This window comes from Salvia splendens, chromosome 20 (genome assembly GCF_004379255.2).
Source record: "Salvia splendens isolate huo1 chromosome 20, SspV2, whole genome shotgun sequence".
Classification (NCBI taxonomy): Eukaryota; Viridiplantae; Streptophyta; class Magnoliopsida; order Lamiales; family Lamiaceae; genus Salvia; species Salvia splendens.
The window spans coordinates 5,239,470-5,309,394 of NC_056051.1; the positions used below are offsets into that span (position 1 = coordinate 5,239,470).

General features: G+C 39.2%; 5 protein-coding genes across 7 annotated transcripts; 3 read left to right on the forward strand and 2 right to left on the reverse strand.

Annotated features, from left to right (window-relative positions):
• Positions 1-21,065: 21,065 nt before the first annotated feature.
• On the reverse strand, positions 21,066-25,666 carry LOC121782505 (nitrate reductase [NADH] 1-like). Its single transcript, XM_042180371.1, has 4 exons — positions 24,537-25,666; positions 24,136-24,276; positions 23,040-23,272; positions 21,066-22,711 (listed from the first exon to the last, which is right to left on the reverse strand). The coding sequence occupies exons 1-4, from the start codon at positions 25,546-25,548 to the stop codon at positions 21,314-21,316; spliced, it is 2,784 nt and encodes a 927-aa protein (XP_042036305.1). The 5' UTR covers positions 25,549-25,666; the 3' UTR covers positions 21,066-21,313.
• Positions 25,667-39,336: 13,670 nt separating this feature from the next.
• On the reverse strand, positions 39,337-47,036 carry LOC121781302. Of its 3 annotated transcripts, XR_006046174.1 has the most exons (4): positions 46,908-47,036; positions 46,111-46,263; positions 45,780-45,968; positions 39,337-40,080 (listed from the first exon to the last, which is right to left on the reverse strand). XR_006046174.1 is itself a non-coding variant. In XM_042179043.1 (3 exons), exons 1-3 carry the CDS (start codon positions 45,861-45,863, stop codon positions 39,465-39,467), a joined length of 426 nt encoding a protein of 141 aa, XP_042034977.1. In that variant the 5' UTR covers positions 45,864-46,056; the 3' UTR covers positions 39,337-39,464. The 3 variants fall into 3 exon arrangements, 1 of the variants encoding a protein (XP_042034977.1); XM_042179043.1 differs by lacking the exons at positions 46,111-46,263; positions 46,908-47,036 and having other exon boundaries at positions 39,337-39,652; positions 39,927-40,080; positions 45,780-46,056; XR_006046175.1 differs by lacking the exons at positions 45,780-45,968; positions 46,111-46,263; positions 46,908-47,036 and adding an exon at positions 40,707-41,139.
• Positions 47,037-51,035: 3,999 nt separating this feature from the next.
• Positions 51,036-53,450, forward strand: LOC121781334. Its single transcript, XM_042179081.1, has one exon. It carries the CDS (start codon positions 51,036-51,038, stop codon positions 53,448-53,450), a length of 2,415 nt encoding a protein of 804 aa, XP_042035015.1.
• A 3,297-nt stretch (positions 53,451-56,747) lies between these two features.
• LOC121781335 lies at positions 56,748-59,270 on the forward strand. Its single transcript, XM_042179082.1, has one exon. The coding sequence runs from the start codon at positions 56,748-56,750 to the stop codon at positions 59,268-59,270; it is 2,523 nt and encodes an 840-aa protein (XP_042035016.1).
• A 6,915-nt stretch (positions 59,271-66,185) lies between these two features.
• On the forward strand, positions 66,186-67,935 carry LOC121781922 (sugiol synthase-like). Its single transcript, XM_042179627.1, has 3 exons — positions 66,186-67,064; positions 67,153-67,431; positions 67,515-67,935. Exons 1-3 carry the CDS (start codon positions 66,186-66,188, stop codon positions 67,836-67,838), a joined length of 1,482 nt encoding a protein of 493 aa, XP_042035561.1. The 3' UTR covers positions 67,839-67,935.
• The last annotated feature ends 1,990 nt before the right edge of the window (positions 67,936-69,925 follow it).

Genomic DNA, 69,925 nt, shown 5'->3' on the forward strand with positions numbered 1-69,925 from the left:
AACATTAAAAAAAATCATATTTTCAGTAAAAAATTACCAAAAATCTCAAAATCAGTCTCGCTTTATATAATCATGGCCTCATCACTTTCACTAACTCAGTAGAAGATAATTGAGTTTATACGAAATTATATACTCCCAATGAAAGGTTTAATATATGCAATTCTGTAATCTCCATATTTTAAAAATCTGGATATTAAAAAATGAACTACAAAAATGATCTAATAATGTTGGTTCTTCTATAGTTTGTCATTAATATTAAGTTTTGCATATATTAGAACTCGTCAGTCAAATATGTAAGTAATTAATTAATCCCTCATACAACACCCCCCTAAATTTGTGTTTTTTTAAAAAAAATATGTTATGAAAAAACAAAAATCTGTTAAGAGTGATCATGAGCCATACATGGTCCTAATTCAATAACTCTTACTAATATTTATATCTATATTGGTTCATTAATATTCAACAATACAATACAATATCAGCCGAAAAAACATTATACAAATTATTCAATGTAGAAATATGAGAATGGATAAGATATACAAGAATCAAACCCCATGATTGCGAGCTGCAAATGCTGCATAGATCTTGTGCAGAGCTAGAGCTGATGCTGCTTCAATCATATTGATTCTTTCATCTGCTGAAACGGCTAAACATTTCATTGCCAATTCAAATGTTGACAACAAACACTGCACCTTTGCACAAAAATGTTGATCTTCAATTGGTTGGAACCTAAGTTGATGACTCTTAAGGATTTAACATCACCCAAACATTCAGGTATTGGAGCCACTTAGTTGATTTGTAGCCAAGCTTATAAATAGCAAACTGCTTAAGTTTCCTATTTCAGCCGGAATGGCACCATTGAGATTGTTGTTTTAGTGAGGAAGAAATATTCCCAAGTGAAGAGGGTAGGAAGCCATTAAGACAAGAGGTCAAGTTCCTTGACGTAAGACAAGAGCACGGATGTGGGTCCGGACTCAATTTTATTACTTTTTTACTCCATGCTCTTCCCCAAGAGCACAACACCCCACATCCATGCTTTTTCGCAAGGACATGCTCAATGGTCTCACCATTCTATTATTCAATTTAAATAAAACATTTCCACATATATTTGTAACATAATTGATACGGTAATTACATTTGTTGTCTTGACTAATCCTTATTGGGACATATATTTGTTGTTGGTCAAAATCGTGTGTTTGGACTTTGTTCCAAAGATGACACGTTCCACCCATTATATGCTCCATTTGCCTAGAAACATTTGTCACATTCTAGATGACAATGATTTTAATTAAATTATTATTTACGTAACTAAGTAAAATAAATATAAAATATGGTGCAAATAACTTTGGACTAGTACATGTATAATGCTTGAATACAAATTTTATACCTTGTAAGATACAGAATTGTTAAGGTCCATGGGCCCATAAGCCCAATGTGGCTCCGTTAATAGATGGAGAAAGATCCAACTCATTTATGACTGATGCTTCGCTTTAATTATGGGCTTGGCCCAATTTATATATGGACTATGCTATATGGTGAAAAAGTTTCCTACTCAAGGAATATATTGTTAAGCTAATTTGATTAAGATAAATTGCAGAGATACATTAATTGATGTATTTATCATAATTCTACAATTAAAAAAAAAACTAAAAATAATTGTGGGATGGTGACAGCATGGATCGTTAATTCACTTACAAACAAATTAGATGGTGATGGAACAAATCGATATTCTTAAATCTTACTCTTAATTTACGACAAAGATATAAAAGTCAATAAATATAAAATTATGGAGTATGATCAATTGCTAACTTTCTTAAGTTGTTAACTTGCTAAATCATCAACGCAGTGTATTAAAAATGTCAACACGATGATATTAAAATGCCAATACATAATTTTGTTGTACTTCAATATACTTTGTTGATCTTACGTGTTGACATTTTAATATGTTCGTATTGACGTTTTTAATACACTGCATTGATGAGTTAGCAGAGTTAACAACTTAAATAGTTAGCAGCAATATAACGCACCCCTTAAAATTATAAACCCAAAGTTTAGGAAGCTTATATCTTAACTGGTATGGAATTTGTTAAAATCAGGTCACTTTTAATATTTCAATTAAAAATATAATTTGATTCCAACCTGACGTCTGCATAAGTTCTAAAAAATAAACTGAACCGTACGGTATCCATAGCATTTTTACACAAAGTCTAATGTAGTCATATATAATTAATTATTGCTATGTAGTTATTAATAATTAGGTTGGTTTTTTCTTGTAGTAACTTAATTATAATTGACGATGACTATTGTTTATAAGTCAAATGACTATCTCTTAGATATTTGTAGCTTGCAAGAAAATAATTTCTTAGATATGCTCCAACCAGTTTCACTTTTAATTCTTAACTTATAGAAAAAATGACTTATGCTCCAACGCAACATAAAACGTATATTTATATCCTTCATAACTGTGCAATTTAAAGCTTTTGTTATTGTCGACTGTCACAACAGAAAATGCATTTCATTGATTTTTTTTAAAGACATAATAAAACGGCGCATGAAATTTTTATGAAAAAAAACAAATTGAAATCGACAAAAGAAGTCTTTGTCGTTTAGCGTATTAAACAATTTATTTAGCAAACAAAATAAAAATATCACCACCAAATTCCGGTGGCATACATAATTATATCAAAATTAATAAATATTTGAACTGACACTATAAATATTTAAAAGAAAACAATAAATATATAAATAGGGGTCAAGGCCGTTGCGCTGCGGAGAAATGTCTTATGACCTTTGAATTCACCAAAATACAAAAATCTTAAAAGATTAAAATTGTGACAAATTTATTTAATTTGGACTTTTGCTAAAAAAAATATAATAACAATCTAGTGACTTTTTGAAGCCCAGCAGCCAATGGTTACGAACACATATGATTATTGGGTCCCACTTTAAAACATCTTTTTACTTTTTAATAATTAATAGATTCAAGATTTGTAAGTATTTAATCACTTTACTAGATCTGGGCTTGTAATGTAAAGTTAGAAAATGATTTTTGACTGGACCTTGTAAAATTATCATGGTCATTAGTATAGGTGGATTCTAGTTCGATCTATTAAATTAGTGTGGATTAATTTTACTTTAGTTGACTAATTTAAATTATTTGTTCTAGTAACTAATAAATTGCATGTAACTATCACCAATTACATATTTGTAATATCTCAAAAAATTTAAAATACATATGATTGTAAATGTGAATAATTCCACAACATCTCTTTAAATTTATTCTATAAAACGATGTGAAATTGGGGCTATAAACCTAAGTTAAATTATCCAAGATTTGAGGATAACCAATTATTGGTGCTAGTTCACAATAATTACCTTTAATAAAATTATAAGTTGAATAGTTGGAACTCTTTATCATATTCAAGTCGTCTTATCATAACTTCAAATTTTGCTATCCAAGATATCCAACCTAACCACGAGTTGTCGATTTTTAGTGTTTCTCCTATTTGTCAAGACACTCTGTGTCATTTCAATCACACAATGCTATAGTATTTTCACTGTTCTAGAAACAGTGAAATTAAATTAAGACGCAACATCGATGAAATTAAGGTTTGCATTAGCTAGTATTAACACTACTTAATTAATCAATCTTTAATTGGCGTTTTTCGCTTGTCTCCCACTTTTAATACTTTTTGAGTTTTGTTTATTTATTCCTTTACTTTGATTTCTTGTGATTTAGTTTAATTTCTTTGGAATATTATAAATGATGGTTACAATAATTATTCTCTGATTAGGATATAGTAGTATAATTTATAACTTCCACTAGACTTGGCCATATAATAATGGAGCTCGGATCCGGTACAACAAAACTTGTTCCACATTTTAATGAATGAGAGACTTATAGATTAAATTAAATTTATTTTTTTAATATTCTAATTTTTTTGGAATGAGATCTCTTGCTAAATCATACTCCCTCCGTTCCATAGTAATGAAGGCGTTTCTTTTCGATACGAAGATTAAGAAAAAATGTGTTAGGTGAATTAAGTAAACGGAGAATAAAACGGAAAATGAAAAAGATAGAGAGATGAAGAGAGAAAAAAGTAAGAAATAGTAAAGTAGGTGTGGAAAAATGTGTTGCATTTTACTAAAAAATGAAATGACTCTTACTATGGAACGTACAAAAATGGTAAAATAACTCTATTACTATGGAACGGAGGGAGTAGCAAATACACATATTTGAATAAGTTAATTGCAATAGTAAAACCTCATAGTCGGGGACTTTTCTTCTTGACAGTGATATACTATATCATATGTCAAAATCAACAAAATCTGGATGGAAGTTTAATCTTAAAATATCTTTATTATTATAAGTGTAGGCTATGTATTTAGCTGTCATATAAAATAAAAATCACTAAGAGCATCTCCAATGCACGGATGTCACACTCGGACATCCACTAGGACTTCCCAACAACACGTCCTGTCATGTCACTAGGACTTCCCATCCCACTGCCACGTCACTAGGACTTCCCCTGCACAATCCGCTCTTCCCATCGCTCTTCCCACTAGGACTTCCCGCAATAAAAAAATCACAATTATTTAATTACGTAACGGAATTGTAATTTTGACACGGAATACGAAAAAATTACATAATAAAAAAGAAAAAAATACATAGTCATACAAAAAAGAAAAAATACACAGTCATACAAAAAAGAAAAAAATACATAGTCGTACATTCAACGAGCCGTATATATAGAGTTTTAAAAAAAAAATTAATACCCGACGTCCGACCCGTGCCACAATGGCGGATGTCCGTCCGCCCGTCGCCCGGACGTCCGAGGACATCCGACGTCCTTACGGGACTTCCGTATCCGAGTTGCTTCGTTACAATGGCGGACGTCCCGGTCGCCCGTCGCGGATGTCCGATCGGACGTCCGCCATTGGAGATTGATAAGGCTAATTTCATGCATGGGTCTAGGGATTTAATTCGTGATTTTACTAGGACTAACGCACGTTTTAAGCCAGGTGTGTGAAGGAATTCGCCAGGTCCAGGAAAGAAGACCAAAAAATCACAAGGTCGAGGAACTGGCGATTTAGTGAACAATTATGAAGAGAATTGCTCGACGGAGGAAGCTCCAGAGTTGAAGGGTAGAATAAGGATTTCTACGAAGACTCAAGGGCTATGTCCGCATCTATAAAAGGCAGAAGCATGCAAGCTGGAGGGATCTTCTCGGGGGAGACCTCACCACAGCCTGTTGCTTAGTTCACTTTCCCACACACACACTTGATACTAGTTTTGAGGAGATCTCAGTTCGCACGTTCGGGTTTCATCTTAGCTTCCGATATGGTGTAACACCGCTCTTGTTAGGAGCGAAGAAACAATTTATTTTCCGCTTTCCGCATTTTACTTACTCTGCCGAGCTTCGTTGTTCGAAGCTCGGTTCGCTGTTTTCACCGAATAGTTTCTGGTTTAAATGCAAGTTTGATTTTCCGTTATGGCGATTGTGTTGATTTCTGGTTTGATCGTTTCGCTTATTGAGATTTTGGAGTTTTAAATTGTCTGAGTTGGATGCGTTTCGCAGCTGTTTACTGAGTTATTGTAGGTTAATGGTCAGATCCGGGAGATTGGAGTTGGATTGTGGAAGAATTTTGGTTGGATTTGCTGGATTTGTTGGTTGTTGGGTTCGGATGTCTTGGATCCGGAGTGGATCAAGTATTCTGACGTGAATCTGAGTAGTTTCGATCTGATTTTCATGCTTAGTTTACGTGTTTTACTTTCATTCCGTCTAGTGTACGCAGATCTGATGTTTTTCCGAGTTGCAGCAAGATAACGACGACCAAATCTCTATATTCTGTCGAATCTCGCTTTTTGCTCTGTTTTGTTCATCTGCAAGTTTAATTCGGTTGAGAGGATGCATTTTGCTGCGAGCTAGCGTCAGAGTTTGTTAATCTGCAGTTCTTTCCGTACTTGCCATTTTTGGAATTATGGTCCCCACTTTCAGTCATATTCTGTTTAGCTAGATTAGGTAGTTGTTTACACTGTCTAGGAAGTGGTTATGTTTCTTGTTGTCGAAGTCTGAATTTACAAGTTTAACATGTCCTAGGTCTAGCATTTACATTTTCTGCCTAGGTCTAGAGTTAGTTTAAAATTCTCAACCCTTTTGTTGCGTGGCAGCAGCCATTTGTCTGTCCAAAGTCTCTGAGCACTACTTTGCGAGTCCATCTCTGTGGGATCGACCCCACTTCCCTATACTAATTCATAGTATTCGGGTTGAGGGATTTATATTTTTTTGAAGGGGAGTCGATGTGTGTCCAACGACCAAGCACTTTATGTTCTCTTAAGTTCCTAGACCTTGTGCTCTAGTGGATTTAAGGAGCGTGGTGTCTTGACCAAGCACTTGCAGTGATCTATTTCTGTGCACACGTGTTAAAAAAAAACCTCGTTTCAAATGGCGCCGTTGCCGGGGATGGATGGCGTACTTTGTGTTAGTGCCTAGAGTTTTTGGTGTGAATAATTTTAATTTACTTTTTCTTTCCGTTTTCTTTGTAGTACATGAGTAGGAGCTTCCACCGGAGTAACTCGTCTGGTTGGAAATACGGTCAGTTCGTTTGGAAGATCAAGGATACAGCCTCCACCGTGACTACCAGATCAGGGTTCACGACGGGAGATCCGTTCCCGACTGAGTTTTTGAGTGACGAATCCTGGGAATCTTCACGACGAACAGATCCGGAGTCCCCACCAGAATCGGAAACAGAGTCAGAAACAGGGGAGGAAGAGGAAGTTGAGATGGCACACGTAGCGGACCCAGATCCAGAAATATGGTACACTAACGGCTCATCTCGATGGAGAGCCAGTACACGCAATAGTGATGAACCCACGTCAGAGATCTATTGAGATCAAAACGAATGTGTAAGGTGTCTTGCCAACATTTTCTGGGCGAAGGAGTGAATGCCCGTACGAGTTTTTGAACGAGTTTAGCAAGTTATGTGGCATTCAAAAGAGGCCTAATGATGCGACAGAGGAGGACTATCGCTTGCGCGCGATTCCTTTCACTCTAAAGGGGGAGGCAAATACATGGTTGTTGAGATTACCCCCGGATTCTATCCGCACCTGGAGGGACTTTAAATTGGAGTTCCTAGATTACTTCTTTCCATCCAACAAGACGAACGCTCTGAAGAAGGAGATAGTGGAATGCAAGCAGGATTACGATGAGTCATTGAGCCAATACTGGTCAAGGTTCAAGGGATTGCTGGACGCATGCCCGAATCATCGGATGATAGAGGCAGAGACCTACTCTCTGTTTTATGAAGGGGCAACTCCCGAGTCTAAGGATTTGATGAACTCCTCGAGCGGGGGGAATTTTACAAGAAAGAGAGGAAGTGAGGCAAGAGAGATTTTGGGAAGATTAATCGACGCCAAGAAGGCGTATGACAGTACGAGGAATGCTGTGAGAAGAGGCTCTGTGAATGCATTGAGGGAGCAGGAGGATGACAAAGTTGAAGCAAGGATTGATAGGCTGGAGAAAGCCTTGCTGAATGCTATCGAAAAAACTAATACAGCCGCACCAAAGGAAACGGCTAAGTTGTTAGGTCCAGTAGATAATCAACTCCAGCAATATTACGGACCTCAGGAAGGTGATTACCAGGCCCAGGCGAACGCGATGGGAAGTTGGAATCCTGATGGAAGTTGGAACCAAGGAAGACAAAGAGATGCACCCTGGAGGAATCACCCGAACTTTAGATGGTCTGAAAACGAGCAAAGCCAGCCAGCACCCCAACTGAGTATACAGTCCGCACCGCAGCCCGAGAGGCAGGGTAACTGGAGAAGTCATGAGGGGCAAGGAAATTGGAACAACCGTAATCAAGGAGATCACTCGACCTGGGGAAACAAGAATCAAAATTATCAAGGGAATTCTTATGTACCACCACATCAAAGGAATTTCCAAGCACCTTACCCAGGTCAAGGAAGTAATTTCAACAACAATCCAGGAGGTCAAGGGCACATTCGCCCAGGCCAAGGAAGTGGAACAAACCAAAATATAGGGCCAGGCCCTAGTCAGCCAAGCTCTAGACCAAGGAACCTTGATGAGATGGTTCACGACCTCGTTAGTTCCCAGCAGCACATTCAGAACAATTTACAGTCGAACAATGATGTGGTCCACAAGCTTCAGGATGCGCAGCAAGAACAGAAGGCGGCAATGGATATGTTGGCCAAACAGTTGTCTCAAATAGCTACTTCCTTGAGTGATATGCGGGGAAACGAGGGCAAGATTCCTGCATCGGTAAGACCACCTGACAAAGCCAATATTAGCCAGATCACGCTGAGATCTGGGAAGGAGTACGAAGTGCCGGTCATGAGGTACAGAGAGGTCACGACCCCCATTAAGGATAAGGAAACAGAGGAAAAAACCACTGAATCAAGAAACTCGGTTGAAAGCAACCCTGCAGTTAGAGATGAACTTCAGGCAGGAGATTTAGAGAAACGGCTGCCCAGGACAATCGAACCATTTTTCCTAGATCCAGAACCGGAATTGGTAGAGAAAAAAGGAGTCGATGAATCTTCAGCAGGTGAATGTTCCGGAACCGGGAAACGACCAAAACCTTTCCCAAACCGAGGAGAGGCAAAGAAAAAGAAGGATGAGCCAGTGGATCTTATGGATATTTTCGGGAAACTGGAGATAAATCTACCCTTCTTACAGGCTTTGAAAATGCCAGTTTTCAGCAAGTTCATCAAAGAGTTTATAGCTGGGAAGGCTAGACCTAGTGGAAAAATCTTGATAGGCGAGAATGTGTCCGCGGTAATTCAGAAGCGGAGGATGCCTTCGAAATGCAATGACCCAGGTATGTTCACCTTGCCTATTTCCATCGGCGATGTAAAAATTGAGCATGCTATGTGTGACTTGGGAGCATCCATAAATGTGTTACCCCTGTCCATATACAAGAGGTTAGTGGGAGTAGGTATGGTGGATACGAAGGTTGTGATCCAATTGGCGGACAGGTCATGCATCTGCCCTGAAGGAGTGCTCGAGAACGTAATAGTCAAGGTACACGACTTCCTGTACCCGGCTGACTTCCATGTGATTAAGATGAGCGATAATGAGTCTGTAGAGTCTGGCGGAGTATTATTGGGGAGACCTTTCCTGCGAACTGCTAAGACTATCATTGATGTCTTTGATGGTACTATCTGTCTCGATTACAATGGGGATAAATATACATTCAGCATAGATGAGGCAATGAAGAAGCCACTTGATGTTTAAAATTTGCATTCTGTAGATATCATTAACCCCTTGGTCCAGGAATACCTCGAGACTGAATTAATGCAGGGACAGATTGAGAACTCAGAGATGAGTCATGCTGTTGATAGGGAGGTGGCCAGTTGGTGCCAAGCAATGAATACGAGCAAGTTGTCAGATGAAGAGCTAGCAGAAGCAATTCTGGAATTTTGCACCAAGCCCGAGCTAGCCAAATCGAGGGAGACACTTTATGGGGCAAGCAAGGAAGATCTTCCTGGATCGATTAAGGGGATGACGACTGGAGCAGCAGAAAAGAACCCCCTGCCCCAGGAAAAAGATGTTCCCAAGAAGGAGTGGAAAACACTTCCGCCAGGCCTAAAGTATGCTTACCTTGAGGCGAATGAGACTTTTCCGGTGATTATCAACAGCAACTTGATCAAGGAACAGGAAGAGGAGCTGCTGAAAGTCATCCGAAGGAACAAGAACGCTATTGGTTGGACACTTTCTGACTTGGTAGGGATTAGCCCTGATCTGTGCATGCATCACATTCGATTAAATGAAGGAGCGAAACCCTGCAGAGACCCTCAACGCAAATTGAATCCCAATATGAGGGAAGAGGTATTGAAGGAGGTATTGAAGTTGTTATCCCTAGGAATCATTTATTCCATACCAGACAGTGAATGGGTTAGCCCAGTACACATGGTACCCAAAAAGTCGGGAATCCAGGTTGTCAAGAACGACAAGAATGAGTTGGTACCGACCAGGCTAGTCACCGGTTGGAGGATGTGCATTGACTACAGAAAATTGAATGAGGCAACCAAGAAAGACCATTTTCCCCTTCCGTTCATTGACCAGATGCTGGAGAGATTAGCAGGCAAGCAATATTTCTGTTTCTTGGACGGATATAGTGGGTATTTCCAAATTTACGTGGACCCCGAGGACCAGGAGAAGACAACTTTCACGTGTCCGTTCGGAACGTATGCATATCGGAGAATGCCGTTTGGCCTTTGCAATGCACCAGGCACTTTTCAACGATGTATGATGAGTATTTTCTCAGACCTGCTGGAAGATTGCATCGAGATCTTTATGGACGACTTCACTGTATACGGGGATTCATTTGATTCATGTCTGGCGAGCTTGGATGTAGTGCTGAGAAGATGTCAAGAGAAGCACTTGGTTTTGAATTTCGAGAAATGCCACTTCATGGTCCCTGAAGGAATTGTCCTGGGGCATGTAGTATCGGAAAGGGGCATACAGGTGGACCAAGCAAAAGTGGACGTGATATCAAAACTGCCCCACCCGACAAATCAAAAGGAAGTGAGGGGATTCCTAGGTCACGCAGGATTCTACAGGAGATTTATAAAGGATTTTGCCAAAATTGCTCAGCCACTCACTCATCTGTTGCATAACGATGTTGAGTTTGTTTTTAATGAGGGGTGCATTAAGGCTTTTCAGCTGCTGAAGGACAGATTAGTATCTGCCCCCATCATCAGAGCACCTGATTGGGGTTTGCCGTTTGAAATCATGTGCGATGCGAGTGACTATGCAGTAGGGGCGGTGCTAGGTCAAAGAGTTGACGGAAAAAGTTACGTGATTTTCTATGCGTCAAAAACGCTAAATCAAGCCCAGAAAAATACGACACCACGGAGAAGGAAATGTTGGCAGTCGTGTACTCTTTTGAAAAATTCCGACCATATCTGCTCGGGTCGAGGGTGATAGTCTTCACAGATCACGCTGCGATAAAGTACTTACTGGCAAAGAAGGAGTCTAAGCCAAGGTTGATCCGATGGGTGTTACTGTTACAGGAGTTTAACTGGGAAGTCAGAGACAAGAAGGGGACGGAGAACAAGGTGGCTGATCACCTGAGTCGCATTTACCAAGGTGAGACGGATGAAGCAATACCTGATGCGTTCCCGGAAGAACATCTTTATTATTTTAACGATTCTCCTAGACCTATCAATTGGGAAGAAGTAATGGCAGCAACAGGTCCAGGAGATGCTGAAAAAAGGAAATGCCAGGCGAATGCACAGCCATGGTTCGCTGATCTAGCAAATTACTTGGTCACTAGAGAAGTGCCCAGTTCCGACGAAATTTCCCGGGCCCAGAAGATGAAATTAAAAAGTGAAGCCAAATACTACTTTTGGGACGATCCGTATTTGTGGAAAATGGGAGCTGACCAGGTAATTAGGAGATGCATTCCGGAGTGGGAGCAAAGGGATGTGCTGAATCATTGCCATGCTTTAGCTTGTGGGGGTCACTTTGGACCTAGGAAGACTGCAAGGAAGGTTCTAGACAGTGGTTTCTACTGGCCTACATTACATAAGGATGCATTCGAATTCTGCCAGAATTGCGAAAGGTGTCAGCAGATTGGAGGAATTTCTAGAAGGGACGAAATGCCACAAGTTCCGGTGATTGTTTGTGAGATTTTCGATGTTTGGGGTATGGACTTTATGGGTCCATTTCCATCTTCATATGGGAATACATACATACTTGTGGCGGTGGACTACGTTTCGAAATGGATAGAGGCAAAAGCTACGACCTCCTGCGAAGCTGTGGAAGTAGCCAAATTTCTGCGGTCTAACATTTTCAACAGGTACGGGATCCCTAGGGCTGTCATCTCAGACCAAGGAACCCATTTTAAGAACCGTACAATAGAGGCTCTCATGAAGAAATACGGAGTCCACCATAGGTTGTCTACACCTTATCATCCTCAGTCCAACGGCCAGGCAGAAATATCAAATAGGGAGATAAAGGCCATTCTCGAAAAAACGGTGAACCCGTCTAGGAAGGATTGGAGTAAGAGACTGGATGATGCATTATGGGCTTATAGGACAGCTTATAAGACACCTATTGGTATGTCACCATATAGGTTGGTATTCGGAAAAATGTGCCACTTACCCGTGGGAATCGAACACAGAGCATACTGGGCGGTCAAAGAGATCAACATGAATCCGCAGGCTTGTGAAGAAGAGAGGAAGATGCAGCTCCAGGAACTGGAAGAGTTACGGCTTGAGTCTTATGAATCTGCCATGTGGTATAAGGAAAAAACTAAGCTTTGGCATGATAAAAATCTCCGGGTCAAGGAACTCAGGGTAGGACAGAAAGTCCTTTTGTTTCAATCCAAGCTCAAGTTGATGCCTGGAAAGTTAAAGTCTAAATGGATTGGGCCTTACATCATCATGGGACTTCGAGCAAACGGAGCAGTTGAAATCCAGGGAAGTGCACCAAATTCCATACCTTTTCTTGTCAATGGACATAGGATAAAGGTCTTTAGGGATAGCTCAGAGTTGTGTGTAGTGGACGAAGTGCCACTACGCGCACTCTTTGATATCACCTAACCAGTCTAGGAAGGAAGTGTTTTTAAAATATCTCCTGGGTCTAGTAATTAAAAGTTTGACCATACCCTGATCCAAGAAATTTTGAGAACACTTGACAACAATTTTGTAAATATTTAATTGCTTTCTTTAAATCAAGAAAAATCCAAACAAATAAAAAATTTTATTCTTCCAAAAATATTTTCGAAACACCAGACCCATCGGGAATGTTTTTGATGCTGTCATATCCTAGACCCGGGGAGTTTGGCGTTTCATATTTGTTTTTTTAGTTTGATGTTTTCTTTTAGTGTGTTTTGGCAGAAGGAATTTACTTGAGCAAGGAATTGTGGGGTAAAAGAGTTTTGGAGGGAGTTGGCACCGGTCCGGATTTCAAAGAGCACTTTATGGGGAGGCGTACGGTCGCTAGCGTCACCACCTGCACCCGCCTGCAAAAGGAAACTGTCCTCTCCAATGCCTACACTATGATCGGTTTTGGCCTTCTTATTTTTTCATTACTCATTCTCTCTCCAAATATTCTCTCTCCCAAATCAAAAATCCCAAATTTCAATCTCTCTCTAACCCTAATCTGAAAATTTCGCCCAAGTTCTTTTCAAAATTTTCTGCAGAATACCATGGATAACCAACAAGGAACCAGCAGCGCTTCTGGATCCGCCGAGAAGAGTGCGGCGGAGTTCATGAATGAACTATTTCAGAAGTTCGGAGGGGCCGATAAAGCGATGCAAGCGTTCGCGATGTTTGCAATGGGACAACCCATGCCAGCCGTTCCAACAACCACCGTGACACAACCGGAGGTTGTCGAGACACCACCCACTGCTGTACAAGAAACCGCACCGGAGGCTGCTACCATTATTCCAGAAGAAACCACCTCTGCCCAGGACACAGTCCCAGAAACCGCCACCAGGCCGGAGGACGATGCAGTGCCCGCCGTTCCAGGATCACCCATTGCGGAGATTCGCGAAGTAGAGACAGATCTGGCCGCGGGACTGACGTTATTGGCCGTAAGTGAACCCAGGTTAGGTTCTGATTCTCAGAAGGAAACCCCTGTTTTAAAGTTTGGAGGTGATGGTGTTTCAGAGGGAGTAAACCTTGATATTTCTGCTGTGAATTTGGTGGAGAGTGTTGTTGGGGGGGTAGATGCTCTTGTTGCGGTAGTTGAGGACACCGCTATTACTGTTAGTAGGGTTGAGGGGGAAACCCCTGTTCTGGAGGCGTCTGTTGAGAGGGATGCCGTTGTTGATGATGATGATGTTCAAGTGGGCGGAGAAGCCCTAAATTCTGAGAAGGATGTAGAAAAGGAAACCCTAGACGTAGTTGGGGGCGATGAAGCCCAATTTACTGAGGAAGATGTTGATGCGGGAAGGACTCCCGAAAAATCTGTGGGCACTGAAGCCCAACCTGAAGGAAATCTTACGGGGTTAGAAACCCCTGTTTATATCACGGGGGCAACCCCATTGTTAGCAGAGGAAAGTGGAGCACTCGATTCTGAGGGTGCTCAAGAAACTGTCGATGCAGGACTCAACATGATAGTGGATTTAACTGAGGTCTCTGAGGAGGCCGATTCGCAGCTTAATCTAAGGGAAACAAGGAGACGGACACGTCGGAGTATTCTTGATGACATTGACGTATCTGCCCAACAAAAGGAAAAGGATACGCTGGACCTAGCGACAGCCGTGTCTGCGCAGGAAGACTCCCCCAGGCCGAGTGGAAGGGAGAGTGACGAAGAGGGGCGCCGCGCGAGGGCTAAGAAGAGGAAAGGGAAACAAATTGCTTCCTCCTCGACCGAGAAGGAGAGGGGGAAATCTACTGAATCCCCACTTCCTCCACCCGCCAAGGTACCATACGCCACAGAGCCCGAGAATCCTGCCAGGTCCAGTGATTCAGAGGAGGAGCAAGACGAGGATGTACTGAACTTTGAGCCGACGGAGATTTGGATTACAAAAGAGCTGCTAGACGATATGAGAAGATTTGACGATCCAAAACGTGTGGCCATATACAAGGAAAAGAGTGCTGAGGGAAAGGTGGCGAAGTCCGGAAAAATGTACCACCCGGCGGAACTCAAACATATTAGCTCTAACGATGAGTTCAGGGGGTATATAGATGCAATCGGTTTTGATTGGTTACTAAAGCACAGCACTTTCGAAGTTCCAGTCGACGCGGCCCGTGAATTCTTTTCCACCTTCCGGTTCAAATCCACCGCCGATTTGGATACGGATTCCATAGCTTTCAGGCTTTTTAATGAAGAACATAGGATGAGTATCCGGGAGTGGACGCTGCGGATGGGCTTGCTAACGAGAACAGAAGATGATGAGGGCCTGTGGAACGACAGAATGGTTGGTCCGCCGAAGTTGACGCCAGGATTTCAGGCACAAGGTGCGTGGGAGTTCTTGACTCACTCAAGAGTGGGTCAATTTAAAACAAGTTTTTCGAAGGCACACCATATAGAAAATCGGGTCCTGCGATTCGCCCAAACTTTTGTTAGCTACAACTTGATGGGCACTGCCAACAACGCCCTGACGACCGCCGACCTATACTTTACGTGGTGCATGGCCACAGGAGTACGAGTTCATTTGGGTTATTGGTTAGCCCAAGCCTGCCATCAAGTCACCTCCAACCCGTCCAGGCATCTGTACACGTGCCATCTTCTCGGGGCCTATTTGCAGCGCAACATTGTAATTAAAATCAGCAAGGCCTGCCGTGTAGTAAAGATGTGCTCAGCCCCGGAAGTCTTCAATTTCGACTTTTTTTTCAACAAGGGGTTGCTGATCGCCCGAGGGAAGGAGGTGTGTTTTTATGAGGTCGGTAAGTCAGAGGCACAAGTCAAGCAGGAACCCGATGGTGTGGAGGTAAAGGATCAAGCCACTGAGGACGAAGTCAGGCTGATGGTTCAGGGAGTTCAGAAAGAAGTTGAGGAGGTAAGGAAAGGAATCGACGGGGTACGCAAGGAAATGACGGAGATCCGAAGGGAATTCGGAAAAAGCAGGGAAGAGGCCACAGTCCTGAGGGGACGTATCACCGATTGGGTGGCTTCGTCAAGTGAGCAAACCAACAGGATGGCGGAGGGTGTTGCTTTGATGACGACCATGCTGAAATGGCTGCACAAAAAGTTCCCGGATGCATCAGAAACTATTCCTGGGTCTAGCGGCAACATTACAACGCTAAGTCCAGGAAGTGTATCCGCGCAGAAGCCATCACAAGGCCCGAGGCCTCACATCACCCCCTCTTCCGCTAGACCCGTGATCCTGAGGACAGCCATACCCCGACCTACTGATGACAGACCAGAGAAGCCGGAGATGCCGGCCAGGAAGAAAGCAAAGGTGACCCAGCCGACGGTACCACCAAAGTTTGGCTCCCACGGGGGCCAGACACCGAATTGAATTTCCCCTCAAACCCAAGTAACTTTTTCTTTCTTTTATTTAACAGTTCTTTCGTTTTATTTCTGTTTTACCTGCCAGCATGCTAGGTTCTGTATATATGTGTTGAACCCTTCCACTTAGACCAAGCATTGGTCTAAGTGTGAGAAGGGGTTATATGTCATAACATGTTTTGTGTTGTATGTTGTTCCTTCTCCCACTTAGCCCAATGCTTGGTCTAAGTGTGAGAAGTTTGTGTTTTGTTGAGTTCGTTTCATGTCGCCACTAACTGGCCTGCTTTCCACTTCATACGGATTGCTTGGGGACAAGCATAAATGAAGTGGGAGGGGGGACACAGTTAGTGCAGTTAGTGTCTTGTACATATTCTGTTAGGTCTAGGAGTTTGTAGAAGTTTTTTTTTAGGTTTCGTGTTTGCATAACTGGTAAAATAAATAGCAAAAAGCCCCTTAGGGAGAGTAATTGAAGAGAAAATACATGCTAAATTGTGAATCCTTTTCTCTTAATAAATCAAAGTCAGTTGGATGAAGTAAGAACGATAGAGGATGCCTTAGATAACCCAGTTGTGCAGCCCTACTATAAGAGCGAGTTATAAGCCTATACACTTTGAGCTAACTTGTAAAAAGAATGGGCTACCACTTGATGCTTAGGGAGTAGAGAATAAAGGAGGTATAAGCTGGACGAAGTCCAGGAAAAGGAGGTATAAGCTGGACGAAGTCCAGGAAAAGGAGGTATAAGCTGGACGAAGTCCAGGGGAGGAGTTAAAATAATAAAACCGGAGGTATAAGCTGGACGAAGTCCAGGGAAAAAAAAAAAACAAAAAAAAAAACAAAAAAAAAAAAAAAAAAAAATTTAAGGGCAGGAAGCAGTAGTAGCCAGACCCAGGAATAAAAAGGAGACGGTAGGAAGGAGAAACTCTCATAACCCGATGCATCAGTGGAGTAACTTTAACTTAAGAGCGATCCGATCCTAACATCTCTGGTGAGGAATGAGTGATCGAGTGAATCTAACAATTGGGAAGTCAGAAGGCTATCTTGACGAACTGACAACTTGACTAGACAGAAGAAGGGAGGGGGAGGAATCTGAGGCTGTAAACGCTTGGATTGACCTTAAACTTGTGGGGATGGCTGCTAGGAAAATACCAGTTTATGCGCTTATGTGTTTTCTTTTCTTTTGTGATTTTTATGTGTTTCGTGTTGTAGTTGTCTAGGTCTAGGAGTCTGTTTTGTTTGTAGAATAGTACTTGGGGGGGGGCCGTGCATTGAAATTCGCCTTATTTCTTTTTCTTGTCTTTCATACTTGAGGACAAGCATGGTTTAAGTGTGAGCAGTTTGATAAGGCTAATTTCATGCATGGGTCTAGGGATTTAATTCGTGATTTTACTAGGACTAACGCACGTTTTAAGCCAGGTGTGTGAAGGAATTCGCCAGGTCCAGGAAAGAAGACCAAAAAATCACAAGGTCGAGGAACTGGCGATTTAGTGAACAATTATGAAGAGAATTGCTCGACGGAGGAAGCTCCAGAGTTGAAGGGTAGAATAGGGATTTCTACGAAGACTCAAGGGCTATGTCCGCATCTATAAAAGGCAGAAGCATGCAAGCTGGAGGGATCTTCTCGGGGGAGACCTCACCACAGCCTGTTGCTTAGTTCACTTTCCCACACACACACTTGATACTAGTTTTGAGGAGATCTCAGTTCGCACGTTCGGGTTTCATCTTAGCTTCCGATATGGTGTAACACCGCTCTTGTTAGGAGTGAAGAAACAATTTATTTTCCGCTTTCCGCATTTTACTTACTCTGCCGAGCTTCGTTGTTCGAAGCTCGGTTCGCTGTTTTCACCGAATAGTTTCTGGTTTAAATGCAAGTTTGATTTTCCGTTATGGCGATTGTGTTGATTTCTGGTTTGATCGTTTCGCTTATTGAGATTTTGGAGTTTTAAATTGTCTGAGTTGGATGCGTTTCGCAGCTGTTTACTGAGTTATTGTAGGTTAATGGTCAGATCCGGGAGATTGGAGTTGGATTGTGGAAGAATTTTGGTTGGATTTGCTGGATTTGTTGGTTGTTGGGTTCGGATGTCTTGGATCCGGAGTGGATCAAGTATTCTGACGTGAATCTGAGTAGTTTCGATCTGATTTTCATGCTTAGTTTACGTGTTTTACTTTCATTCCGTCTAGTGTACGCAGATCTGATGTTTTTCCGAGTTACAGCAAGATAACGACGACCAAATCTCTATATTCTGTCGAATCTCGCTTTTTGCTCTGTTTTGTTCATCTGCAAGTTTAATTCGGTTGAGAGGATGCATTTTGCTGCGAGCTAGCGTCAGAGTTTGTTAATCTGCAGTTCTTTCCGTACTTGCCATTTTTGGAATTATGGTCCCCACTTTCAGTCATATTCTGTTTAGCTAGATTAGGTAGTTGTTTACACTGTCTAGGAAGTGGTTATGTTTCTTGTTGTCGAAGTCTGAATTTACAAGTTTAACATGTCCTAGGTCTAGCATTTACATTTTCTGCCTAGGTCTAGAGTTAGTTTAAAATTCTCAACCCTTTTGTTGCGTGGCAGCAGCCATTTGTCTGTCCAAAGTCTCTGAGCACTACTTTGCGAGTCCATCTCTGTGGGATCGACCCCACTTCCCTATACTAATTCATAGTATTCGGGTTGAGGGATTTATATTTTTTTGAAGGGGAGTCGATGTGTGTCCAACGACCAAGCACTTTATGTTCTCTTAAGTTCCTAGACCTTGTGCTCTAGTGGATTTAAGGAGCGTGGTGTCTTGACCAAGCGCTTGCAGTGATCTATTTCTGTGCACACGTGTTAAAAAAATCCTCGTTTCAGAGATGCTCTAAGAGCATCAATAACCCCGTCCCCATTTCCGGCCCCAAGTCCCCTCCAAGTCATCATTCCTCTACAGTTGTGGCCCGGCCCCAAAAGCCTCTAACCCTGCAGGCCGCAGCTCGGGCCGCAACTAATAAATGACACTATTCACAACTTCAACCTATTTAACTCGTAAAATAGAATACGTCGAGCAATTATAAACGAGAAATTCATTTTTAATACAAAAATAATAAATTATAAACTAAAAAATATACAAAAAATTAAAGTATTAAAAAAAATGTAAAAAAAATAAAAATTATTAAAATTCTGCCAAACACGTGCCCCTCTCCGTCTCCTTCCTCATCTTCCCCTTCTCCCCCTTCTTCTTCTTGAAAATGCAAAAAAAAAGTTGAAAAAATTAAAATTGATGCAAAAAACGTCGCCCCTCTCAAATTAAAATTGATGCAAAAAACGTCGCCCCTCTCCATCTCCATCTCCTTCTTCTTCCCCCTCTCCTCCTTCTTCTTCTTCTTAAAATGCAAAAAAAAAAAAAAATAAATTTGATGAACAGTAGCTGCCCGGCTCCATCTCCTCGGAAGCTCCAACGCGCGCCCAGGCTGGGCCGCGGGACGGTCACCGGGCCGAGAACGCGGCCCCAGGACCGGCCTGGGCCGTGACGCCGCCTCCTCTAACGCGCGGGACGGGCCGGGACTCGCGATTTGCGGCCCGGCCCTCCGCGTTACTGAGAGCATGCGTAACGCAAGGGGCCGGGCCGCATCTCGCGAGTCCCGGCCCGTCCCATGCATTACACGGAAGGGCGGCACGGCTCAGGCCCGTCCCGGTGACGCGTGACCGGCCTGGGGAGCGTCCCGCGTCCCGGCCCGGGACGGGGTTGCACGGTGACGAGCCGCTACTGTTCATCGATTTTAATTTTTTTTTTTTTGCATTTTTAAGAAGAAGAAGAAGAAGGGGGAGAGGGGGAAGAAGGAGGAAGAGGAAGAAGAAGGAGATGGAGAGGGGCGACGTTTTTTTCATCAATTTTAATTTTTTTTTATTTTTTGCATTTTTAAGAAGAATAAGAAGGGGGAGAGGGGGAAGAAGAAGGAAGAGGAAGAAGGAGATGGAGAAGGGCAACGTGTATTGCAGAATTTTAATTTTTTTATTTTTTTTTGCATTTTTTTATTACTCTAATTTTTTGTATATTTTTTAGTTTATAATTTATTATTTTTGTAATAAAAATGAATTGCTCGTGTTATAATTGCTCAACGTATTTTATTTTACGTTCAAAATAGGTTGGAGTTGTGAATAGTGTCATTTATTAGTTGCGGCCCGAGCCGCAACCTCCAGGGTTACAGCAGTTGGGGCCTGGGCCGCAACTGTAGAGGAATGATGACGTGGAGGGGACTTGGGGCCGGAAATGGGGACGGGGTTATTGATGCCCTGATGCTCTAACTTGTGGAAGAGGAGGGCACAATTTTTAATGCAATAGCATATATATATATATGACGATGTTTGAAATGTAATTATTTCATTAATTTAACGCTTCAAAAACAAATACACCAAATTGTTATACATCACCGTACGAATCTTCTGATCTCACGATAAGATTTTGCGTCCACAGATATTTGTATGTTGATAGATCAATTATTAATCTGCCGACCTAATTATAGTATTGCTATCTTTTTTTAAACTATAGATTGTTATATTAAATTTGAGTTTCTCATTATATAATTCGAACGTTACGTAATGCAAATTATGCAATGATTGACCCTAATATAAACACACTCAAAAACAATATTCCCTCCGTCCCACGGTAGTGTAGTCATTTTATCATTATTGTACGTTCCGGAGTAGTGGAATCAATTCTTTTTTTAGTAAAAGTCAACTCATTTCTTCTTTCTTCATTTTCACTCTCTCTTACTTTATTCTATTTTCATCTTTCTACCATTTTCATTTCCTATTTTATTCTTTCTTTACTTAACTCACGTTACATAATCTTTTCTATTCTCCACTTCTATGAAACAGAGGGAGTATTTTGTTAACTCATCTTCATGGCGATATAGTTAAAGCAAAAAAAAAACATAGTATATGTTGATTAATTAATTTCTTTTAGCTATACTTATTCTTTGTAGAAATTCAACAGTTGAATTTATCTAATTTAGTCAATAATTAAGTAATTGAATTGAGAGTAAGTATAGATAGTTAGAACTCCTTGCTAATTACAAATGTATATCAAGTGTTCGCCATAAAATGGAAAATAAAGTTCAAAATGATTTCAAATTTTGGAATTTCAATTGCAACGCCTTCTAAAAATACTTGTATATCCACAAATCTCGAATTGCAATTCTATTTGATGACTTTGCCACATTTACATTATTAACAACTCTTACATGCAAAAAAAAAAAGTAAGACCCCTAAAGTTTCCAAGAGGAAAATACCAAATCATGTGATGTCCACTAGTCAATATTACAACCCAACCAATATTACAAACTTAGAAATTAATAGTACATACAAATTACAAACCACATTTTCATATTTTAAAAAATTACAAATCCCCCCTTCAACTCCTCTAAAACACCAACAAATCCTCCTTCACATCATATCCCATCTTCTCCAAATTCGGATTCACCGCAAACTGCAGCATCGGCGGGGGCCCACACGCCAGCGCCAGCGCCATCTCCGCCCTTGCCGGAATATGCTCCCTCAACACCCCCTCCGTCACAAACCCCACGCTATATTTCCAATCCTCCCTCACACTCTCCTGCACCACATACCACACCTTCACCCTCTCCGGGAACTTCTCCGCCCACGCGTCGAGCTCGTCCCTCAGCAAAATGTCGTCCTCCGTCCTATTCGCGTACACGACGTACATCTCTGTTGAATCCTCCGGGTCCTTTAGGATCGCCTGCATCACTTGGTAGATCGGCGTGATTCCGGTGCCGCCGGCGATCATGGCTAATTTTTTGGCGGACTTATGTTTTCCGTGCACGACGAAATTGCCCTTCCCGGCGTACTCAATGTGGCCCAATGGGCCTTTTATATCAATAAATGAACCAAGCTCCAGCGTGTCCAGATATTGCGACATCTGTCCGCCATTAGGGAATTTTGGGTGGACCCCTTTAAAGTATACTTTGACCACTAGCTCAAAGTACCCTATAGTGTCCACATCACTAGACGGCGTGTAGGCCCGCATGCATAGTTTGTCGTCCACGGTGGCGCAGACGAATACGTGCTTCCCGACCGGGAGGCCGAGGACCTGGTCCTCGCCCGGGAGGGCAAATTTGAATTTCCGAGAGTCGTGGGACAACGTGGTTTTTTCGACGAGTTTGCAGGGGATTTTTTGGCGGGGGATTAGGGCTGGGGCGCGGTGGGGGGCGACGACCTCTTTGATCGGGGCGCGATGGGGGGCGACGACCTCTTTGATCGGGGCGCGGTGGGGGGCGACAACCTCTTTGATCGGGGCGAGGTGGAGGCCGTTGCTCGGGCCGTGGACGGAGTTGTTGGGGGAGGAGTCGACCGAGGCGTAGCCGGTGGTGATGAGCTCACCGATGCGGTAGTTCTCGAGGAGCTTCTTGGCCTTGTCGGAGTGGATGGCGTCGAACTCCTCCGTGCAGTCGGTGCCCGCATTGATGAGGATGCTGTCGGCGCCGCCCGGGTGGTACTTCAGGAAGCGGGTGCAGTCGTAGACGTGGCCGTGGACGATGATCCACGCTGAATCGGCCGAGTTGTGCTTCTGGACCTCGGAGGCGGAGAGCATTTTGGCGGCGGTGTTCATGAATGGTGTGGAGACCGACTTTTTCAGGGTCGGAGCCTCGTTTGAGGATTTCTCGAGGTGGCGCTCCTTCGCCATCCACCCGCCTGACTGGTTGCCGGGTTGGGTCGGGTGTTCAAAGACGATACCGATCTCTCCTCTATGAGGTTTGCAAACATTGGTTTTTACTCGGAACCAACAATTGTTCATCATGCCCTAAACAAGATAAATAAACTGAGGGTGAACTACTATGTTTAGGTAACATTGTACAATTAATTACCTAGATTATAATACTAATTAAAATGTATGGTCTCAAACGTGTCAAAATTATTAAAATCACTACAGGGAAATTGAAACTATGTTGGATAAGTGATCACGTGGCACTCACGTGATATGATTAGTTTAAAATAAATAGTAAAGACATTGTTTGTTACTATATCAAAAGGGAAAATTCAAATCTCTCGATTATATCATGTAATTAATATTATGACTATAGTCTAAACTTATTAATAAACATAAAAATATAGTAATTGATTGAACATACCATGAGGTTCCAAATGAGCTTCTCTGGCTGCATGTTGTGCGTTTCATCCCAAGCTCTTACAGCGATCTCTTTGGCTCCGAGGAGGTCGAGCACCTCGACCTCCAACGACCAGAAACACCAACACCAATACTTGCCATATTTGTTAGGCTTTTCGGGATGGTCCAAAGAGCAAACTTGCCATGTTTCGCCACCATCGATTGTCACCTCAACTCTTGTCACTTTCTTCCCACCTCCTATTTCATTCAAAACCAAATTCAATTCCCATCAATTTATTCACAATAAACCACCATACTTTGCTAAAAAAGTCTCGATTGCAACATTTCATACACTCAAATTCATCACGCAACATACGAATAATTGCCACCAATAAAAAGATAGATGAATGCATATTGGAATCTTCATAAGTCCTACTTTACAGCATAGAATATTCAACATTTAATTGCAAAGCGTGACCTAAGATTCCGGAACTATATAGTTTATTCAAATTAATTAGCTTTGCATCCACAAATATCTAACTGGTTTAATTTTTTTATTCATCAAAGAGTGGAAACCATGTCCCCTAATCAGGGGCCGATTAGAAATACCTGAAACCACAAAAAATAATCTAATCTCTAAATATTAAAAATATTAAAATATTAATTACATGCATCTCTAGAATATAATCATGTGCAGGAAGTTCATATTTTCTTTCTTTTCATTTCCTATTTTCCATAAATTCTTTTTGGTGCTAGAGAAAAGAAAAAGGGAGCGATTGACCCTTCGTACATGTTAAAAGCTGCCCTTTGCAAGCTCTAAGACAAATTAAACTGTTACGATTTTAATAAAATAAAATAAAATAAAATAAAATAAAATAAAATAAAATAAAATAAAATTCGTTATATCACAATTAAATGTGCCTATATATACAGTTGCATGGGTCACACTTGGACAAAAATTTCTAAAGTAGTAGTAATATGTATTCATGCATCCATCTCGAAAATTATGAAACGATAATCATCGATGCACGTCACATGTATAATAACAGAAAGAATACGAAACCTTATAAAGGAAGCAATTAATCTAAAAAAATTCGTTATCGTAAAAATTATTGACTCACCGGAGTAAGAGTATCCTCTCAGCGTATAAGGTCTTTGAGTCGTCCACACATTGATCGGCAAGATCTCTTCATGGCATGGCGTCGTGATGACCGAGTTGATGTTAAATTCGTTTATTTTGTGCTCGGGTTTGTACCACCAAGCTACGATACACGTAAACATATAGTAACATTTAGAATTATATGATAAGAATCTTATTTTAGAATAATTGATTATGGCTTCATGTTGTGACTAAACAAGTGCCGCTAAATGTCGAAATTTCATGCAAAATATGGGAATATTTCAATTAGTTACTTTTCTACACTATGTGGATCTCACACACATGATTAAAGAATATGAGTTATTTTATAGTAGTAGTACTTTTTTATGTATGAAATAAAATACTGAAATATCGAACTCGTACCTTCAGCATTTGCGAGTTCGGCATCAACATGAGAAGGTAGAACTCTATTATCTTTAACATGATAATTATTGTCCGATTCTTTCTGAGTCACAATAATCCTCTTCAACCACTTGACCATTCTACCCTCGATAAATCCAGGGATGATCATCCTGACCGGAAATCCATGATCTGGCGAGAGACGCTCGCCATTCTGCATGTAGGCAAGTATGATGTCTCTCGCCGGATCCATGGCTATCTCCCTGGACAAGGAGGTCCCGTACTTGGAACCTCCTCCGCCAGGGAGATCCTCGGCCCCCTCGAAGCACACGTTGAGGGCGCCTTTTTTACGGCCCATGATCCCTGCGCGCTTTAGAACGGCGTGCAGGGGCACGCCGCACCACACGGAGGTGGAGACGCCGGCTGCGCCCCAGTTGAGGCCGATGGTCTGCTTGACCATGTTCTGCTCCTTGCTGCGGTTCCCGGCGCAGACAAGGCTGACAGGGAGCTCGCGGCGCGGGAACTCGGTGACTAGCTGGTGCATGGTTAGCCGGACCGGTTTTTTGACCAGTCCGGTTATCTCCACGCACCAGTCGTCCCAGGACGCCCTTGGGACGGCGGCGCCGTGGTTGTGGACGTAGTGGAGGAACACCGGCGTGATGAAGCCGTGGTGCATGAGGCGGGGGAGCGGCGCCTCCGCGCTGAAGGGGTGCTTTCCGGTGATCCGGACCAGGGACGGGTTGCGCTCGATCCAGTTGTCGGCCGTGTCCTCGTCTCTCGAGTCCAGGACCGACGGCTCGAGCTCGTCGTTGCCCTTCTTTATGAGGAGGGAGTAGCTATCGTCGTTGTCGTCATCATCGTCGTCGCTGCTGGTGGAAGAGTATTCCGGTTTGGCATTGCCATTGGTCAGATTGGCCGGTTTGGGTGGAAAACCGGGCCGGTGTTGGCCGTTTGGACCGGGTTTGAGGGGGCGGCCGATGGCGGATAGGCCCGGTTCGAAGTGGGGGAATTGCTGGTTTCCGACAGAGGCCGCCATGAAGGACCGGTGGTGGAGTGATTATGGAGAGGGGGAGGAAGGTGGCTTGCTTCTTCACTCCACAATTTTGGAATTTTTTGTTGTTGAAGAAATTGAATTTTTCTTTGTTGTTCGAAAAGTTTGGGACTAGGTTGAGTGGTTTATATAGAAGGGGAATTGGTTCTATTCATTGAAATAAATATTGTCCAAGCCTTAGGGTAATGGGGCCCATTTATTCCAGCCATAACTTTTTGTCAAGAGTGACATCACTCAAATTTCATAGTATGTTATTCTTGTAAAAATCTCTTTTAAGTGATTAGATCTTATTTTTATTCATTTAGTCTATCTACGTAAATTATAAAATAATCTTTATTGGTATATGAAATTTGTAAAAATAAATGCACATTTTCTTAGTAGTATGCTTATATATCACTAAATCGCATTAGTAGTAGTTTAAGGTTTAGCCTTGTCTCTCAATATAATTTATATAACATGAGTTGTTGTATTATCTTTTTTATTTTTGTATTTTTATCTCTCTCGCCCCCTAATCCCTTCAAGACAACACAAACCTTAACTCACGGGTAAGGATGAAACGTCTTACCAACTGAATCTCGTTTCATTAAAAATAGTATTTCTTTTATTACTCTTGAATTGAATAATGTCCTAAATGTTGTGAGTGGTGAAACCAACTTGGTAATTGGATGATGAATGGGTGTTTCATATAGAGATACAGTAATATTTAGGAAGTTGAATAGTATTTGAAATATATGGGGTGGGGTGGGGTGGGTTGGGTGGCAAGTTGAAGTGAAGCTATGGATCAGTTGGGAAGACAGCTGCTAAATTGACCATAGTTTTTTAGTTACATCCACATAACAACCAACATTTCATGATATAGATGTTGATAGACTGCCAAATAGCAACAAATTGATTAATTTCAAACCTTTAGATAATATTTTTAAATTAATCCCATTTTATATATTAATAATCCAAGAGAGAAAACGATCGAACATTTTTACCTTTAAAGAGAGTAGTTGTTAATTACTTGGTTCGAATACAACGTCAACTTAACTAAGGCTATATTCTGTTAGAATTTATTTCCAATTTTCAAGCTAATATTTAATTATTGGGTTGAATTTGATTATTCACAATTGGTTTTACTTTTATTACTAAAAGAATGGGGAAAATGTACAACAACATTAAAAGTAATTTCTGCTATTCTTTTCCAAATTAAATATGTATTGCAAAAATTCTCTTGTCAATAATTTTTTTCATTTATAGAAAAGGGGTATAAGTATGTAATACTCCATATAGTATAAATCAAGTATTCTTGTATGCCATTTTAAGAACTAAAATTTTATACCTAATTTATTTTACTTCAAGAAATATTCGCGAAACCATAAACAGAAGAGACTTGGACACAAATAATTAGCTCTTATTATAGATCTAATTTAATTTATTACGAAACAATAGATTCCCACTCACGCATATAATATCACTACTTTTGTGTCAAAAAAAGTAGCCATTCGTTTCACTAGTCTCTCATTTTGACCCCTAAGCTGTTTATCTAAATCTGGAAATAATATTCGTGACAATTTTTTTATTATGTCGACACGTGTAAATGTATTATAATTAATTAAATGTTGGGATCAGTTTATCTTAAATATTTATGGAAACTTCGTGCCGCCACGAGAGGTAAAAATTGCGGTAAATCTAGCCTTAGATAAGACCTCCCTTGGTTAATGTATATGCTTAAATTAAATAACATTGCTTTTTCATAAAGATGGGTGCACTTTATAAATTTCTTGACTGCCAACCCTTGGTTAATAGTAGTACTAATATTTAATTATATGGGAATAGACGAAGTTTTGTAAATGTGTGTTAATGAATTTGTCGAAGAATATTTCAGATGTGTCGCACACAGTGACGCAATTAAAATAATTTTATTATTTTGATTTTTATTCATAATGTCGTAATTATACTAACTTTAGTATACCAATATAAACTCATATAATTAAATAAGTTTAAAAAGTGCACTAAAGACACACGTCAATTATAACACTTTTCAATCTCTACTGCATAAAAAACAACCACAAATACATATAAAAAATATCTATAAATATATATTAAAATATACCCAAAAAAAGATCAAAAGCATCATCAACAACAAAAAGATTAAATGTTATATATTTATAGTCAAAAAAAATTATGAGACTCTTCTAAAATCTTTTATCTTCTCAACTTAGTGGGTGGCTAATTAAGTATAAAAGTGGCCATGGATGTCATTAATATTACCTTCGTGTTATTTTTTTAGTAGACAATTAATCAAGAAATGACGAGCCATATTAATATTTCTCATATGTTACATTATTTAATGCTTATAATTTATATTATATATTAAAAAATCTTTTTAAATTCTCAATAATATTTATATTATTATTTCCAAAACTCACCTTTTATATTGGTATAGATATACATTTTCTTACACGTTTAAATTAATAGTGTGAGGTTACATGGTAAAAGTAAAAGAGTGAACTACAAACTAGTACCCAGAAAATAGGGTTTGCACCTTTTTAGTACCCAACATTTACAAAATCACATTTTCAGTCAAAAAGTTTCATAAATCCCAAACTCAGTCACGATTTTTACTATTTTACCCTTCATCCTTTGAGGGGTATATTTGTCCAGTTACCTATTTGAGGAGGGCACCAAACTTGGAATTTTTGAATGTTTTTGTTCTTCATTTGTGACTTTTTAAGGATAAAAACTCTTTTTGGTATTAATAAGTTTTTGTTTTATCTAAACATGATATATTTAAATCTTTGTATTTCCCCACAACCGGGAAATAATATCTATTTGTAGTATTATTTAAAAAATATTGAATGCTTTATTTTTGAAGTATACATTTTTAGTTTAATGCTTGATTGTAACAATAATTTATAATTTATTAGTTAACGATTTTTCTAAAAAATAAAGTTGTAATTTATTTTTACTTAAAATGAATTGAGTTGTAGTTTATTTTATAAAAATAAATTTATTTAAATTATTGTTGAAATCAAGCATTAAACTAAAAATAAATGCTTCAAAAATAAACCGTTCTATATTGATTTCACGAATGCAATAATTTAAAAAATACTACAAAGATTTAAATATTTCATGTTTAGATAACACAACAAAGATTTAAATAATTTATTTTTAAAAAATATACAAAGATTTAATAATACCACAAAAATTTTTGGTCCTTAAAAAATCATAACAAAAGTACGTAAACATTCAAAATCCCAACAGAAGTACATAAACATTCAAAAATCACAAATTTGGTGCCCTTTGCAAATAGATTAATGGACAAATACACCCCTCAAGGCTAAAGGGTAAAATAGTAAAAATCGTGACTGAGTTTGGGATTTATGAAACTTTTTGACTGAAAATGTGATTTTGTAAATGTTGGGTACTAAAAAGGTGCAAACCCTATTTTCTGGGTACTAGTATTGTAGTTCACTCAAAGCAAAATTACATAAAAATATGTGCACTTTCCATTTTCGTCCGTCTCACAAAAATATGTGCATTCCATTTTTGAAAAGTTATATTAATTAAATAATGTAGGTCCGTCCCACTATCCACTAACTATACTTTAACTACCATTCTTCTCTTCTCTCTTACTTTTTACCATACCATTCTTCTCATCTCTCTTACTTTACTATTTTTGTCTTAATTCCCGAGGCATACTCATTGCCCATAAAAATATCAAAAGTATAATACTCTGTTACGGACGTTCTCCGTAACGAGGCCGGATGGCTAACTTCTCGGAGAGATAAGGTGATCGAACCTTCGACGTGCTCGAAGGAAAGCTCACGAATTGCTGATTTTCGGACGTTCTCCGATGAACAACAATTTGGAAACGAAATATGATATTCTTGTTACTCAAGACAAGTTTGTGGAAAATAATATATTCATTGAATGAATAAAAAGATAACAGTCTATCCTATTTATAATGCTACTGACTTAATGAACAAGAAACAAATATCTAAACAAATATGGGAAAGATATGGTGAATAAGGGAAAACTAAATAATTAGAAGATCCTAAGAGATATGATAGATATGATCGTATCAACTCCCCCACGGTTAAAATCCACCTTGTCCTCAAGGTGGAAACCACGAAGCAACAAAGAGAGTTGAAAGAAGAAGCATTGGTGATATATCTCCTCCCCGATCAAATGTGCCTGGTCGCTGGAGTTGAGCAAATGCGGATCCGGTTCCTACCTCATCCTTTATCTCTAACTCCTATTGTGTGGGATTAAGAAGATCACCACTCTTGACATCATCAAACACCACGTCAAATGTAAATTTCCTCCCATCAACACATAGTGAATCCTTGGAAAAAAAATTTAACAATGCACCGCCATTTTCACTTAAACAATTATCAACGACATCTGTCATCTCCAATTCCTGATGTGTTGGAACAATAAAATCACCAATCTTCTCATCATATACCCCGACGAGCACTTGCAGAGGCATATTGTCGGTCTTGACGTTCACGATCTTTTCCAGGGACTCGTCGTTTGGAACATCAAGATTAGCGCCCCCGTTGTGAGCGGGGTTGTTGGAAACATCTTCAACTAGATTTTCGTCATCAATATTCTCCTCAAATACGCAATTCAACTGGGCGAGAAGGGCGGCTTGCTCCAATCTATAAATACGCAATTTCTCGTTGTAATCACTTACGGCAGCTGGTTGGGCCGGGCAAGGCGAACGAACCTTGAGACTGGGAATATTGGGAAGACCAAGTTGCTTCCCTGAATCAATAAACTTGCTGGACTGTTGAGGCCGATGCGTGGAGCCAGATCGTGGCGGGGCGTCAGTAGGCAATGGCTCTGTGCGGTTATCCAACGATCGGTTGCACCGTGGTGGCTGGTATGTAGGCTGCGTGTACAACACTTCCGGCGGGTGGTCAGTCGGCTGCCATTGCTGATATCCTGCGTGGAAGGTCCCCTGGCGGCGATAGTCGGGTGGGTCCCAACACGAGGGCTAATAGAGCTGCTCGGCGCGGCCGTTTTGAGGCTGCTGGTGTCGCCACGGTTAGTGTTCAGAACTCTGGCTTTGACGGTTGTTTCCGCGATCGTGCCAGCCCCCTTGATCCCAATTGTTATCAATGATTCGAGGTTGGGGTTGGTCATGAAAGCGCCCCCGATACCTCCCGTTAGGAATTTGTGGAGGATCTTGTCCATCCGAGAACAGGAGCGACGGTGATTCTCGCAATGGCTGTCTTGCGCGGCGATGTTGGTCTCCATCGTTGGCCGTGAAATCATGTAGCCAATAAGGCGGCTCCCCTGTACCTGCTCGGTGGATCTTCCCGTCCCTGGGCGGCTGACTGTGGGCCAGATAGTTGTGGTGGGTTCGTGCTGGAGTCAGAAGTGGCGGTGGCTCCGGCAGCGGAGGCGCACGAGGGTCGCGAATGCAGCGATTGGCCGCATCATCCAGATGGCGGATGAAATAGGCATCGGGGATGTTGCGTGACCGCCCGGATCGGTGCGGGGTGGGGTATTCTCTTCGACGAAAGTTGTCAACGCGCCGATCTGTTGCGTCAATACGGAACTCCATTATGTCCAATAGGCGATCAAATTTTGCAAACATTGAGTGTATCTGGTGAGGGGGCTGATATTGGTGGTAAGTAGCCATAACTAATAAGGGAAAAAAATGAAGTTGGAGTGGAGGGTTCGGTGGTATTTTTTTTTGGTTGGTGAAATATGGGTTATGGATGAAGAGGGTGGAGGATTAGGCGTGGCTATGATGGTGGTGCTGCGGCTGTTTTTTTTTTTTTGATATGGAGGATGAGTACGGAATGAAAGCACCAGTTTTTTCGGACGTTCTCCGTAACGAGGCCGGATGGCTAACTTCTCGGAGAGATAAGGTGATCGAACCTTCAACGTGCTCGAAGGAAAGCTCACGAATTGCTGATTTTCGGACGTTCTCCGATGAACAACAATTTGGAAACGAAATATGATATTCTTGTTACTCAAGACAAGTTTGTGGAAAATAATATATTCATTGAATGAATAAAAAGATAATAGTCTATCCTATTTATAATGCTACTGACTTAATGAACAAGAAACAAATATCTAAACAAATATGGGAAAGATATGGTGAATAAGGGAAAACTAAATAATTAGAAGATCCTAAGAGATATGATAGATATGATCGTATCATACTCCTTGTGTAAGACTATCTTTATACCATGTCAAATTTCACAAAATAGGGTAACATCAAGATCAAATCCATATCTAACATAATTTATTGATATTTACCATACTCTTATTAGATTTTTGAACCGACGTACTTAATATAGCTCATTGTTTAGTTCTCGAAATCTATATATGGAGTAATACAATTTAGGGCTATAATTTAGTTATTTAAGATGAGTGATGTCTTTTGACTCTATTGTCTTGTATATAATTTGTCTGCTATTTTTCTTCTATAATGATTTTAGATTAAAAAAATTGTTTTATCTATTTAATAATTTCATTATTTAGAGTTGTTCCTGCTCTTTACTATTTGTCAATTTTTTCCTTTGAGTATTTCTTTTGTATTAAAAGACATAATATTTAAAACTGATCATGAAATCGTCTCATGTACAACTTTCCCATCAAATTTAATTCAATTATTGATATACCAAAAATAATTTCTATTATGAGGAATATCTGAAAAGCGTGACTCTATTTGGATTGTAGTTAAAGATTGATGAAATGATTTTATCATATTTCTTTTAATTAATTCCATCAGTAACCTTTGTAAATTATATGGAGTAACTTGTTTGCTTTAACCAAATAATAGTATTTTAATGGGATAATTGTCAATAACTTTGTAATATTTTGATTTTGCATGCGTTTTTCAAGTCATGTCACAATTATCCATATAAATGTTCAATGTGAATTATTGAAGATGAAGTACATATTACAACCACAAAGTTATCAAACCAAAAGGAGAAAGGCAAATCCAAATTGACTTGTAATATTCCACGTTTAACGGTATAAAAAAAAGATTCGGATAAAAATATTTATATTAAGTTTTGTTAGACACGGAAATAAATTCATAAATCTAATAGTTGGACAATGTCTGTCGCATTTTGTTTTTCCAATCTTTATTTAATCAATGTCCAATCTTTTTATAAGACAATAAAATACTTCATTCGTCAAAATTTTTTTTTGTTGTTTTAATTCGTTCACAAAAAATATACACTTTTCATAATAACTATCGTTTTTTAATCACAATTTGATAAAGATTATAAAAAAAATGTTCATGTATCAAACAATTTATTTCTTAAAACAGAGTAGAAATTTTATAATCACCCCACAACCATCACAATTTTATAGGCTCATTAATTATCCAAGGGATCATCTAATGGTGGTGGCATTATCATATACAATAAGACTATTTAAATAGCCCTAATAATTGATTATGGAAATAAAAATATAATTAATTATGTGCTAAATGGTGGGGTTTGGTTGGGGTGATACTAATAATAGAGGGGAAGTGAAGTTAGAATTGTGTAGAAAAGGGAAAGGCGTGAAAATTGAAATGGAATTTAGATGAATAAAAAAAGGGGGCAAGATGAAAAATTAGGGTTGAGAAGTGGCGCATGGGAATCCCAATAGCCAACAAAATGGGGTGTAAAATGATGAGTAACAAAGGCACATGAAAAAATAGGGTAACACAAAAATAGAAAGGGGCAGAATTCTCAACCGGGGGCGGCTAATTGAAGCCGGTGAGGTTAAGAGACATTGGCCTTTTCGTGAATCATGGAGCCACCTTGGTATTTGTTCACCATTGTCTCTCATCTCTCTTTGGGAATACGCGGAAACGCGTATACAGTGTACAATTTGTTTGAACTGACGTAAATGTATCTACAATTCTACTCACCCCATTTTCTCTCCATCTCCTCTCTCATTCTTGGAGGGCACGTGTACGCGTTCTCTACGGTGTACACTCTCTGTCCACGAAAAATAATCACATTGGTAGACGACATGAGTTTTAATGTGAAATTGGTAAAGTATGAGAGAGAAAGAGACAAAGTAAGTAAACTAGGAGAGAGGGGAAATAGAAAATATGGATAAAATAGAATAAAGTAAGATGAAAGTTGGATGGGTGGAAACTGAAATATGGAACTATTTTTGTGGATGGACTGAGTATAATTTATTGTGCATAATTTGTTTGAATTGAACGTGTGCAATAGATCATCCATAACTATTGAGCACTATAAAAAATTGACCAATATACAATTCATGTGCTTCTGATCTCTTATTGTCTTAGCGAGTGAGCGTATGCGTCGTATACGATATATAATTTGTTTGAACTACGTGTATGCGTTAGATCATCCGTAACTATTAAGCACTATGAAAATTGACCAATATACTATTCACATGCTTCTGATCATCTCTGTGATTCTTGGTCAATAAGCAGTTGAGCACTTTAATCATTTCTCATTTCTTAAAATCTTTGAAACTATTTTATTTATAAATTCAATTAAATTGATTAATAAATAAATAAATTAAATAAATAAATAAGAACTAAAATTTAATATAAAAACAACGAAAAACTAAATACTTGGAGATCAACCTGAATTTGGTGGTATTACCGACCATATAGCTAGTAAAGCTTAAATATGGCAACGATTGTGCATTGCTTATGTGGTTTCGAGACTAAGTTGATTGAGAAATTATACCCGACACAGTGGGAGAACATTCAAAAAATCGAAAAAAATAAATTATAAATTACGAAAGAGAATTTTTTTTTGGGGTTTTGCCTTAGTTTCCAATTTTTTCATAGATAAATGTTGTACGTGAGATTATCTAAAATTCTCAACTTATTACTTCTCTCATTTAAATAACTAAAAAGGTAGAACTAATTAGACTACTAGCAGAGAATTAAAGATTTAAAATTTAAAAATTTAACAACGAAAATTACTTGCAGAAAAATAGTAGTACTCCACTACATTTGTGGGCGTACGTGTATTGGAATAAAATACCTAATGCAATATAAGATATTTATTTTTATTAATTTAAAATCAACCCCCTAATCCTAGACAAGGACAAAACTTTGTCTGGTTGTGAAAATGAATTTCAGCCATAAATACAAGTGTAAGTGTGTGTGTGTGTGTGTGTGTACAAGATTGAAACTATTTAAGATCCTCTCTCCTCACAGTTTGTGATGCAGACACATTTTTTTTCATTTTCACTTACAATTTTTTATTTGTATATTAGCATACCCACATAAATCAATCTCTTGGTTCGGTTGAAATCTCCTTTAGTTTTGGTATAACCATGTATATATCTCTCTCTACATATAATTATGAAGATAGACATTAATTATGTACATCGATGTGTTATAAATCTAAATACCTACTCGTGGGAGCAAATCATATCACACATCGGTGAATGAATAAGAGCTGCAAGCATATATATGGGCTACCCCGACTCCATTAGTATTAGGCCTTTTGGGGAGTACCTCAAGAGTAAAACCGTAAGGGTTTTTTACCCAAAGCGGACAATATCATACTAATGTGGAGCGACATGCCGGGGGGAATGTATCTGGGTGTGCCCATGTATATTTACACAATATAGCATGTAAAACGTTATGCACGCATAAGATGTAAATGTGTGTGCGCACACTGTGGAAAACGCATGAGCACGCCGTTAAAGATGCCCTAAACAAGTCTCTCTTATGATAATTGGTCTTCCTTTTCTTACGCCCCATGTATGAGATACAATCTTACTTTTTGTCTTGTTAATTTTTTTAATCTTCATATAGTAAAAATAAATCAAAACTTGATCTTGTTGTTATTTTAGACTTCATGTACATACATGCAACTCATTTTTTTCCTATGAATGTTTTGGTATAAGAAAGGGATAAGCTTCCTTTATTATTTCATATCTCATTTGCTTTTACATAAAAAAAATTCCAACTCCAAGTAGACCGTATATAAATTGGGGCAGCATATTTTTTTTATCTGGGTATAATTTTATGTATTTAAGAGAGGGTGTTAGAATTTTATATCACTACTTGTAATCCTTCGAAAATATAAAATATAAAAATGTGGCATTCAAATTAAATAGAAAAACAGTACACCAAACGAGATTATAAAAAATGTCCAAGAATCTTTTATACTCCAAAGAGTAGTTTAATTATTTGAAAACCTACATCTAAAGTATGTTTCATAATCTCCTACTAGAGGCTCTATCCAAAAATACTCCAACTTCAGTGTTTAAGATAGCTTACTGATATAATATACTCCCTCCGTTCCATTGTAGTGGGGGCATTTCTTTTCGGCACTGAGATTAAGAAAGTAGAGAGATGAAGAGAGAATAAAGTAAGAGAGAGTAAAGTAAGTGAGAAGAAATGTGTTAACTTTTACCAAAAAGGGAAATGACTCAACTACTATGGAACGTACCAAAATGATAAAATGACTCTACTACTATGAAACGGAGGGAGTACTTAATTAGTACGGATTTAGTTTGCAAAGAAGCGGTAAGACTTTTCTCTTTAACCAATATGTCAGGAATTGAGTTATAACTCGAAAAACAGGACACTTGCTCTCTTTATGGATATGTGTGTGGAATACGTGTGAGTTATAACTCAAAAAATTTAAAACAAATCTGTACTATATACTATCATCCTATTTACTAGTGAAATCACCTAACGAATTTTATAAAATGGTGTATTCCAACAGCATTATGTAAGCACATATTGTGGAATCATTTTTTAAACAAGAAGAAAAAAGTCGGCAATAATTTATGAACGAAGGAAAAGGAATATAGCATTATATATCTTTATTACGTCTTAATTATATATAGTGGTCATTGTTATTAAGTCAATATAATCTACACATAATTTCATGAAAGTTAAGTGGTTCTTGCTTACAAAAATGTATGTTAAATTCCTTAAAAATTCTGTCAAACATCGACTTGGTAAAGATCTCATCTAATCTATATAAGTGTGGATAACTCTCCCCTTATGAGGCCGTTTAAGGCCTTAAAAGTCCTCATAAAGGGGATTAGATGAGATCTTCACCAAGTCGATATGAGACATAATTTTTAGGGAATTTAACAATGTCTTTATCTTCGTGTCTTTTCGCACTCCACATAAAGTTTGGACCCAACTCATATATAATATATATAATTATCTTACTCCCAAAATCTAGAACATTGATAATAAGATATTATGCAATAAAGAAAAATCTAAAAACGTTCATGCATTAAATTCACACTATTTATGCATGTTCCCAACAATCGTATAATGTACATAATTTTTGTATAATGTATTTTTGTTTGAAATTTATTCATATTCCTTTATTTTCCCATTGAAGTGTTAAAAAATCTTTGGCCCCTTGGATCAATATTTCAGTATATTTATGAAAATAACGATTTGAATGAAGATGATACAAGTAATCAGGGGAGCAAGTCGGGGCTCTGATTGCAGATTGAGTCGTCTGTGCAGACTATAGAACGGTCTAGGCCACATGGAATTGACAAATCCACGAGTGCCATGTGGCACCAATTTTTTGAAAGTTTTGAATTTTGATTTTTTTTTTATATTTCTTTTCTTGCTATTATAGTATTGTTGCGACATATAGATTGCGAATGTTCAGAATTAATAGTTTGATCCAAATTTGTAGCATGGCTCGTGAGTGCCCTTGATTTCCATAAGCAAGCGAAAAAAAATTCATAGAAAAAAGGGGTGGAAGTGATGATGAAAACATCAATATTCCATCCAAGATTCAAAAAGGGATTTTATTCCACCAATGAAATGTAAGGTTCTTGTTTGGGATGAAAAACCTAGGAATCAATTCACATGGAAAAGGTTCTCTTTCACACCTCACCAAATCAACAAAGATTATGCGACATTGATCTTCTAGGATTGATCCATGAATGTAGATGTAATATTTATTTCAGATAGAAAAAATTAAATTCAAAGTATCCCCCAAAAAGGTTGCATTGGATCAAATCAATGGTGTCTAAATGATTCCATAGGAATCTAATTGGCCAGATTCCCAATAAAAAAGAAGAAAGAAAAAAGAGTCTCATAGTTATAAATCAATTGCTATAACTGTCCTATTACTTGCTTTTTCAATTTTTTTAAAATTCAAAGATTTAATAAACTAGCATTCCACCAACTAGGGTAGAGAGAGACCATTAACCCTCCAATTATATGCAGAAACAATGGTGGAGAAAATTCATTTTTTTTGTTTTGAAGAATCTTGATTTAAAATAATGCTATAGAGACATGAAATTTTCTGAAAGGGGTTATGTTGTATGATTTCGAGTTTATGCATCACAGTATAACTGCCATAGTTAGTGAAATTAAAAATTAAAAATGGAAAAATATATTTTGATGCAAGTAGCATATTTTGGCAGTACACTAAATGTTTGTATACAGCTCATAAATTATAAACAGGACAATGAAGATAATTGTGAATTAATCAACAATATGTTAAATTATTAATACAGTACTACTCCCTCCGTCCCAGATAATTCGGGTCACTTTGACCCGGCACGGGTTTTAAGAAATGTAATGGAAAGTGGGTTGAAAAAGTTAGTGGAATGTGGGCCCTACTTTTATATATTAGTTTTATAATAAAATGTGAGTAGAAATGAGTTAGTGGAATATGGGGCCCACTACCAAAAATGGTAAAAGTGAAGTGGGACAAATTATGTGGGACGGACCAAAATGGAATACTGGGACGAATTATCTGGGACGGAGGTAGTATTATTAAATGATAGTACGTATATGCGTATATTTTATGCTTTTGACCAGACATACTGGAATAGTTTGACCTTGGAATAATTTCTTGTTCAATAAAATGAAAATTATAAAATATTATTTCACAATGACAATATGGTTTTATTTAGGTATGTCACAAAATGAATACAAGTTGCTGATCTGATGCCATTATGCAATAGCTTCTTTATTTGATACTCCATATAGTATTAACTCACACAAAAATAAATAGTTTACAACATATTTACATTTTTTTTTCATTTTAATCTATTTATATTCTACTTTTTACTAAATACACTCATACAACCTAATTAATTACAATCTCCAAGATTATCTTTTAAATCCCAATATTATCATTAAACTCACCACAATTATAATGAATTCAATAAAAGTGTAACCTTTATTTTACTAACAATATTTTCAACCAAATCAATTAATTTATAACTATAACTCAGATGGTATATATTTCACTAAATATATATTAAAACAATTTATTAAAAATGTATAATAACAATTGGGTCACTACTTAGAATAGGAATGAGGGTTCTAGGCTTTCTTCACGAGTGGGCCACAAAAGAATATCTAAATGAGATCAAAATCGTAGCCCATTATGCACGTCGTCCATTTTCTGAGGCCCAAATTATACAGTACATAGTTTAAAGTGGCACTATCTATATTTCTTTGAAATGTATATATTTAAAATGTATTTTATTAATTTGAAATGATTGAATTACAAATTCAAAAAACTTATATTCAGTATAAATAGGGTTGATTATTGAATTTATGCGCTCTTTACTAATTGTATCAATTCTATCCTAATTTTTCACTTAACAATTCTATCACAATCTATGTCAGATGATAACCTTTTATATTCTTCAAAAACAAATTTAACTATCTATGATATGAATATTTCATTTTAGTTTTTGCTTTTACTAATAATAATAATAATAATAATAATAAAATGACAAAAAATAGTGAAATATCAAAAAAGAAAATCATGTAGATTAATACTGTTACATGCTTTTCTTTCTATCTTTCTTTTTCATATTTGGGGATTATGTTCAGTGGAAAGGAACTAACAATAAACAAGTCCCTACCCAATAATACATATACTAATGTCTTTTCAATCTAATGCAAAAACAATCTAAATTCCCTTCCAAACCCAACCACTTTACCTGCCTTGCCCTCTGAGCCTCCCCGTCATCCGATGTGCGAATAACCTCGCCCGTTGCCCCGGAGGACGATGGCGCCTGTCGGGTGCTGCCAGTCGAGCTCCGCTGAACCTCAAGTCGTCCATATCATCATCATCAGTACTGTCATCGTCCTCGTCCTCGTCCAAATCATTCGTAGTCCCTGTAACTGTGACGGCCAGTTACACAATCATGATCAAGCTCCAGTCAGCAGCTGGAGTGGGGGTCCCTAGAATCATGATTTTTAAAAAGTAAAGTCCACCTGACCTTACACAATCATGAAAATACCCTAAGTATAGTGTTCAAGAAAGCCACTAACTCCAAATTACAAATAATGGCAGCCCAAATGCATAGACCATACGGCTTCGTGCTCAGATGAATACTACTTCATATTTTTGCAATGACAAGCACGAAAGTAAAATGGAAAAGCAGTTAACACATACTCAGCAATTCCCTCATACACAGATCCAAATGATCCACTGCCCAAGAGATCACCCTTCTGCCAAGATGAAATAACACGTCTAAATCTCCCATTCGGTGAAACACTTGATACAGGGTCTGTTGTAGTACTCTAGGAATCATCATCATTCGAGCTTGCTGTGAATGAATTTTAAAACATGGAGTAGTAGTTCATAATAAATTTTAAATAAAATCACCATTCATTCCAGCTGTGCGATCACAAAATGAATAAGCTAGGCTAATTCCTCGGCTAATTTCTCTAATCTGAAATAAACATAAAAATTTAATGATATCTTGACCGAAATAATAACATAATTAGACGAAATAAAAATAAATAAAGTTACACCAACATTACAAAATTTAATGGTATCACAAAATTACACCAAGACTTATACCGTGAAAAAGAAAACCCATTAAACAGTTACCACCTCCTAATACGTTTACTATATAAAACATATACCAATTCCTAATCCTAGAAATAACCATATAAATTTTAAAATTGAATGACCGAAAGAAAAACCTAATTAGATGAAATCTAAAAAATTAAAGTGCCCCCTAACAGTTTGGCAGTTTCTAAATTCAAGAATACAATGACTAACATAAGCCAAACTTAAAAAATTCAAATACTTCAACATATGTTATAAATTACTATATGGCAAAATTACAAGGTAAGAAGTAAAGAGTGAGCATTTTAATAAAAAACAGAAAATCATTCAATATCAAGAAAAGCATAGAAAAAAACAGAAATCAAAAAACAATCTGACCTTTTCCACTTTTCCATGGCAAGGTTTGAAAGATGAAAATCAGATGTTCGGAAGAGAACGCTCCGGGTTTTGGAATACCCGACTTTAGAAGTTGAATAGTGAAAAAGCGTAAATTTTAACGAACTAAGACATTTAATGCCTTTACACGTGTTGTTATTATACACAAGGACTAGCAGAAATGGGCCAAAAATTAATGGGCTTCATATTTTACAGGGCAAAATTACAAATTCAAGAATGCAATGATGCAATGAGTAACATAAACTAAACTTAAAAAATTCAAATACTCCACCATATGTTATAGATTAATATATGGCAAAATTACCGATTAACAGATTACCAGGTAAGAAGTAAAGATAAAAAATTCAAATACTCCAACATATGTTATAGATTACTATATGGCAAAATTACGGATTAACAGATTACCAGGTAAGAAGTAAAGAGTGAGCATTTTAATCAATAACTGGAAATCATTCGATATCAAGAAAAACAAAGAAAAATACAGAAATTAGAAAACAATCTGACCTCTTCCACTTTTCCATGGCAAGGTTTGAAAGAGGACGATCAGAATTGGCAAAATTACAAATTCAAGAATGCAATGACTAACAAAAACCAAACATAAAAAATTCAAATACTCCAACATATATTATAGATTACTATATGACAAAATCACTGGTTAACATATTACCAGGTAAGAAGTAAAGAGTGAGCATTTTGATCAAAAACTGAAAATCATTCAATATCAAGAAAAGCAAAGAAAAATATAGAAATTAGAAAACAATCTGACCTCTTCCACTATTCCATGGCAAGGTTTGAAAGAGGACGATAAGAATTGGACGATCAGAATTGGCAAAATTACAAATTCAAGAATGCAATGACTAACATAAACCAAACATAAAAAATTCAAATACTCCAACATATATTATGGATTACTATATGGCAAAATCACCGGTTAACAGATTACCAGGTAAGAAGTAACGAGTGAGCAATTTTATATAAAACTGAAAATCATTCAATATCAAGAAAAGCAAAGAAAAATACAGAAATTAGAAAACAATCTGACCATTCCACTTTTCCATGGCAAGGTTTGAAAGAGGACGATCAGAATTGGCAAAATTAAAAATTCAAGAATGCAATGACTAACATAAACCAAACATAAAAAATTCAAATACTCCAACATATGTTATAGATTACTATATGGCAAAATCACCAGTTAACAGATTACCAGGTAAGAAGTAAAGAGTTAGCATTTTAATCAAAAACTGAAAAATCATTCAATATCAAGAAAAGCAAAGAAAAATACAGAAATTAGAAAACAATCTGACCATTCCACTTTTCCATGGCAAGGTTTGAAAGAGGACGATCAGAATTGGCAAAATTAAAAATTCAAGAATGCAATGACTAACATAAACCAAACATAAAAAATTCAAATACTCCAACATATGTTATAGATTACTATATGGCAAAATCACAGTTACCAGATTACCAGGTAAGAAGTAAAGAGTGAGCATTTTAATCAAAAACTGAAAAATCATTCAATATCAAGAAAAGCAAAGAAAAATACAGAAATTAGAAAACAATCTGACCATTCCACTTTTCCATGGCAAGGTTTGAAAGAGGACGATCAGAATTGGACGATCAGAATTGGCAAAATTACAAATTCAAGAATGCAATGACTAACATAAACCAAACATAAAAAATTCAAATACTGCAACATATGCAATAGATTACTATATGGCAAAATCACCGGTTAGCAGATTACCAGGTAAGAAGTAAAGAGTGAGCATTTTGATCAAAAACTGAAAATCATTCAATATCAAGAAAAACAAAGAAAAATATAGAAATTAGAAAACAATCTGACCTCTTCCACTTTTCCATGGCAAGGTTTGATAGAGGATGATCAGAATTGGCAAAATTAAAAATTCAAGAATGCAATGACTAACATAAACCAAACATAAAAAATTAAAATACTCCAACATATGTTATAGATTACTATATGGCAAAATCACAGTTACCAGATTACCAGGTAAGAACTAAAGAGTGAGCATTTTAATCAAACACTGAAAAATCATTCAATATCAAGAAAAACAAAGAAAAATACATAAATTAGAAAACAATCTGACCATTCCACTTTTCCATGGCAAGGTCTGAAAGAGGACGATCAGAATTGGACGATCAGAATTGGAAAAATTACAAATTCAAGAATGCAATGACTAACATAAACCAAACATAAAAAATTCAAATACTCCAACATATGCAATAGATTACTATATGGCAAAATCACCGGTTAACAGATTACCAGGTAAGAAGTAAAGAGTGAGCATTTTGATCAAAAACTGAAAATCATTCAATATCAAGAAAAACAAAGAAAAATATAGAAATTAGAAAACAATCTGACCTCTTCCACTTTTCCATGGCAAGGTTTGAAAGAGGACGATCAGAACTGGAAAATTTACAAATTTAAGAATGCAATGACTAACATAAACCAAACATAAAAAATTTAAATACTCCAACATATGTTATAGATTACTATATGGCAAAATCACCAGTTAACAGATTACCAGGTAAGAAGTAAAGAGTTAGCATTTTAATCAAAAACTGAAAAATCATTCAATATCAAGAAAAGCAAAGAAAAATACAGAAATTAGAAAACAATCTGACCATTCCACTTTTCCATGGCAAGGTTTGAAAGAGGACGATCAGAATTGGCAAAATTAAAAATTCAAGAATGCAATGACTAACATAAACCAAACATAAAAAATTCAAATACTCCAACATATGTTATAGATTACTATATGGCAAAATCACAGTTACCAGATTACCAGGTAAGAAGTAAAGAGTGAGCATTTTAATCAAAAACTGAAAAATCATTCAATATCAAGAAAAGCAAAGAAAAATACTGAAATTAGAAAACCATTTGACCATTCCACTTTTCCATGGCAAGGTTTTAATTAGGACGATCAGAATTGGCAAAATTACAAATTCAAGAATGCAATGACTAACATATACCAAACATAAAAAATTCAAATACTCCAACATATGCAATAGATTATTATATGGCAAAATCACCGGTTAACAGATTACCAGGTAAGAAGTAAAGAGTGAGCATTTTGATCAAAAACTTAAAATCATTCAATATCAAGAAAAACAAAGAAGAATATAGAAATTAGAAAACAATCTGACCTCTTCCACTTTTCCATGGCAAGGTTTGAAAGAGGACGATCAGAATTGGCAAAATTAAAAATTCAAGAATGCAATGACTAACATAAACCAAACATAAAAAATTCAAATACTCCAACATATGCAATAGATTACTATATGGCAAAATCACCGGTTAACAGATTACCAGGTAAGAAGTAAAGAGTGAGCATTTTAATCAAAAACTGAAAAATAATTCAATATCAAGAAAAGCAAAGAAAAATACAGAAATTAGAAAACAATCTGACCATTCCACTTTTCCATGGCAAGGTTTGAAATAGGACGATCAGAATTGGACGATCAGAATTGGAAAAATTACAAATTTAAGACTGCAATGACTAACATAAACCAAACTTAAAAAATTCAAATACTCCAACATATGTTATAAATTACTATATGGCAAAATTACAAGGTAAGAAGTAAAGAGTGGGCATTTTAATAAAAAACAGAAAATAATTCAATATCAAGAAAAGCATTGAAAAAAAAAAGAAATCAGAAAACAATCTAACCTCTTCCACTCTTCCATGACAAGGTTTGAAAGATGACGATCAGATGTTTGGAAGAGAACGCTCAGGGTTATGGAAGACCCGACTTTAGAAGTTGAATAGTGAAAAAGCTTGAAATTTTAACGTAATGCCTTTACACGTGTTGTTATTATACACAAGGACTAGCAGAAATGGGCCAGAAACTAATGGGCTTCATATTTTAATGGGCAAAATTACAAATTCAAGAATGCAATGACTAACATAAACTAAACTTAAAAAATTTAAATACTTCAATATATGTTATAGATTACTGTACGGCAAAATTACCGGTTAACAGATTACCAGGTAAGAAGTAAAGAGTGAGCATTTTAATCAATAACTGGAAATCATTCGATATCAAGAAAAGCAAAGAAAAATACAGAAATTAGAAAACAATCTGACCTCTTCCACTTTTCCATGGCAAGGTTTGAAAGAGGACGATCAGAATTGGCAAAATTACAAATTCAAGAATGCAATGACTAACATAAACCAAACATAAAAAATTCAAATACTCCAACATATGCAATAGATTACTATATGGCAAAATCACCGGTTAACAGATTACCAGGTAAGAAGTAAAGAGTGAGCATTTTGATCAAAAACTGAAAATCATTCAATATCAAGAAAAGCAAAGAAAAATATAGAAATTAGAAAACAATCTGACCTCTTTCACTTTTCCATGGCAAGGTTTGAAAGAGGACGATCAGAATTGGCAAAATTACAAATTCAAGAATGCAATGACTAACATAAACCAAACATGAAAAATTCAAATACTGCAACATATGTTATGGATTACTATATGGCAAAATCACCAGTTAACAGATTATCAGGTAAGAAGTAAAGAGTGAGCATTTTAATCAAAAACTGAAAATCATTCAAAAGCAAAGAAAAATACAGAAATTAGAAAACAATCTGACCTCTTCCACTTTTCCATTGCAAGGTTCGAAAGAGGACGATCAGAAACTGGACGATCAGAGGTTTGGACGAAAATGATCAGAGGTTTGGGACGATCAGAGGTTTGGACGAAAATGATCAGAGGTTTGGGAGAGAACGATCCGACTTTGGAAGTTGAATAGTGAAAAAGCGCGAAATTTTAACGAACTGTGATATCGTTCAACTGACATTTAATGCGTTTACACGTGTTGTTATTATACACAAGGACTAGCAGAAATGAGCCAAAAGTTAATGGGCTTCATATTTTAAATAGGCCCAAATAGAACTTCAAAAAGTAATCGACTACTCTATCATAAAAAGCACACACTAAATTATACTAGTACAATTAACTAAATTAAAACATGCTGCTGATCATTCACTTTCTAAAATGCCACATGACAAAAAGGCCTGTGTTAAATACCTTGAGGTGATGCCTCCTGAGCTTCAAGGGAAAAACGTGACCTCTTCCTGCGCTGCGCGGGGAAGAATTCAGATGCCTAGTCATTCAATGGGCTAGTAAAATCCCCCCTTTACATCATCACTCGAGGCTTTGGTTTTTGTATCATCCTCATTGCCTACCCCAACGTCAGAATGAAGCTGGGACTGTGATCTACAAAACGACCAACACCATGAAAATCATTACAAAGTTAATCCATACACTTGAGAGACAACCAGTAAGCAAGTCTTCCGGGCAGCTTAGTTATGGTGTAGTGTAATATAAGTCCGAAGACAATAGCTTTGACTGCTTCCACCTGATTGTTATGCAGCTCTTTTATAAGTATAATTTGTCATCCTGCACAACCCACTTTTTTCTGAACCGTTGCCTTGTTTCGCCCATATAGTATGTTGATGGGAGTGTTCTCCTTAAAGTCATCGTCATTAGTTATGTGGCTTCTTTTTTTTTCCTGCCCCACATAAAAACTCCAGATTATATGTTGTCAAAGACATTTAAGCATGCATCATTACTTAATGAGTACATCAAATCTAGAAACTTAATCTGCAATGATCAACATATGTATCAGTAATGATGCACTTATTGTATGTGATGACTGAGAATACCCAATAAAACAATTTTAATCTGTAATAATAAACAGTATATTCGTTAGTAATGAAACACATTTCAGCATTCATCATTACTCCATTTCAGGACATCAAAACAAATGCTCATTTTGTATATACACAACTTCCATCCAACACAAATCCATTGTCACTGAAATTGAATTTCTTAACCAAGTTCAACTATACCCACAAAATATTTCATTATCTTAGAAGATAGTTATTCATTACACAGAAATTACAAATGGTGTCTTTTACCTGCTAATGCTGAACCAGTCCCTCGTAAAACTGATTGGTTCAATGTCATACTAAAATCGTAATGGAGCACAAAATTGCACAAAAAATAAACCGCATAGAAAAAAAGGCTCCACTATCAGTAATGGAGCATATTTCATCTTTAAATGTAGCATCATAAGAAGAAACACAACATGACAATCAAAATAATGGGGAACTGTAATTCGTGACTAATTTGGATAAACTCTATCATACCGACCATATGTAATCAAAATCATCCTCAAGATTTAGCCGTCAAAATTAACTTCGTCGTCGGGTTTCAGGGAGCAGTATCACCGTAAACCGATTACTGCCGGAATGATGTAATCGGAGGACACACGCCAGCCAATTTTGGAGGGACTGGAATGTCAGAGATGATAGAGAAGACCGTGAACTAGGGTTAGAAAGTGTTAAGGGTGAAGTTCCCTTAACACGATAAAAGGCAGTCGCCGGAGCCTTGCCGGTCGATCAAACCAAGATTTAGGATTGCAAAAAGATAAAAGACGATAAAAGCTAAAAAGATAATTTCATATTTCTTGATTGAAATAGAAGAATACAATATCTCCTATTTATAAGAATACTCTGACTTAGGGAATAAGAAATAAAGATACTAAGAATATATGGAAAGATATGCTAAATCAATACTAAACTAAATAATAGATATATGAGATATTCGTAGAGATATTCTCGTATCAACTACCCCACGGTTAAAATCCACCTTGTCCTCAAGGTGGGAACCACGAAATAACCAAGAGTGTCGCGAAAATAAGCTTTGGCGAGACCTCCCCTCCTGGATCAAACGGTCGGTGCCGATAAAGGAACAAACTTTGTATACTAGATCGACACCCTGACTCAATTATGCCGGTGAACATAAGCTTTGTTGCTCCAATAAATCTACTATTAGATAGGCTCTTAACTAGAATAAAGTTATCTGCACAACCGATAGCATTCTCCTCAAGCAAAGCCTCTATATCATATTTTATTCTCAATTTGTGTTGGAACAATAATTCCATCCCCATTTTTGTCATCATATGACTCAACAAGCAATTGAGGCCTCATATTGTCGTTCCTGAGGATCACTTTGCAGGACGCGTCGTCTAGAACATCAAGAGTAACACCACTATCATTGCGAGTAGCTGTTAAGGACCTAAATCCCTAACGTTCGGTAGAACGGAGAACAAGATAAATCCGGCGCCCGTGAGGGTCGGCGGAGGAAGAATCTGGGTCGTTGTGCGCGGGTTCCAACCCGTCGGGCAGCGACTGCAGATCAGATATACGTCCCGGCTGTGCGCGGAAACCTTCCGTCGGGCAGCAGGTGGCGTAGAGATTAAGGATTCAACATAATATGCAAGGGACTTGGCCAAAATAATATATTCATTGAATGAATAAAAAAGATAACAGTCTATCCTATTTATAATGCTACTGACTTAATGAACAAGAAAACAAAGATATAGAAAGAGATATGCTAAATCTCTATAATATCTAAACTAAATAATAATAATATCTAAACTAAATAATAATAATATAGGTTCATATCAACTCCCCCACGGTTAAAATCCACCTTGTCCTCAAGGTGGGAACCACGAAGCAAAAAGGAGAGTTGAAAGCAGAAGCTTCGGCGAGGCAACTCCTCCTGGATCAAACACACACCGAACAGATGAGTCTTCACTTCCATAAAAAATCAATAAAGGAGAACCAACTTTGTCGGAAAAATTCCTTGCCATATCGAAAAGCTTGTCCATGCCTCCCAGAATGCCCAAGCATGGCATGTCCTTACTCGGAGGGATCAACCTTGCATCTTTGTCGAGCGATGTTGATCGATGATTCATACTTGGAACATCACCGACACTCAAATCCACATAGACACAAGCAATTATGGGCAAATCAGTGTAAGCACCATCTCCTTTCTTGCCCCAACAGTTTCCAACAACATTTTGGGATGACACTTGAACAACATTGAGTGAGGCGATTATCTTCTCCACTTCACCAATAGAACCATCCTCCTCTTTATCTTCTAGCAATGTCTCCCCCTTTTCACCAATCTTCTCATCAGATACCCAAACGAGCACTTGCGGTGGCTCATTGTCGTTCTTGACAATCCCTTTGTTCTTGAGGAACTCTCCAGGGGACTTGATTTTTGGAACATCAAGAGGAGTGCCATCATTGTGAACATCGGTAATGTCATTGGGAACATCATCACCGAATAATATCGTGGGAGTATTATCAGTTTTCTCTTCGGCTAAATTCTTCTCCTCAAACTCATCCCCATCATCCGCATAACAGAGAATGCGTTGTTTACACACATGTCCCATCACCCATTTCTTGGGACAGTGCCAGCAGAGACCTAACCTGGACCGTTCTGACTTCTCCGCCTTGGAGACTCGTATTAGAGGCAGGCGTGGCTGCTCCGGAGTTTGACTGGTCACACGCGTGGGCTGACTGTACAAGTTCTGCATTGGCTTTTCGGTGGAGTAGCGAGGCTGGTGGGAGGCGGGCTGGACTCGGGCTCTCACCTCCTCCCGAGGGCGAGGTCGGTCCCAACACGTCTCCGAGCTTCGGGGCCGGTCAAAGGGCAGGTAGTCGCGGTTCTGCTGCTGCGCCAGTGGACAGCGGCGATTGGTTCGTTGTCTGGGCGGATCCCAGCAACTAGGTGGATGCGGCGGTGGCTGATCATAATCTGAGTATCCCTGCGATGCCTGGTGTGGCGGTGGTTCCCAACAAGAGGGCTGTCGCGTCGGTGGAGGGTCATAGGGATCGAAATCCTGGAGTTGTGATAAACTCGGATTTTAACTGTTTTATTGGACACTAAACATGATCTTTTGTGCGCTTTCATTGCATTATCTTCGAGTTTATGTCCATATTTCATTATAAAGGTGCTTTGATGAGTTTATCTAGTGTTTGAAGTTAAAATAGGTAAAAAAGGGTCAAAATGAGCCAAGCCGTAACTGGGGTCTGCTTAAACGTTAATCTGCCTATCAAGATGGGGTCCAAATCCCATTTTGAGAGTACCATTGTCTTCATCATCGAAAGAGCTTCGCGTGGGTACCTCACACGCGCCAATCGGAGTTCGGATGAGAGAGATATGGCCGATCTACGAAAGCCGCGCGGACTGCCGGGAGATACCCGGCCGGGTGAATTTTATGTGCAATAATTCCACCCGGCCGGGTGGCCAGTTTTGTTCATAAAGAGTCCAGAGGCTTCTACCCGACCGGGTGGATTTTATGTGCAATAATTCCACCCGGCCGGGTCCGTCTGACTGACGATTTTTAGCCCAGACGCGATTTTTCTGAAGGAAAATAAAAAGAGAAAAGCTAGGGCAACGAGAGATCATTCTCTACGAGCCACAAAACACATTCTCTCTCTAGGAAGCACTCTTGGAAGAAGATTGAAGATTCAAGCTTCGATTCCTCCGCCAATTGTAATTCGTATCATGGTTTCTCTTGTTTTTCTTAGTTTTTGTCTGATTTCCGCCATGAACATGAGTAACTAAACCGTTTTATGTGGGATTCTTGGTGAAGATGCATTAATTTATAGTTTTAATCCAATTGATTTCATTTTATCTTGCTCTTGTAATTGTTTGAATTATTCTTGTGCCTTTTTCTATCAATTGCTTGATCACCAATTGGGAGTGTAGGATTTCTTAGAGTAATCGGGAGATGAAATAATTAATCTTGAAAGAAGAATAATTCACACCTTAATTCAATAAAACTCGGGAGAGTTGAGATTATGAGTGGGATCTTTAATCTAATCAAACTTTTGGGAGTTAGGTCTAAGATTTAGAAGAGGACTTCACTTGTTACACCTAATCTACAGATTTCTCACCTCGGGATGGGGTTTAATCTATAATTGTGATTGATTCAACAATTCTAGAGACTTTAAATGGTAAATCGGTTTCAATTGGGTTAAGCTATGAGTTGTGCATCGGATCCTTGAATTCTGCATATTTCTCCATCATCTTACACAGCTTCATCGCTCTCTTGTTTAATTGTTCTAATTTAATTTCTGCATTTACATGTTTTTAGTAGTTGTTAGTTTCAAAGCCAAATTTCCTGATTGTCTGGATAGTAGTTGAAATTTGTTCGTGGTACTTAGGCTCACACATAATTGTCTCTGTGGGATACGATATACTCTTGCTTGCTATTTGCTACGATAACCCCGTACACTTGCGGGTATTATTTGGGTAAAATAAAGTTGAGTCAAGTTTTTGGCGCCGTTGCCGGGGACAATTTTGTGATATATAGCTTGATATCGTGATAATAATCAAGATTACTACTTCAGACTTTACTGCTTTATTTTTAATTTTATTTTTTTTGTTGAGTTCTCACATTTGTGTTTCTTGTTCAGGTGTATGCACACACGTTCTAAAGGCTTGCCTCTAGAACCTTTTGATCCGGAGATCGAAGCAACAAACCGGAAGAGGAACGCCTATAGGAGACTCACACAGAAAATTCAAGCTTCTTCGCCTAACCACATAGGAGCATCTTCAGTTCAAAGGGACCTTTCACCCTTCCGATCACCAGTTCAGGGCCATATTCTGTTTGACCCCGTCTCTCCTAGTCTGATGGAGTACGAAGGGGGTAACAACGTTCCACCACCTCCTCCTCCCAATTATGCTGAGCTTCTACGACAGCTGGAGGAGTTGCGTCAACAGGTCAATCGTGGACCACCTATGCCTGTGCAGAATCAATATGTATATCAAGGCCAGGCAAATCCAACCGTCCATAGCAACATCGCGGCCAATACTTTTGAGCTGAAAAGAGGACTGATTCAGATGGCGGAGAACATTGCTTTTAGGGGCAAATCCACAGATGACCCTAACAAGCATATCACCAAGTTCATTCAGATTTGCAACACAACAAAGATGAATGGAGTGACAGATGAGCAGGTTCGACTAAGGCTGTTTCCTTTCTCTTTAGAGGATTCAGCAAAGGATTGGTTGGAGAGTTTAGAGCCAGGATCAATTAGAACATGGGATGTTATGGTGGAAAAATTCTTGGAGAAATTCTATCCCCCTAGTGAAGCTATAAAGAGGCAACACGAGATCATTGCCTTTCAGATGACTCCTGCAGAGAACATAAGAGACGCATGGGGGAGGTTTAAAGCTTTGATGAAACGGTGTCCCAACCATGGGTTAACCCCAACAGTTCAAGTCATTACATTTTTCAAGGGATGCGTGCCTGAAGCACAACGGGAGTTGAACTTGAGCTCAGGCGGTAATTTTCTCAAGAAAGGAGTGAATGAAGCCATGGAAGTGATTGAGGAGCTCGCATCTAATGACGAAGGATGGAGCAACGAAAGGAGTAAGGTGCATAGGGTGGCTTCTACTACAAATCATGATCCTATGAGTGCCCTGTCCCACAAATTGGATGCTTTGACCATGAAATTTGATTGCATGATAATGGGGAAACCGTCTCAAGATCCCCAAGGAAGTATGGAGGACGTGAACTATGTGAATCAAGGGGGCAACAACGGGTACTATAATAATTCACGCCCCAACTTTCATGGCGGAGGATATAATCAGTACGGGAACAAGGGGCATCCCAATCTCTCGTATGGGAACCCCAATAATGCTCTGCAGCCACCCCCAGGGTTCACAGTCACTGATGGAGTGATTAATGATCCAAAGAAGATGACCACAGAAGACATACTCAAGTCTTTCATGCTACAGACCAACAAGCTCATGGAGCATAACAATCAAAGGATGGAGAACGTTGAGACAGATGTGCAAAGTATGGCCACTCATCTGAAGAACATCGACACACAGATCAGCCAGATTTCCCAGACTGTGAGTACTATTACTCAACCGGGAAAATTCCCTTCGAACACCATCATAAATCCCAAAGGATGTATGGCCATCCATCTGAGGAATGGCAAGACGTATGAAGGTCCATCTCTGTCTGAGACCACGAAGGACGCTATTCTTGAGCCTAAGGCTGCCGTGGCAGAGAAGGAAAATGAGGCTGAAAAGGAGTATACTGGCACCACTTCTGGAGTAAAGGTGCCATTCCCGCAGGTACTGAATCAGAAGAAGAAGAAAGATGAGCAGTTCACTCGATTTCTGGACATCTTCAGAAAGGTGCATGTGAACATTCCTTTGATCGAGGCACTGCAGCAGATGCCTAAGTATGCTAAGTTTCTGAAGGAGGTGATAGCCCAGAAGACCAGTTGGGGGCAGGTTGATACTATTAATCTAACTGAAAATTGCAGTGCTCTGCTGCAAAGGAAACTGCCTGCCAAGCTGAAGGACCCTGGAAGTTTCACTGTCGACTGCCTCATTGGGGGCTATAAGGTGGAGAATGCTCTCTGCGATCTAGGCGCGAGCATTAATCTAATGCCACTATCAGTGTTCAAGCAACTGAACATCGGTACTTTGAAGCCCACCTCAGCCACACTACAGATGGCAGACAGATCTGTCGCGTATCCAGAGGGCATCGTGGAAGACCTACTGATTAAGGTCGGGGAATTTATTTTTCCCGTCGACTTTATGGTCTTGGACATGGAAGAAGACAAAGGAGTCCCCCTACTGCTAGGACGTCCCTTCCTTGCTACTGCTGAGGCAAATATAAACGTGAAAAATGGAGAGTTAACAATCTACATGGGAGAAGAAAGTCAAACGTTTTCCCACAAACCGAGAAGCATGGATGGACGAATTGAGGAGTGCAAGGTGGTGCGTCTGAAGCACCAAGTGACTACTGAAGAAGGAGGATCGAGTGCAGTCAGAAAAGTGAAGCAGAAGGACTTTTATGAGCTTCACAGGAGATGATGGCTTCCACTGACTCGAAGCCAATAGCATGGATCGATGCAGACCATAGTCGCCCTTCACCGGTGCACGCGGTGATCACTACTGAACCCCCTAGGATGGGGGGTAAAATACCAACTGCTGTCAATGGAAGAAAGATAACTGCTCCAACACTGAAGGAGCCTATCCCGAGAGAGCCTGAAAAGTGGTGGCTCACCAAGACTTGGAACGATCTATTTCCTCATGGAGGAGGAGCCAAGCGATCACCTGGAGGCAACTCTGGGATGAAAGGGGATCTCGGTTGATATTTAAAGACGTCGGGCACACGACGATAAAAAGGTGCGCTGCATGGGAGGCAACCCATGGAAGGTATCTTTTATGGTTTTATGTATTTCTTTTAGTGTGTTTGCTCAGTAGGCATCACCTCTCCACCAACGTTTCAAACTTATTTCTTTGCGTAGCTTTGAATAAGTTTGGGGGGTGATATGGTGGATAGTGAACCTTTGAGCATGTTTATTGTTTTCATGTTATTTTTGGGTAGTTTTAAAATTTTTGCTTAGTTTTAGGATTAATAAACTCCTTGGATGAAATTGAAGGGGGGTCGGAGCAATTTGAATTGAATTCAAGCATGTTTGTTGGATGAGTTGCTAATGATGCTATGTGCTAAAATGTTTGTGAAAACTTGTTGATATTACCAAGCATGCTTGTATGTCCTTATTGTGATTTGTCTAAAGTGGATTGCTCGTTGCCTTGTCCTTTGCCATAACCTTGTGAGATTTGAGCCTACAATTTTAAATGTGTGATTTATCATCAATTGTGTTATATGTTTCTAGAACTTGCTCGCGATCTTCCTTGAGTCTATATAGTGAATATAGAGATAGGAAGTGACGTTAGGCCATCCATTCTAGCCTATTAAGACCTTCACCTTAAAATACAAGATTTTGATAATCCTTTGTTAGCCAAGTTTGAGCCTAATAGCCTATTATTTGATAACTTGGGGTTGTATATATGCTTGAAAATAAGTTTGGGGGAAAAGAACACTTTTGGATGATAAGAAGAATTTAAAGATGAAGTATTGACGTGAATATCTTTGGGAAAGTGGATGTATGCTTTTAGTTGTGAAAAAAAAAAGAGTTGAAAAAAAAGAATAATTTGGTGGTATAAGCTAGGCGAAGCCTAGAGGGGGTATAAGCTAGACGAAGTCTAGAAGTGCGTAAGAAACCAAGTTTGGGGGAGAATTGGTAGATGAGAAGAGTCTATAAATACTACTGAGGAGTTGAGTTGTTTAAAGAACGAAGTTATTATAGTTTCGAAAGGGATTATAAGTCACTTTGGCCAAATTTTCCTCACCTAACCAAAAAGCCTACATTACAACCTACAAATAAGACCTTTCAGATCCTTGATTTATAGTCACAAAATAGTGGAGGAAAGGTTAGATTTCGAGCAAGCCTATGGTAAACTATGCATGATTGATTGATTTGAGAGCTTGTATTTTACCTATACACTTTGAGAGTGGGAGAATTACACTACATATCTATCTTGTGAGGGCAAATTGACAAGGTTGCATACGTGTTAGTAACTTGAAGCAATGATCAGTTGGTTTACATGTGTGTGAAGTTATTGATGCATGCTATTGTTTATTAACTGAGGCAATGATGAGATCCAACTTATGTGTACGAGTTTATATTTAGTTGTGTTCTGTCTCTTGTTTGAGGACAAACAAGTGATTAAGTTTGGGGGAGTTGATAAACTCGGATTTTAACTGTTTTATTGGACACTAAACATGATCTTTTGTGCGCTTTCATTGCATTATCTTCGAGTTTATGTCCATATTTCATTATAAAGGTGCTTTGATGAGTTTATCTAGTGTTTGAAGTTAAAATAGGTAAAAAAGGGTCAAAATGAGCCAAGCCGTAACTGGGGTCTGCTTCAAACGTTAATCTGCCTATCAAGATGGGGTCCAAATCCCATTTTGAGAGTACCATTGTCTTCATCATCGAAAGAGCTTCGCGTGGGTACCTCACACGCGCCAATCGGAGTTCGGATGAGAGAGATATGGCCGATCTACGAAAGCCGCGCGGACTGCCGGGAGATACCCGGCCGGGTGAATTTTATGTGCAATAATTCCACCCGGCCGGGTGGCCAGTTTTGTTCATAAAGAGTCCAGAGGCTTCTACCCGACCGGGTGGATTTTATGTGCAATAATTCCACCCGGCCGGGTCCGTCTGACTGACGATTTTTAGCCCAGACGCGATTTTTCTGAAGGAAAATAAAAAGAGAAAAGCTAGGGCAACGAGAGATCATTCTCTACGAGCCACAAAACACATTCTCTCTCTAGGAAGCACTCTTGGAAGAAGATTGAAGATTCAAGCTTCGATTCCTCCGCCAATTGTAATTCGTATCATGGTTTCTCTTGTTTTTCTTAGTTTTTGTCTGATTTCCGCCATGAACATGAGTAACTAAACCGTTTTATGTGGGATTCTTGGTGAAGATGCATTAATTTATAGTTTTAATCCAATTGATTTCATTTTATCTTGCTCTTGTAATTGTTTGAATTATTCTTGTGCCTTTTTCTATCAATTGCTTGATCACCAATTGGGAGTGTAGGATTTCTTAGAGTAATCGGGAGATGAAATAATTAATCTTGAAAGAAGAATAATTCACACCTTAATTCAATAAAACTCGGGAGAGTTGAGATTATGAGTGGGATCTTTAATCTAATCAAACTTTTGGGAGTTAGGTCTAAGATTTAGAAGAGGACTTCACTTGTTACACCTAATCTACAGATTTCTCACCTCGGGATGGGGTTTAATCTATAATTGTGATTGATTCAACAATTCTAGAGACTTTAAATGGTAAATCGGTTTCAATTGGGTTAAGCTATGAGTTGTGCATCGGATCCTTGAATTCTGCATATTTCTCCATCATCTTACACAGCTTCATCGCTCTCTTGTTTAATTGTTCTAATTTAATTTCTGCATTTACATGTTTTTAGTAGTTGTTAGTTTCAAAGCCAAATTTCCTGATTGTCTGGATAGTAGTTGAAATTTATTCGTGGTACTTAGGCTCACACATAATTGTCTCTGTGGGATACGATATACTCTTGCTTGCTATTTGCTACGATAACCCCGTACACTTGCGGGTATTATTTGGGTAAAATAAAGTTGAGTCAAGTTTTTGGCGCCGTTGCCGGGGACAATTTTGTGTTATATAGCTTGATATCGTGATAATAATCAAGATTACTACTTCAGACTTTACTGCTTTATTTTTAATTTTATTTTTTTTGTTGAGTTCTCACATTTGTGTTTCTTGTTCAGGTGTATGCACACACGTTCTAAAGGCTTGCCTCTAGAACCTTTTGATCCGGAGATCGAAGCAACAAACCGGAAGAGGAACGCCTATAGGAGACTCACACAGAAAATTCAAGCTTCTTCGCCTAACCACATAGGAGCATCTTCAGTTCAAAGGGACCTTTCACCCTTCCGATCACCAGTTCAGGGCCATATTCTGTTTGACCCCGTCTCTCCTAGTCTGATGGAGTACGAAGGGGGTAACAACGTTCCACCACCTCCTCCTCCCAATTATGCTGAGCTTCTACGACAGCTGGAGGAGTTGCGTCAACAGGTCAATCGTGGACCACCTGTGCCTGTGCAGAATCAATATGTATATCAAGGCCAGGCAAATCCAACCGTCCATAGCAACATCGCGGCCAATACTTTTGAGCTGAAAAGAGGACTGATTCAGATGGCGGAGAACATTGCTTTTAGGGGCAAATCCACAGATGACCCTAACAAGCATATCACCAAGTTCATTCAGATTTGCAACACAACAAAGATGAATGGAGTGACAGATGAGCAGGTTCGACTAAGGCTGTTTCCTTTCTCTTTAGAGGATTCAGCAAAGGATTGGTTGGAGAGTTTAGAGCCAGGATCAATTAGAACATGGGATGTTATGGTGGAAAAATTCTTGGAGAAATTCTATCCCCCTAGTGAAGCTATAAAGAGGCAACACGAGATCATTGCCTTTCAGATGACTCCTGCAGAGAACATAAGAGACGCATGGGGGAGGTTTAAAGCTTTGATGAAACGGTGTCCCAACCATGGGTTAACCCCAACAGTTCAAGTCATTACATTTTTCAAGGGATGCGTGCCTGAAGCACAACGGGAGTTGAACTTGAGCTCAGGCGGTAATTTTCTCAAGAAAGGAGTGAATGAAGCCATGGAAGTGATTGAGGAGCTCGCATCTAATGACGAAGGATGGAGCAACGAAAGGAGTAAGGTGCATAGGGTGGCTTCTACTACAAATCATGATCCTATGAGTGCCCTGTCCCACAAATTGGATGCTTTGACCATGAAATTTGATTGCATGATAATGGGGAAACCGTCTCAAGATCCCCAAGGAAGTATGGAGGACGTGAACTATGTGAATCAAGGGGGCAACAACGGGTACTATAATAATTCACGCCCCAACTTTCATGGCGGAGGATATAATCAGTACGGGAACAAGGGGCATCCCAATCTCTCGTATGGGAACCCCAATAATGCTCTGCAGCCACCCCCAGGGTTCACAGTCACTGATGGAGTGATTAATGATCCAAAGAAGATGACCACAGAAGACATACTCAAGTCTTTCATGCTACAGACCAACAAGCTCATGGAGCATAACAATCAAAGGATGGAGAACGTTGAGACAGATGTGCAAAGTATGGCCACTCATCTGAAGAACATCGACACACAGATCAGCCAGATTTCCCAGACTGTGAGTACTATTACTCAACCGGGAAAATTCCCTTCGAACACCATCATAAATCCCAAAGGATGTATGGCCATCCATCTGAGGAATGGCAAGACGTATGAAGGTCCATCTCTGTCTGAGACCACGAAGGACGCTATTCTTGAGCCTAAGGCTGCCGTGGCAGAGAAGGAAAATGAGGCTGAAAAGGAGTATATTGGCACCACTTCTGGAGTAAAGGTGCCATTCCCGCAGGTACTGAATCAGAAGAAGAAGAAAGATGAGCAGTTCACTCGATTTCTGGACATCTTCAGAAAGGTGCATGTGAACATTCCTTTGATCGAGGCACTGCAGCAGATGCCTAAGTATGCTAAGTTTCTGAAGGAGGTGATAGCCCAGAAGACCAGTTGGGGGCAGGTTGATACTATTAATCTAACTGAAAATTGCAGTGCTCTGCTGCAAAGGAAACTGCCTGCCAAGCTGAAGGACCCTGGAAGTTTCACTGTCGACTGCCTCATTGGGGGCTATAAGGTGGAGAATGCTCTCTGCGATCTAGGCGCGAGCATTAATCTAATGCCACTATCAGTGTTCAAGCAACTGAACATCGGTACTTTGAAGCCCACCTCAGCCACACTACAGATGGCGGACAGATCTGTCGCGTATCCAGAGGGCATCGTGGAAGACCTACTGATTAAGGTCGGGGAATTTATTTTTCCCGTCGACTTTATGGTCTTGGACATGGAAGAAGACAAAGGAGTCCCCCTACTGCTAGGACGTCCCTTCCTTGCTACTGCTGAGGCAAATATAAACGTGAAAAATGGAGAGTTAACAATCTACATGGGAGAAGAAAGTCAAACGTTTTCCCACAAACCGAGAAGCATGGATGGACGAATTGAGGAGTTCAAGGTGGTGCGTCTGAAGCACCAAGTGACTACTGAAGAAGGAGGATCGAGTGCAGTCAGAAAAGTGAAGCAGAAGGACTTTTATGAGCTTCACATGGAGATGATGGCTTCCACTGACTCGAAGCCAATAGCATGGATCGATGCAGACCATAGTCGCCCTTCACCGGTGCACGCGGTGATCACTACTGAACCCCCTAGGATGGGGGGGTAAAATACCAACTGCTGTCAATGGAAGAAAGATAACTGCTCCAACACTGAAGGAGCCTATCCCGAGAGAGCCTGAAAAGTGGTGGCTCACCAAGACTTGGAACGATCTATTTCCTCATGGAGGAGGAGCCAAGCGATCACCTGGAGGCAACTCTGGGATGAAAGGGGATCTCGGTTGATATTTAAAGACGTCGGGCACACGACGATAAAAAGGTGCGCTGCATGGGAGGCAACCCATGGAAGGTATCTTTTATGGTTTTATGTATTTCTTTTAGTGTGTTTGCTCAGTAGGCATCACCTCTCCACCAACGTTTCAAACTTATTTCTTTGCGTAGCTTTGAATAAGTTTGGGGGGTGATATGGTGGATAGTGAACCTTTGAGCATGTTTATTGTTTTCATGTTATTTTTGGGTAGTTTTAAAATTTTTGCTTAGTTTTAGGATTAATAAACTCCTTGGATGAAATTGAAGGGGGGTCGGAGCAATTTGAATTGAATTCAAGCATGTTTGTTGGATGAGTTGCTAATGATGCTATGTGCTAAAATGTTTGTGAAAACTTGTTGATATTACCAAGCATGCTTGTATGTCCTTATTGTGATTTGTCTAAAGTGGATTGCTCGTTGCCTTGTCCTTTGCCATAACCTTGTGAGATTTGAGCCTACAATTTTAAATGTGTGATTTATCATCAATTGTGTTATATGTTTCTAGAACTTGCTCGCGATCTTCCTTGAGTCTATATAGTGAATATAGAGATAGGAAGTGACGTTAGGCCATCCATTCTAGCCTATTAAGACCTTCACCTTAAAATACAAGATTTTGATAATCCTTTGTTAGCCAAGTTTGAGCCTAATAGCCTATTATTTGATAACTTGGGGTTGTATATATGCTTGAAAATAAGTTTGGGGGAAAAGAACACTTTTGGATGATAAGAAGAATTTAAAGATGAAGTATTGACGTGAATATCTTTGGGAAAGTGGATGTATGCTTTTAGTTGTGAAAAAAAAAGAGTTGAAAAAAAAGAATAATTTGGTGGTATAAGCTAGGCGAAGCCTAGAGGGGGTATAAGCTAGACGAAGTCTAGAAGTGCGTAAGAAACCAAGTTTGGGGGAGAATTGGTAGATGAGAAGAGTCTATAAATACTACTGAGGAGTTGAGTTGTTTAAAGAACGAAGTTATTATAGTTTCGAAAGGGATTATAAGTCACTTTGGCCAAATTTTCCTCACCTAACCAAAAAGCCTACATTACAACCTACAAATAAGACCTTTCAGATCCTTGATTTATAGTCACAAAATAGTGGAGGAAAGGTTAGATTTCGAGCAAGCCTATGGTAAACTATGCATGATTGATTGATTTGAGAGCTTGTATTTTACCTATACACTTTGAGAGTGGGAGAATTACACTACATATCTATCTTGTGAGGGCAAATTGACAAGGTTGCATACGTGTTAGTAACTTGAAGCAATGATCAGTTGGTTTACATGTGTGTGAAGTTATTGATGCATGCTATTGTTTATTAACTGAGGCAATGATGAGATCCAACTTATGTGTACGAGTTTATATTTAGTTGTGTTCTGTCTCTTGTTTGAGGACAAACAAGTGATTAAGTTTGGGGGAGTTGATAAACTCGGATTTTAACTGTTTTATTGGACACTAAACATGATCTTTTGTGCGCTTTCATTGCATTATCTTCGAGTTTATGTCCATATTTCATTATAAAGGTGCTTTGATGAGTTTATCTAGTGTTTGAAGTTAAAATAGGTAAAAAAGGGTCAAAATGAGCCAAGCTGTAACTGGGGTCTGCTTCAAACGTTAATCTGCCTATCAAGATGGGGTCCAAATCCCATTTTGAGAGTACCATTGTCTTCATCATCGAAAGAGCTTCGCGTGGGTACCTCACACGCGCCAATCGGAGTTCGGATGAGAGAGATATGGCCGATCTACGAAAGCCGCGCGGACTGCCGGGAGATACCCGGCCGGGTGAATTTTATGTGCAATAATTCCACCCGGCCGGGTGGCCAGTTTTGTTCATAAAGAGTCCAGAGGCTTCTACCCGACCGGGTGGATTTTATGTGCAATAATTCCACCCGGCCGGGTCCGTCTGACTGACGATTTTTAGCCCAGACGCGATTTTTCTGAAGGAAAATAAAAAGAGAAAAGCTAGGGCAACGAGAGATCATTCTCTACGAGCCACAAAACACATTCTCTCTCTCTAGGAAGCACTCTTGGAAGAAGATTGAAGATTCAAGCTTCGATTCCTCCGCCAATTGTAATTCGTATCATGGTTTCTCTTGTTTTTCTTAGTTTTTGTCTGATTTCCGCCATGAACATGAGTAACTAAACCGTTTTATGTGGGATTCTTGGTGAAGATGCATTAATTTATAGTTTTAATCCAATTGATTTCATTTTATCTTGCTCTTGTAATTGTTTGAATTATTCTTGTGCCTTTTTCTATCAATTGCTTGATCACCAATTGGGAGTGTAGGATTTCTTAGAGTAATCGGGAGATGAAATAATTAATCTTGAAAGAAGAATAATTCACACCTTAATTCAATAAAACTCGGGAGAGTTGAGATTATGAGTGGGATCTTTAATCTAATCAAACTTTTGGGAGTTAGGTCTAAGATTTAGAAGGGGACTTCACTTGTTACACCTAATCTACAGATTTCTCACCTCGGGAGGGGGTTTAATCTATAATTGTGATTGATTCAACAATTCTAGAGACTTTAAATGGTAAATCGGTTTCAATTGGGTTAAGCTATGAATTGTGCATCGGATCCTTGAATTCTGCATATTTCTCCATCATCTTACACAGCTTCATCGCTCTCTTGTTTAATTGTTCTAATTTAATTTCTGCATTTACATGTTTTTAGTAGTTGTTAGTTTCAAAGCCAAATTTCCTGATTGTCTGGATAGTAGTTGAAATTTGTTCGTGGTACTTAGCCTCACACATAATTGTCTCTGTGGGATACGATATACTCTTGCTTGCTATTTGCTACGATAACCCCGTACACTTGCAGGTATTATTTGGGTAAAATAAAGTTGAGTCAAGTTGGTATCTCGGTCGTGGGCGACGATCAGGTGGATCCAAGTAGTGTGAGACGTAGGGTGATTCTGGATCAGGCCACGACGGTGAACGGAGTACTTCCACCCGGCTGCTCGTAGGGTCCCAACATGTTACACGGTGAGGTTGGGCCGGCTGGTAGGGACGAAATGGCTGTGTGGTCTGAGGGACGTCGTATTGACGACAACGATAACCGACGTAGTCGTATGACATGTCGACGGACTGAAGCGTGACTGTGCTGGATGATGATCGTCTGACTTCGACGCGGCATGCGGGAATCCTTCCCGTCGGGCGTTGCAGAAGGAGAGTTGTCCGGCGGCTAGAGCTCGGCGGACAGGCGGGACTCGGCAACCAAAGCAGTTGCTGCGCGCGGAATATTTTCCGTCGAGCAGCGGTGTAGCTTCGGTTCGAGATGATGGGAGGGTGAGATCACGATGAAAGCACCAGTTGTTAAGGACCTAAATCCTTAACGTCCGAATTCCACACGATCAAGTAACGAGACCGTAGTCGTCGAGCGCCCAAGAGGTTTGGGTCGTGACTTGGACGGCAAAAAAGGGGCTGAGCGCGAGAGAGGTTCTCGTCGGCAGCAATAGAGAAATAGAATTTGGTGATTCAAGCCAAGTGGGGTGAAATACTGATTTCATTAATTGGTTGAATGAATAAAACGATAACAGTCTATCCTATTTATAATGCTACTGACTTAATGAACAAGAAAACAAAGATAGAGAAAGAGATATGCTAAATCTCTATAATATCTAAACTAAATAATAATAATATCTAAACTAAATAATAATAATATAGGTTCGTATCAGTAGCATTGTTGGAAACATCTTTAATCTCCTCAGGAATATCCTCACTCAATACCATTGCGGGAGTATTATCAATATTCTCCGCAGCTATCTTTTCATCATCAATGTTCTCTTCAAACCGAGCGGTCACACGGGCGAGCAGGGCGGCTTGGTCCAATCTATACACACGTAACTTCTCGTTGTAATAGTTTACGACGGCTAGTTGGACAGGGGAGGGCGATCAAACCATGAGGTTGGTAATATTGTTGAGACCACGCGGCTGCCCCGAATCAATAAACTCCCGGGACTGTTGAGGCAGGAGCGTGGAGCCAGATCGTGGCTGGGCAACAGCAGGCAGCAATGCTGTGCCGGGACTCAGTGATCGGTTGAACTGCGATGGCTGGTACATAGGCTGCATATGCAGCACTCCAGGCGGGTGGTGAATCGGCTGCCATTGTTGATAACCGGTGTGGTAGGTCTGTGGGCAGCGGTAGCTGGGTGGGTCCCAACATGAGGGTTGATGGGGCTGCTCGGCGCGGACATTATGAGGCTGGTGGTGTAACCCCAGATACCCGGCGTTAGGATTTTGTTGAGGAACTGGTCCATCTACGAACGGGAGCGGCGACTGATCGCGTAGCCATGGCAGGTCACAGCAGGTGGGCTGTCGGGCCTGGTAGGCCGGCTGTGCATATGGGGCTGGCCCAGTCTGGTAGTTGTGCGGCTGCTGTAACTCGCGTTGGGGTGCGTGGTAGGCGTCGTGAAAATTGTGTGGCTGGGTATATGAGCCTGGGCTGGTCAAGGTCAACTGACCAAAGGGTGGATACAATGAAAGCACCAAGATTTAGGATGAAGTTCCCTTAACACGATAAAAGGCAGTCGCCGGAGCTTTGACGGTCGATCAAACCAAGATTTAGGATTGCAAAAAGATAAAAGACGATAAAAGCTAAAAGGATAATTTCATATTTCTTGATTGAAATAGAAGAATATAATATCTCCTATTTATAAGAATACTCTGACTTAGGGAATAAGAAATAAAGAAACTAAGAATATATGGAAAGATATGCTAAATCAATACTAAACTAAATAATAGATATATGGGATATTCGTAGAGATATTCTCGTATCAGAAAGTGACGAAAGTGATGATTACATAATGAGCACGATAGTAGTCCCAGAGAGTTCTTCTGGGCGGGCGTATTCACTTCATGAAAACGCCAGACCGGGCGTTTGAGAAGACAAGGAGGAGAGGCAGAGAAGACAAGGAGTATTGCCCCCTCTAAGCAGTCGGGCAATTCTTCCACCTCCAATGCATGCAGTCAATGCTGCTAAGCATTCCGGAAAAGCCATGGACTGATTCGTGAAGACGAAGCAACCTTTGGCAATCATCGGTGGTGGGTACCAGAAGAAATTCATCACTGAAGGCTGAACGAACGCCATCGCAAAAATTTTTTAGACAAAGGATTCCAGTGGACTAACCGATATGCAAATACTCATCGAAGAGGTCGGTCGTTTGCCCAATAGCGAGTTGTCGGATGGTACACTTACATTTCTGCAACGGCGTGATACTTTGTCGGCCGGTTGCATCTGGACCTGTTTGGAAGAATTCAACACATGCGGACAATGTGTTGACAATTCGCATAAACAAGTGCTTTGACATGCGAAAACGGCGCCTGAAGTAATCTGTCGGAAACCGCGGCTGATCGATAAAATAGTCGGCAACGAGCCTTTCGTGGGCTCCCTCCCGTCACGATGGATGTAGCGGCGAATTGATCTAGTTCGTTGAGGAGGAGGAGCGGGGGTATTCGCCGCTACATATGCGTCGTAAGCGACACGATGTTGTTCGTAGTATTCTTGTTTTTGGCGTTCCGCTTCTGCCATAAGATGAGTGAAATCCATTTGAGGTTTTGAGTGAGAGATGGAGGTGTAGATAGTTTGTTTGAGAATTATGAATGAGAGATGAATGAGAGATGATTTGAAGTGATAAATGGATGATGAATGTGTGTATTTATAGATGATTTTAGTGGGAAAAAATAAAAAAAATTCAAAAAACGAGCAAAAAAAACGGTCATATTTTTGGGATTTGGAAATTTTTTTATCATTTTTTAAAATTAAAAGCCGATTTTTTTAAAAAAAAGCCAATCACATGCCGCCACGTCGTCTGCTCGCTGGAGCTTGTCCGTGCCAGCGGCACGGACAGACGGACGCCGTCCGTCCACCGCTGCGCGTGCTCTTAGCTCAACACTTCAGAAACACATTTCAGTTGCTGCGCACTTAGTTTTGGAGTGAATTCCGACTACCGTGGTGGTTTTAGTTCTTTTGCTGATGTGTAACACAATATTAATTAGGCATTAATATACTTGTAGAAAATTTAAGCTACAAATTAGCTCCATGGACACTAATCAACCTACCCTATCTATAGCCCTAACAAAATTTATAGCTAGAAGTGACTTAGCACTAACAAATTTGTAGCTAAAGGTGATCCTTAAGTCAAATTTTTTGGGCACGTGGTAGCATTTGAAATTAGAATACCATATTTGGTAAAATAAGAATTGTTTGTTCCCAATTTACTCCACAATTAGTTATGATGATCAAATACATGCATTAATATAGGTACTAACATATTTGTAGAAAATTTGAGCAAAACAAATTAGCAACCTACCCTATCTATAGCACTAACAAAATTTATAGCTACAAGTGACTTAGCATTAACAAATTTGTAGCTAAAGGTGATCTTTAAGTCAAATTTGTTGGGCACGAGGTAGCATTTGAAATTAGAATACCATAATTAGTAAAAATAAGAATTGTTTGTTCCCTATTTACTCCACAATTAGTTATGATGATCAAATACATGCATTAATATAGGTACTAATATATTTGTAGAAAATTTGAGCAAAACTAATTAGCTCCGTGGCCACTAATCAACCTACCCTATCTTATCTATAGCAGTAACAAATTTGTAGGTAGAAGTGATCCTTAAGTCAAATCTGTTGGGCACAACAACATAACATAATCAGCTATAAAAATAAGGCAAAGTCCCACCAAGTTGGTAGACATAAAAACAAAAAAACGAAATGGATTCCTTCCCTATCCTGACTGCTCTATTCCTCATGACCGCCGCAACATGGTTGATCTCTTTCCGGCGCCGGAAGAGCCTCCCGCCCGGGCCAACACCCCTCCCCATCTTCGGGAACATGCTGCAGCTCGGGTCCAAACCCTACGAGACATTCGCTGAATTATCGAAGCAATACGGCTCTCTGATGTCCATCCAGCTCGGGAGCGTGTATACCGTGGTGGTCTCCTCCCCGGAGATGGCCAAGGAAATCTTGCTAAAACACGCGGAGGTATTCTCCAGTCGAAACAAGGTGCAGGCGCTGGAGGAGTGCGACCACAACCAGAACTCCATGGGGTTTCTTCCCATGGGGGACAAGTGGCGCGACATGCGGAAAATAAGCACGGAGCATATTTACTCGAGGCAGAGCATGGAGAGAAGCCAGGAGCTCCGCAAGGAGAAGCTGCAGCAGCTGCTCGACCACGCCCAGAAATGCTTCGAGGAAGGCAGGGCCCTTGATTTCACCGAGGCCTCATTCATCACCTCTACCAACGTCATGTCCGCCATTCTGTACTCCAAGCAGGACACCGAGTTCGACTCCACGGCCACCAAGGAATTCAGGGAGACCGTATATATCGCCGGCACTGTCCATGGCCTGCCTAACTATGCCGACTATTTCCCCATCTTGAGGCCGTTCGACCCGCAGGGGGTGAAGCGCCTGGCGAAAGTTTACTTAGGCAGAGTGTTGGGTCAAATGGAGGGGCATCTCCGTGAGAGGATCCAAATAAAAAACCAGAATCCCAATGGTCCTAAGAAGAATGACTTCGTGGAGATGGTTGTGGATTCTCTTCAGGCCAAAGATAACAAGTTGACGCTTGAAAGCTACACCCATCTCATGATGGTATATGTATATACACAACACAGTATTTATTTTTACTTAAATCAAGTTAGTGTATGTTTGTTTATAATTGTGGATGTATGGATATAAGGATTTGTACACTGGAGCATCAGTGATGAACACGGGCGGGATGGAGAGGATAATGAAAGAGCTAATATCGCACCCGGACAAAATGGCAAAGTTGAAGGCGGAGCTAAAGAGCGTGATGGGGGACGAGAAGGTGGTGGATGATTCAAAGATGTCGAAGCTTCCGTATCTGCAAGCAGTGGTGAAGGAGGCGATGCGGTTCTACCCTCCGATCGTTTTGGTTAACCGCCAAGCAGAGAGTGACCTAGTGGTGAATGGGTACCTCATCCCCAAGGGAACACGGGTTGATACACATATAATCTACTTTACTTCTTCTAATTTTCTCCATGAATCTACAATATATATATTGTTTATTACGTACCACAGGTGCTAATCAACTTGTGGGGTATGGGAAGGGACTCCAATATCTGGGACAATCCGCTTTTATTTGAGCCGGAACGCTTCCTCGATCAAAAGATAGACTTCAAAGGCCAGGATTACAAGCTGATTCCATTCGGGTCGGGAAAAAGGATCTGCCCGGCTATGTCCTTCTCCAGCTGGGTTATGCATACACTGCCGGCCACGCTGATTCACAACTTCAACTGGAAACTAGAGCCGCAGGATGCAAGCGATAAGGAAGCAAAGGGTATGTGGAATGGGCTTCCGACGGGCATGGCGCCACCGCTCAAGATCGTCCCATATAAGGAATGAAATGATATGTCCACTTCGATGACTTTTTATATTTGCACTCTGCCAATAATAACTCTATATAAGTCATGATGTTTCCACTCTATTTGAATTCGTGTATTTACTATTTGCCCTCTTGTTTTGTGTCCCATTCCATCATTTTATATTTTAAATTTCTATTTTACGCAATATATATACAATTTCAGTTCTCACTATTTGCCCTCATTATTTGTAGTTAATACGGATATATTATATTAATTGCAAGTTAATAATTTATATTTCATCTTTATTTGAAAATTTATCACTTATTTCCTTTTTTGTCCGTCCCTAAAAATTTGTCACCTTCTACTTTTACCAATTTTTGGTAGTGAACCTTATATTCCACTCACCCAGTTTCACTCGTATTTTATTATATAACTAATATATAAAAGTAGGACTCACATGCTACTAACTTTTTCAACTCATTTTCTATTAGATTTCTTAAAACTCGTGTCAGGTCAAATGTTGCCAAATTATTAGGGACGGAGGGAGTAGTATATTAATACTCCTACTTAATGTCTTTATGATTTATGGAGTTGTGTTATAGCAAAACTCAATCTTAATGCCGAACCACATAAACACACCTAGAAGTCATTGTTAGACAATATTAAGGTCATTCTTAGTCTGTTTTAGGTCATGATAGTAAGCATAACCTAAAAGAAACTGTGTCGTAAAACACACCAAGCATGACCTAAAACAAACTAAACATGACCTAAAACAGAATAACAATGTCTTACAATGACCTAAAACAAGCTAGTCATGACGGGTTCAACAGTTCAGTCTTTATAATTAGTTCGACAATGATTATAACTCTACTTTTTTAATAAGAATTAAAATTTATATTTGATACGATTTATTTATATTAGGATATGACATCTTTGATATTTATTCTGCAGCGGACATTAGGCTCCTAATTGCCCCTAAGTGTTAAATCCCAAACTAATCTAGGTTGTTGGATCATGATTTTGGACGGATGAGATGTATATGAGATGTCATGGTTTGTGTTACATTAATAGGGGTCTATTGTACATTACGGGGGCAGAATAGGAAACACAAGACTTAATACATGTGTTTCAAAACCGCAAAACCCGAGATTTCGGCAGAATAATATCATTCCAATTTTGAGACACCATTGACCTTCCACTCTCTCACCGACACTTCAACTCTCTCTTCTCCCTCAGTTCCCTTCTCTTCCAAAACCCTAACCGCCGATGAAATCACTCCGAAAACATAAATCGCCGTCGATTGACGTTGTAAATACGATGGAAAATCGGTCCAAATCAAACGTCCCTCTAGTTCTCATCAATCGGCAGTGGTTTATCGTGTTTCGGCGCAACCAGACGTCGGCTGTATTCTACAGAAGCCGAAATCATGTAAAATTTCCAATCGAAATGCAATGGGTGAACTACATTTTCATTTCATTTGTACATAGAAGTGCCTTATTTTGGAAAATCGAGGTCGTTTATTTCTTTATAGAATGAGAATTGTTCTTTCGAAATCTTCATTGCTTGTTACAAATTTTTGCTAAATATGTCAGCGTTCATAACTAAAGATGGTGTGTTCCTGCTATTTCTTGTAGTGATTTTTTGTTGCGTTATTGTTCAATTTACTTGAAGAGTTGGTTCATTAAACCGTTAAATTGTTTCATTATAATGTCAAATTGGTTCATTACAGTGACTAATAGTCTATGCCTGAGAAATCTTATATGAATGTTCTGCAATTGTCGTTTTGGTTTCGTAGTAATGAATAAAGTAGGAGAAATGAATAAAGTGGTAGAAAAGATAAAAAGAGGATAAAGTAGGTGATTGAATAAAGTAAGATTGATTGCATGTTTTTTTGTCAAAAAAGGAAATGACTCAATTTAATTGAAATATTAAAAAAATAACTAAACTTAGTAAAGACAGAAGAAGTAATTTATTTGCTAATACACCACTAAAAATGGACAAGTGGATCTCATATTTATGATAGAATTTCTTTTCAATACCCCTCTCCCATATTTTCTCTCTTTACCATTTTTAATCTAAGTAATTATGTGAACTCTTTTTATAAATAATTGTTTCAAATTTTGATTG

What these genes read in the sequence shown, in the direction of transcription:
- LOC121782505 (XM_042180371.1), bottom strand. Translation starts at nt 25,548, where the DNA reads ATGGCGGCCTCTGTCGGAAACCAGCAATTCCCCCACTTCGAACCGGGC. An exon ending in CGAACTCGCAAATGCTGAAG is followed by an intron (nt 24,277 to 24,536) that starts GTACGAGTTCGA and finishes CGTGTATCGTAG; the next exon opens with CTTGGTGGTACAAACCCGAG. An exon ending in GAGAGGATACTCTTACTCCG is followed by an intron (nt 23,273 to 24,135) that starts GTGAGTCAATAA and finishes TGAATGAAATAG; the next exon opens with GAGGTGGGAAGAAAGTGACA.
- LOC121781302 (XM_042179043.1), bottom strand. Translation starts at nt 45,863, where the DNA reads ATGACTAGGCATCTGAATTCTTCCCCGCGCAGCGCAGGAAGAGGTCAC. An exon ending in TCAGGAGGCATCACCTCAAG is followed by an intron (nt 40,081 to 45,779) that starts GTATTTAACACA and finishes ATTCATTCACAG; the next exon opens with CAAGCTCGAATGATGATGAT. An exon ending in GTGTATGAGGGAATTGCTGA is followed by an intron (nt 39,653 to 39,926) that starts GTATGTGTTAAC and finishes TGGCCGTCACAG; the next exon opens with TTACAGGGACTACGAATGAT.
- LOC121781334 (XM_042179081.1), top strand. Translation starts at nt 51,036, where the DNA reads ATGCACACACGTTCTAAAGGCTTGCCTCTAGAACCTTTTGATCCGGAG.
- LOC121781335 (XM_042179082.1), top strand. Translation starts at nt 56,748, where the DNA reads ATGCACACACGTTCTAAAGGCTTGCCTCTAGAACCTTTTGATCCGGAG.
- LOC121781922 (XM_042179627.1), top strand. Translation starts at nt 66,186, where the DNA reads ATGGATTCCTTCCCTATCCTGACTGCTCTATTCCTCATGACCGCCGCA. An exon ending in GCTACACCCATCTCATGATG is followed by an intron (nt 67,065 to 67,152) that starts GTATATGTATAT and finishes TATGGATATAAG; the next exon opens with GATTTGTACACTGGAGCATC. An exon ending in TCATCCCCAAGGGAACACGG is followed by an intron (nt 67,432 to 67,514) that starts GTTGATACACAT and finishes TACGTACCACAG; the next exon opens with GTGCTAATCAACTTGTGGGG.